Source organism: Impatiens glandulifera, unplaced genomic scaffold, assembly GCF_907164915.1.
Source record: "Impatiens glandulifera unplaced genomic scaffold, dImpGla2.1, whole genome shotgun sequence".
In the NCBI taxonomy this organism is placed as follows: Eukaryota; Viridiplantae; Streptophyta; class Magnoliopsida; order Ericales; family Balsaminaceae; genus Impatiens; species Impatiens glandulifera.
Window position 1 is genome coordinate 3,696 of NW_025919525.1, and position 72,089 is coordinate 75,784.

General features: G+C 36.8%; 2 protein-coding genes and 2 pseudogenes across 5 annotated transcripts; 3 read left to right on the plus strand and 1 right to left on the minus strand.

Moving 5' to 3' along the window:
* Positions 1-2,013: 2,013 nt before the first annotated feature.
* LOC124918106 lies at positions 2,014-11,697 on the plus strand (annotated as a pseudogene).
* A 2,270-nt stretch (positions 11,698-13,967) lies between these two features.
* LOC124918098 lies at positions 13,968-18,180 on the plus strand (annotated as a pseudogene).
* Positions 18,181-19,299: 1,119 nt separating this feature from the next.
* On the plus strand, positions 19,300-25,890 carry LOC124918105 (regulator of nonsense transcripts UPF2-like). 4 transcript variants are annotated; one of them, XR_007097305.1, is made up of 9 exons: positions 19,300-19,558; positions 19,916-20,001; positions 20,944-21,084; positions 21,232-21,491; positions 21,649-21,734; positions 23,391-23,592; positions 24,544-24,889; positions 25,391-25,536; positions 25,686-25,890. XR_007097305.1 is itself a non-coding variant. In XM_047458354.1 (7 exons), exons 5-7 carry the CDS (start codon positions 21,688-21,690, stop codon positions 24,715-24,717), a joined length of 423 nt encoding a protein of 140 aa, XP_047314310.1. In that variant the 5' UTR covers positions 19,300-19,558; positions 19,916-20,001; positions 20,944-21,084; positions 21,232-21,491; positions 21,649-21,687; the 3' UTR covers positions 24,718-25,088. The 4 variants fall into 4 exon arrangements, 1 of the variants encoding a protein (XP_047314310.1); XM_047458354.1 differs by lacking the exons at positions 25,391-25,536; positions 25,686-25,890 and having other exon boundaries at positions 24,544-25,088; XR_007097304.1 differs by lacking the exons at positions 23,391-23,592; positions 24,544-24,889; positions 25,391-25,536; positions 25,686-25,890 and adding an exon at positions 22,390-22,555.
* A 14,798-nt stretch (positions 25,891-40,688) lies between these two features.
* Positions 40,689-41,483, minus strand: LOC124918099. Its single transcript, XM_047458348.1, has one exon. It carries the CDS (start codon positions 41,481-41,483, stop codon positions 40,689-40,691), a length of 795 nt encoding a protein of 264 aa, XP_047314304.1.
* Between the last annotated feature and the right edge of the window lie 30,606 nt (positions 41,484-72,089).

A 72,089-nucleotide genomic window follows, 5' to 3' on the forward strand; every position in this document is an offset into this window, starting at 1 on the left:
TTTAATATCTTTGTCAATACCCTTTAGGGTTGCTCAGAATGACACATTTCCCCATGGAAATTGGAGGAACATCTCCATGTCCTCCACTATGCGGAAGATTTCCATACTTACCATCCTCCTATTAACAACTGCGAAGAGGTACTGGTAAATAAGGTATATGAGTCCCATCTTCCATGCATCCTCCTTATCAGAGCATTGGAGGAAACAAACTTCAACCTCTCACTCTAACCATCATTTTACCACTAAAATATTTTTGGATCAGGGATGGACATTCTTCACCTTGCTTGTTTTCCACCCAAAGAAATCTGCCAAAGTTAAAGCCTATCACCAAGGCATAATCCTTCATGCCCCATCAAACCTCCTCACCATTGACCATGAACCTTATCTCCTTCGAATTTGAGCTAATTTTCCTAATCAGCATCTGATGGAGTATTGTTCCTGAGAAAAATATTGTCGGGGCTTTTCATAAATGCTGGAATTGGGTATACAAAGCCCTATCCAAAAGATCAAGGTGAGTAAACCTCTCATTTATCCTTGCCAAGCGGGTGCCGGTGGATTTCCATGAAACATGACCATCAAAATTATTAATAATGGTTTTGGTTGGTGCCATTTGTAAAGAAACAGTTTGTTAAATGAATGCTGATGGGGATGCAAAGTGTGCAAATTGCATTTTTCGTGGGACGCATAATGCATTTTTCATCAATCTACGTCTCACGCAAATTGCATTTTGTATAGAACGCAAATTGCATTTTTTGTGGGACGCAAATTGTAAATTGCGTCCCACGAAAAATGCAATTTGCGTGGGACGTAAAATACAGAAAGATTCTCACACATTTAGTCAGATTCATACTCATTCAAACCATTCACCTAAAAACCTAAAACTCTACAACCCTAAAACCTATCATACTCAGCATGCAAGCGGGGAAAAAAATAAAAACTCACCTGAATATAGTAGTCGCGCGGTGAAGCGTCTGGCGTTGTTTGGCGATCGTCGGGGAATGAGGGATGTTAGTAGCGGGGGAGAGAAGTGGGAGCGCAGCGGTCGCCCGGGGAGAAGAGGAAAAGAAGAGAAGAGAAAATGAGGGGAAAGAAACGGAAATAAAAATATATTAATGAAGGGTAAAATGGTCAATTTTTTTGAAAAAAGTTACTTTTGCAAATTTCTTTTTGACTAGATTATTTTTTAAATAACACCTTTTTTTCAGGGTTATTTGATGAAATTTCCCTGTAATAACCCTTTAACATTCAAATGACCGACTATTTCGAAGTAGAGACGGTCCGTTTAGGACGGGAGTGTGAGTCATAGCATTGAGGTCATTTCCCACACGCAAAAATTAAACATAATTCCTGCTGCACTGAATTATCAGATTTATTTTTTTTATAAAAGAGATTATTTGATATCGGTTTTTAATCCATTCTTTTGCGTTTTTTTCACCAAAAATTTCACAAAAAATATTTCTATAAATATAATAAAAATTATGTTCATATTTTTATTTTTTTGAGTATTTATTTAATTGTTTTAAACGGTAAATTAAATATAATTTATGTTTAAAATCTTAATTAAATAATTTTAACCCCTTCTTGGCTTAATTTATGAAAATAAATAAAATATTTTAACCTTATATTATTTTTGGATATTTATTTTTTTTCTATTTAGGGTTAATTAAACCTAATTTGATTTTAATTTCAACTTTGAGTTATTTTAAATATTAAAATTCAAAATATTATTTTAATATTATTAAAAATAATAATATTATTTAAAAATTAGTTAGGACAAATTTTCATGCTTATATATAATTATGATTTTAATTTCAAATCCAGTTGTTGAATATATATATAAAAACAATTAATGTCTTTATTAGAAAATAAATTAATATAAGGGTTTCTTTGTAAGGAATGAAATAATATAGGACGCAATATATATATATATATATATATATATATTATCCCCAGTATAAACTATAAACTGGAATACCCTCCCTCTACTAATTTTGTAGTGTTTCATATTAATAAAATCGCGAACCCTAGGATTTGGGGCTGTCGCTTCTTCTTCAACACGATCTTCATCTTTGCGTCCTTTGAGTTCGTTAATCAGCCGCGATCCAAAGATTTAACAGTCTCTCACCTTCGTTTGCGCCCTCACTCGTTCCATTTGTAATTCAAAAAAGAGAGATTCTCAGTCCATAGCGCTTTTGAAGAAGAAGAAAGAAGAAAGAAGGAAGCTTTCTTCTTCTTTTTCTCACTTCTCTGTTTGTAGAGAGACTAAACTGTGTTCTTGATTCAGTGTTTCTGGTCGGCGGAGCTGGTGAGGTGAAAACCCAGAAATGGAGAAAGCCCTCACCAAGGTTGCGAGCCTTAAAGTTGGTTCCTTTTGGGTTTCCAAAAAAGCTAAAGAAGAGATCTCCAACATTACCCAAGACCTCACTGTATGTTTCTGTTCTCTTCTGTTCTGTTCTGTTTATTCATTGTCATTTAGCACGTCTTATCAACAATCAAATTGCAATTTGCTGTTTATATGATTTCTACTTTTCAAATTAGTGTTAGGATCTGCAAGATTAAGATGTTGTTCAGTTAAATGATGCAATGAAAAGGAAACAAATCTAAGAATTAGTCATTCCTCAAAGGAAAAGTATGATTTGGGTTTTTTGAATTCCAAATATGGACTTGTTCTCAGACCTCTTCTAATTGTCGTCCCTGCTTCAGACCACAGTGCAACATCAATCACGAAGGAACCGTCAGCTATTTCCGTTCGTGCTGGAACCATCGCCCTACATTTGAATTATTGCATACTGCAGATGTCGCATTTCTTTGGTGTAAGTGTCTATTTCTAAATAGCCGCAGGAATCACCAATTTCCACAGAAACTCTGATAGTTGTATTTTTGGATTAGGAGTGATTGTTTTTCTGACATGTAATTCATTCAGTTATTCGGATCATTAATTATGGGAAGAATAGGTTCAGATAGTACCATTCTTTTTCCAGTTGCACATTTCTCTTCAATTAATTTATAGGCAGTTTGATTGAGTGTACCATTTTCTCTGTTTTTTGGGTTGTATGTTATGCCTTTTCATGATTAGCTATTCTAGGAAAATTTTCTCCCTAATTTCCTATTAGTTAGTTTGAAAAGAAAGACTTGCTGATGATCATTGATTCAATTTGTTATTCTAACGGTAACAGCTGACTATTATCTAGCAATGGATCAAACTGCGGATGAAACTCGTGCTGGTAGTGAGAATCAGGCCAAGCAAGATGGTGAAGTAAGTTCACTAGATTTATACGTGTATGAATAATGTTTCTAGGACATGTCTTTGTTGTTTGTTATCAACTGATGTCCAATTATGTTGCCATGTTCTATATTTTAGTACACAAGACTCTATTAACAGGTGAAATTTTATTTGCCATTTGTCATTGCCTTTTCTCAGATCCTCCACTTGCACATCATGCACAATAATTTTGCACCACTTGGATGGTATCATGAAATTGTAATTTACTCTCACAATCAAGGTGTTTAAGTGAGAATCGAACTTGAGATCTTAACCTCTTAAGTCCAAAGACTCTTACTTCCTTGAGCTACCCTGGGTTGGTATATTGGAAGGTGTTCTTGTAGCCTTTCTTGCATGTTTTAGCCTAGAATTGTGTTTAAGAAGATGGTATTTGATCAGTTTTTTCCAGGTGTTGTAGTGTTCTTGAAGATGTGATTTGGTCTTTTCACGATTTCAATGACTTTTTATTTGTAGTACCCTATATTCACATGTTTCATTTCTTTTCTTGTGTTCATATTCTGTTATTTCAGTTTTCCAAGGACCTTAATATCACAGCAGATCAGAAGAAAAATTTTCAGGAAGCATTTCATTCATATCATGATTCTGCTGCAGAACTTCTTCCGTCAGCGCACGCTGTAAGGCATCAATTTTATTAATTGGTTTCTATGTTAGTTCTAGTAATGAGTATTATTAGAAATGCTTCTTATGCAATACAGATCCATTAATTGTCGAATATGTTTACCTCATCTACCTACCGTACATAAAATATCCATTAAACTGCTGTTATTGATGTTATATTTTATCTTTCACTTTGACATCAAGTCACTTTGCCAAATGGAGCAAGAACTTGCCAAGATTCTAAATGCCAAAGGTGAATTAAATGATGAAAATGCTTCAACGTATGAGAAGTTGCGACGAGCTTATGATCATCTGCTTCGAGGTGTATCAGCGTAAGTTATTAAATTGCGTTCCACTTCTAAAAGATATTGTCTACTAGTTGTTATGCTTTTCTTCATATGCACAACACTTCAATTTAATTTTATAGTCCATGGTGAATCCTTTGGAATCAGGTTATGATTGACCTCTTAATCTGAATATGTGCAACATTTGATTAAGTATTCCTCTTTTAAACTGATTACGACTTTCTGTTTTGACCCAGTATTCCTCTTCTTACCTTTCTTTTTGTCTCCTGACAAATATTTTGTCCTGCCACTATTGTGACTGTTGAAGCCTTCATTTTCGTTAGAAACAATTATTTTCTATTAAGAATTTTGTTCTGGAAGTTGTTACTAACTTTGTTCTTAGTTGTTTGTTTTGGATTACTTTATATATGATAAAATATTTATAAATTATTAAATAAAAAGAAATGTAATATTTAAAAATAAAATATGGTTTTGGACTGTACATTCATTAATAAAGTACTTAAAAATTTATTAATCAAGGCTTTATCCTTTTTTTTTAAAAAATTAATTAAAATAATATTAATTTGTAAAAGGATTTTAGATTAAATCCAAATTTATATTTGCCAAACAAGTGTTTAAATGAGATTTATTCATACTCAGCAAGTATTAGATTACAGCTAATAACAATATGAGAAGTCTCTCTGGAAGAATCGATATTGTGAATAACATATATAAGCTACTTTATTTGTTTGATCATTGATTGGGTTTCCTAACTAATGTCAACATTCTTTCTTTTAATAGTAAAGTCCAATCAGGCTGTGCACTTTCACTTTCCTGTTGGTTATCCATTTGTTCTTCCCCTTGTATTCTTTCCAACTGTGCTTTATGGATTCACGAGATTCTTCATTCTAAAAGAAGTATACTACTCGTGCTTTCACACTGTTAACTCTCTACCCCACCCCAAAAAATTGTTTGTTTCAGATTGGCAGAAGCTCTTAACATGGAACCTACAGTAATGCCAGAGGATGGCCAGACAACCAGGGTTACTACTGTGGGGGAATCATCATTACCAAATTCTGATGAAGACACCAAAGCATTTTATGAAAGCTTGCCTGACCTTAGGTTTGTGCCATCAGATTGTTATGCCAAATGTTTATTGCCTTTTTCTTGAACAAGGATTTGCATGATGATTTTCTCCTGTTGGTTTCTTCTAATGAGTTTTTAAGCTACAATATTGAGTCATTAAGCACTTATTTTATTCTATATCAGAGCTTTTGTTCCAGCTGTGCTTCTGGGAGAAGCAGAACCCAAGGCTAATAACCATTCTCCGAAGTCACAAGAGCAACCATCTGTAAGGAACTCATTTCTATTTTATTTAAGCTCCAACAACTATGTCATATACTTGTATCAAAATATTTCTTTGTGTGTAATACATGGAGTGTACCTGCAATACCATTTTAAACATTCAATCCTAATGTTTTGACACATATTACAGTGATGCGAATGATAAATTAGTGGCATCCATTTAAACCGTATCATAATTGTTCTCTGAACACAGCTTGCAATCTACTTAGCAGTGTGATATGTTAAAATTGTCACTACCTGGCCATACAAATAAGATATCTGCAAGGTTTGGTTGTTTGAATGAGATCTTATGATGTTGAACCTCCTAGTCAAGGAAGATTTGATATTTCATTCCAATCTGCTTTTTTTTTTCTGTCCCACTTGTTGCTGCTACCTAACGTCTATAAATAATGAAAAATATGTATAGTGTAATATACGAGTAACTATTGATTTTATTTTTCTTAACTTCAATATGTATACATATAGGATTTACATGAGCCAGACCAAAGTCAGAGCGTTAGCCAAGAACCTGTAGAGGCTTCCCGTGAAGCTGCAGTTGTTCAGGAGGGGAACAATGAGAAAGCCAAAGACAGATGCAAAAGAAAAGGAAAAGTGTAAGGATCCTGAAAAAGAGAAAGGAAAAGACAAAGATGCTGAAAGAAAAATAGAAAATGAAAAGGAGAAACTTAAGGGACTAGAGGGGACAAACTTGGATGGTATGTTGCAGAGGCTGCCAGGATGTGTGAGCCGAGATCTAATTGATCAATTAACTGTAACCATCTGTTCCAGCCTTGTCTTTTCTCTTTGTATAATTTTTCTACTGTGAATACATCTAGTTTGTTCGTGAAGATTTTGGTAAATATGCATTTTCAATTTTTTTATTTAAAAAGAAAGACTTGCTGATCATTGATTCAATTTGTTATTCTAACAGTAACAGCTGACTATTATTTAGCAATGGATCAAACCGAGGATGAAAGTCGTGCTGGTAGTGAGAATCATGCCAAGCAAGATGGTGAAGTAAGTTCAGTAGATTTATATGTGTATGAATAATGTTTCTAGGACATGTCTTAGTTGTTTGTTATCAACTGATGTCCAATTATGTTGCCATGTTCTATATTTTAGTACACAAGACTCTATTAACAGGTGAAATTTTATTTGCCATTTTTCATTGTTTTTTCTCAGATCCTCCACTTGCACATCATGCATAATAATTTGCACCACTTGGATGGTATCATGAAATTGTAATTTACTTTCACATATATCATTCTCCTATAATATAGAAAGATGCGCAGAACTGTTAAGTCTAATATGAGTCTCTACAGTTCGATGGACCTAGACTTCTACTTCTGATGTTTGTGCATGACTAAGTTTAGTTAAGTTCTAGTTGTCTTTCCAAGGCTCAAACTTATCTAGTACTGGGGTTGTACATGTTTCTTTGGGTTATCTTACATTTATGTCCCCTTTTTAGCCTGATACTGAAATTTTTACACATGATTGTTGTTCTGCTTCTTTTTAGTAATCAATAATACTACTAAGAAACATTGCAGTCTTTTCTGTAATGCATTTTTGCTCCTCTTACTTTTCGTGGATTGAGAAGTAGTTGTGATATTCTTCATTATTAAATTTTAGAGGATTTTTTTCTTTACACAAGATTTTTTTCCTTTTGTTTTCAATAGCAGGAAACAGCCGCTCGTCATGAAGAATTAAAAAAACTAGTGGAGGCTAAAATTGCTCTTCGGCAAAGTAACTTGAATCCTGAAAGACCTGGTTAGATATTTCAAAATGTTATTATGAATTACATATTTTTGTGTTGTCCTGCGGTATTGGCATTTCTTTGGAGTGCTTATGGCTATGAATTTAAGTAACTTGCACGAAAGGCCTCAAATGGACCACTGAACTATTGATTAGTTCAAATGGTTCATTGAACTTGCAAGAAAGGCTCAAATGGCCCTATTTAATACACTCATTGTAACATCATCAAAAATTATTCTTTTGTTAGTAGCCCCATGATGACCTGTAACTTCTCAAAGACCCAAATCTCTAACAAAAGTGGAGATTTTGGATGGATGTTAATATTACTACATTGGAAGATTTTTTAGACCAGATTTTACTAGACAAAGCAAACCACTGTCATGGCTCCTCTTCTAATGAGTTTTTAAGCTACAATATTGAGTCATTAAGCACTTATTTTATTCTATATCAGAGCTTTTGTTCCAGCTGTGCTTCTGGGAGAAGCAGAACCCAAGGCTAATAACCATTCTCCGAAGTCACAAGAGAAACCATCTGTAAGGAACTCATTTCTATTTTATTTAAGCTCCAACAACTATGTCATATACTTGTATCATAATATTTCTTTGTGTGTAATACATGGAGTGTACCTGCAATACCATTTTAAACATTCTATCCTAATGTTTTGACACATATTACAGTGATGCGAATGATAAATTAGTGGCATCCATTTAAATCTTGTCATAATTGTTCTCTGAACACAGCTTGCAAATCCTTTTTGCAATCTACTTAGCAGTGTGAAATGTATGTGAGATGTTAAAATTGTCACTACCTGGCCATACAAATAAGATATCTGCAAGGTTTGGTTGTTTGAATGAGATTTTATGATGTTGAACCTAGTCAAGGAAGATTTGATATTTCATTCCAATCAGCTTTTTTTTTCTTTTTTCTTTCTTTTTCTGTTCCACTTGTTGCTTCCACCTAACGTCTATAAATAATGAAAAATATGTATAGTGTAATATCCGAGTAAGTATTGATTTTATTTTTCTTAACTTCAATATGTATACATATAGGATTCACATTAGCCAGACCAAAGTTAGAGCGTTAGCCAAGAACCTGTAGAGGCTTCCCGTGAAGCTGCAGCTGTTCAGGAGGGGAACAATGAGAAAGCCAAAGACAAAGATGCAAAAGAAAAGGAAAAGTGTAAGGATCCTGAAAAAGAGAAAGGAAAAGACAAAGATGCTGAAAGAAAAATAGAAAATGAAAAGGAGAAACTTAAAGGACTAGAGGGGACAAACTTGGATGGTATGTTGCAGAGGCTGCCAGGATGTGTGAGCCGAGATCTAATTGATCAATTAACTGTAACCATCTGTTCCAGCCTTGTCTTTTCTCTTTATATAATTTTTCTACTGTGAATACATCTAGTTTGTTCGTGAAGATTTTGGTAAATATGCATTTTCTATTTTCCAGGTAGAATTTTGTTATTTGAATTCAAAATCAAGCTTGTGAGAGCCTTGTTCAATGTTCCCAGGACATCTCTTGAACTGCTTCCGTACTGCTCTCGTATGGTTGCCACACTATCCACTTGTATAAAAGATGTTTCTTTCATGCTCTTACAACTGCTGGAGGAAGAGTTCAACTCTCTGATAAATAAGAAGGTTTGTTTAGTAGTTTGTTGCTTTCTTCTTTGAAAATTTTGGTTACACTGAAATTAAAATTTTATTTTGCCAGGATCAAATGAATATTGAAACAAAAATACGTAATATTCGCTTTATTGGGGAGCTCTGCAAATTCAAAATTGCTTCACCTGGATTAGTGTTCGGCTGTTTGAAGGTAAGTGAGAAATGTACATGGTCTCATCTTTATTTTAACTTGGAACTGTAGCTTTCATTACTTTTCCTACATTTATCCTGTTTCCTGATAATTCTGTTACATAAAAGTTCATTTTAATGCAATAAAGAACTTGTTCATCTTATCCTTTTTCTCATATTCAGCGTAATATTCCCTCTACAGACTTGTTTGGATGATTTTTCGCATCATAACATAGATGTTGCATGTAATCTCCTTGAGACCTGCAGACAATTTCTCTATCGATCTCCTGAAACTTCTGTGCGAATGGCCAATATGTTGGAAATTTTGATGCGGTTGAAAAATGTCAAGAATCTGGATCCTCATCACAGCACTCTTTTAAAAAATGTTTATTATCCCTGCAAACCACCTGAACGATCAGCAAGGGTTTCTAAAGTCCGCCCTCCTTTACATCAGGTAGTCATTTTGTAATTTCTCTAACCTGCAAAATGAGTATCATTACTCATATCTTTAGCATTTTGAAGCATAATTTTGAACATGTAGAAAAATCTATCTTCAGGTATGCATATCGTTTGCGAAAATTCTTTAACAAGTGACTAGGCCTCGGATTGCTTTGCTAGGGAATATCCCTAGAACTACGGTATACAGAAATATATTGCAGTATCCAGATGCATCTAGGATTCCGGGGCTATTGATTGCTTGCGTTGATTCCGGGATCTATTTTTCAAATGATAACTATATCCGAGAGAGGTATAATTGGGTAGTAATGTTTGATTTGTTTTTTCTAGTTTCAGAAAATAAACATTGGGGAATTAATAATTTTGTCTACGACTTTGGGGTGGCTTACTGAAGAAGAAGAACCGATTAAAGATAATGACCAGAGAATTCAATATGTGATCATCTGAGATGTCGCATAAGAGCTGCTGCTGTTTTTTGCGTTATACCCTTAAGAAAACATTTGTTGTTTCGGGAATTGATGTTTGTTTTGTTTTGTTGTAGCTGTTACCGACCTAGATACTAGTGGAATTCACGGGTTGGAAGCGTTGCATCAGTCTCTGCATAAAAAGGAAATCAAGGTAATTAGGTCCTTTGTTTGATGAATCCAAAACTAACCCTTTATTCAATCATCAATCCCTTCATCTTTTAAATCATCAACCAAATTACCCTTTTCTTGTAAAGACATTTTACCCTTAAAAAACCCAGTTTTTACATCAAACAATTTATTTTTTTCTTTCTAAAACCAAGATTATTTTCAAATAACCCTATAATATCAAATAAGCTCTAGGTTGAATAACAATAAAATCATTGTAACGAAAGGCTACACTTATGATTGATTGATTTTTTGTTTGTTTGTTTGTGTTGGGTTGAAACAAAAAAACAGCTTGTTGTAGCAAATCCTGGACCGGTTGTGACAGAGAAGCTGCATTTGTCTAATTTTGTAGAGTTGATTGGGGTGGAGAACGTATTTATCACTGTTGCAGATGCTGTTCGCAGGTGTTCTCCCCCTGCAGGACCATGAAAGATGTCTGGCGTTAGTATTATTCATTGTTCATTTTCCTTGTTAGTTTCCCTATACGCGGTTGTGATAGTTTACTGATAATGTGCATTTTTTGTGTGTCAGCGACTACATCCAAAGAAGCCTTACTTGCAAACCGCAATGGGTTGGAAGAGAAGCAAACAAAGTTGCCCATTTTATTTGATTTCATTGCAAGATTGGTTCCTTTGGTCATTTTCCCTTTCCCTTGAGCTCTTTGCTCATTGCTAATTTTTTTCACTCTAAATTGGTAACAATTATACTAATAAATTAGTACAAATAAAGAGTTAATAACTTACAAGTTTTATTTATCCACATAGAATCTAATCTTAACACTAAGAAATTGAAAAAAGTTTGTATTTCAGCTAAAATCACATTGAAAGGTCTAAACTGATATGATGTAAGTGTGATATCAAAGGTTAATGAATGCATGTAGGCTTTGTTTCATTTTTATTCCTAGTTATATCAAACATAATAAAGAGGCGTCATCAATGTCGTGCATTGCTGACACAAATTACCTCTCAGAATCTTCAAAGGGCATAGAAGAGGCAAGCCAAGTCAACATTGCAGCTGGAAGGTAATTTTTATTGTTCTAATTTACTGGAAGGAACTCTAAAATATATTTATATGTCTTAATTCTTGAATAAGAGCTAAAGTAGAATTTGGAACAAGAAGTGGGCTAGATTCATCTATGTTCAGTTTGTGTAGGCGCAATTGTTTTGACTTTTCTTGTATTAAGTATATAATCAAGCCTTGTGATTCCTGTATCATCAAACATTACTTTGGTTGTTCTAAAGATCCTTTTCCATTTTCTGGTATATTTTCAGCAAACTTCATTTTCTGGTATATTTACAGCTACATTCTTTGTGGGGAATCATCCAAGCAACACTTGGCTTCTTTAGGTAAGCTCTTGTTATTGAACCGAACCAAACCAAACCTAAACCCTTTTTGAAATCTAATTTTTTTTTGTTTTTCTTTCTGAATCCAGGTTGGGTTTCTTGATTGACTTGCCTTCTCATGCTGTGCCATTGTTGGCTTCATGGCGGGAGTTGCAATTACTAGTGCACTCCAACAGCTGAAAGGTCTTTTAGGTATAAAGGTTTTTACAAAGAAAACCGATATAATTCATGTCCTGAAATAAGTATTTCACATTGCCCATCATGGGTTATGATTTTATTTATTTTATTAAAATTAAAATTTCAAACAAACATTCAGTTTTCAAAAGTTAGTTATAATTAACGTACCGATAATAACTACAGCGAGCAAAGGGAAAGCCCATGAACAGCCGGTGCCAACTTTGCTTCCATTGCCGTGATATCCCCACGGACATGAACAGTGATGACTCCCCTGTTCATTCTTACAGATTTTCACACAGTCATTCAACTTTGGGTCGTTGCATTCGTTAATATCTGCAGCATAACAACAAGAGCGTTATGAAATGGTTAATCATCAAAAGAAAGAAAGAAAAAAAAAGAAGAAGAAAAAGTTAGTTAGCTGAGGTTTTATGGGTATATAGTTAGTTAGTTTAGTTAGTACCTTCACAACCATAAAAGGGATAGGGGTTCCCATTGAATCCGTCGATGCATTTGCACCTATAACCTACCCCATTCTGAACGTCCAAGCATTCCTTGTTTTGACCGTTGCAAGCATAAGTTTGAACATCCTTGGCCGCCTCTTTGCAAGTCTTGTTACTTACAGCCCATTCGAGCACCACCGGTCGGTCCTCCTTAGGCGGCTTTTCCTTGGGTGTTTGCTTGAGAAATGGTAGACGCTCGTAGCCGCAACAAATGCATAACCGCAAGGATTAAAGTCGACCACATTGGTGTTGTAGAAATCGAATAATAGCACCTGTTTAGCAATTCAGAAATAAACAAGCTACAACAAGGCCTAACAATTTTTTTTCCCTTTTGTGTAATCAAATAGGCAGCCAAAACAATTGAGCATCAACAATCAAAGAAACAGAGAGCAGGACACCAAGATTTTACGTGAAAAACCCAAATTAGGTAAAACCACGGGACACTTCGGCCACTTAAATCATCCACTATATCAAATGAGTATACAATGTAGTTCTATACAAGCTTAGAGGTAATCTAACAAAAGTTATTAATTAACCTCATCCTAACTTGTCATTCACATACATTATCATCACTAAAGATGGCTAACCAAATGGAGAAGAGATAAAAAAATCAGAAGAAGAACTTGCTATTGCAATGGAAGAATTGCTGCTTTAATGGAGGAAGAACTACTGGAAGAGAGAGAGAGAAAATCACCCAAAAATTGCTGTGTTTTTTTTTCTTAATTAAATATGTCCTAATGGCTTTATTAATTTGTTAGGCCCAACTGCCAAATGAGCTGACCCAACAATTAGAATGATTGTGAAAACTGAGAACTCGACTTTGCAAATGCTGTGTATTCTGAGGAATCGCGGTTTGACAACACCCTATACCGTCGCACCTTCCGTCTTGAACGTCGGCGAGGTTGGCACAGTAGGCCGTGCAGGCGGTGAAAAAGTTCATGCCTTCCCGTCGGGTCGCCATTTGCCCATACGTATCGCATCCCAAAGTTGTGAACTTGTTTTCGGTGGTTGAGACAACGAATGTACCCGTTGACAATCCTGGGTCGGCTTGAGACTCATTATAACAGTCTTCCCCAATTTCCATCAAAAAATTTTTGACACTTCCAGCAGAGACATTGATTTTGCTGATTTGGATTCTGCCTTTAGTCCCCCAATACAAACCGCCATTGTCCTTGCATGTCAAATGGAAGGATTCAGTACGGTATAGGTGTCGTTCGCTAAATAGCATCCTTCAGTGGTACCGAATGGGTACGGAATTGATATTTCCCCGCATGTTCTGTTGCAGAACTGGCTCTCAGCAACTACTAATTCGAAAACATACAACTGTATGAAAAATATGATCAGTAGCAGATTTTTTGGTAGAGAAGAAAGGGAAGATGCCATGGTAGCTACAGCTTCTTTGGTAGAGAAGAAGCAAGTTCTCTGTTTTTTTTTTAAACTTGTTTGTTGGTAGAAAGACGAAGGACTGGTTTATATATAATGACCACGAGTGAAAAACTTTATTATTATTTTTTAAATAAGAATATTAAAAAATAATAATAAAGCTTTTCACTCGTGGTCATTATATATAAACCAGTCCTTCGTCTTTCTACCACCAAACAAGTTTTAAAAAAAACAGAGAACTTGTTTCTTCTCTACCAAAGAAGCTGTAGCTACCATGGCATCTTCCCTTTCTTCTCTACCAAAAAATCTGCTACTGATCATATTTTTCATACAGTTGTATGTTTTCGAATTAGTAGCTGCTGAGAGCTAGTTCTGCAACAGAACATGCGGGGAAATATCAATTCCGTACCCATTCGGTACCACTGAAGGATGCTATTTAGCGAACGACACCTATACCGTACTGAATCCTTCCATTTGACATGCAAGGACAATGGCGGTTTGTATTGGGGGACTAAAGGCAGAATCCAAATTCGCAAAATCAATGTCTCTGCTGGAAGTGTCAAAATTTTTTTGATGGAAATTGGGGAAGACTGTTATAATGAGTCTCAAGTCGACCCAGGATTGTCAACGGGTACATTCGTTGTCTCAACCACCGAAAACAAGTTCACAGCTTTGGGATGCGATACGTATGGGCAAATGGCGACCCGACGGGAAGACATGAACTTTTTCACCGCCTGCACGGCCTACTGTGCCAACCTCGCCGACGTTCAAGACGGAAGGTGCGACGGTATAGGGTGTTGTCAAGCCGCGATTCCTCAGAATACACAGCATTTGCAAAGTCGAGTTCTCAGTTTTCAAAATCATTCCAATTGTTGGGTCAGCTCATTTGACAGCTGGGCCTAACAAATTAATAAAGCCCATTAGAACATATTTAATTAAGAAAAAAAACACAGCAGTTTTTGGGTGGTTTTCTCTCTCTCTTCCAGCAGTTCTTCCTCCATTAAAGCAGCAATTCTTCCATTGCAATAGCAGGTTCTTCTTCTGATTTCTTTTATCTCTTCTCCATTTGGTTAGCCATCTTTAGTGATGATGATAATGTATGTGAATGACAAGTTAGGATGAGGTTAATTAATAACTTTTGTTAGATTACCTCTAAGCTTGTATTGAACTACATTGTATATAGTGGATGATTTAAGTGGCCGAAGTGTCCCGTTGTTTTACCTAATTTGGGTTTTCCACGTAAAATCTTGGTGTCCTGCTCTCTGTTTCTTTGATTGTTTGATTGTTGATGCTCAATTGTTTTGTCTGCCTATTTGATTACACAAAAGGGAAAAAGAATTGTTAGGCCTTGTTGTAGCTTGTTTATTTCTGAATTGCTAAACAGGTGCTATTATTCGATTTCTACAACACCAATGTGGTCGACTTTAATCCTTGCGGTTATGCATTTGTTGCGGCTACGAGCGTCTACCATTTCTCAAGCAAACACCTCAAGGAAAAGCCGCCTAAGGAGGACCGACCGGTGGTGCTCGAATGGGCTGTAAGTAATAAGACTTGCAAAGAGGCGGCCAAGGATGTTCAAACTTATGCTTGCAACGGTCAAAACAAGGAATGCTTGGACGTTCAGAATGGGGTAGGTTATAGGTGCAAATGCATCGACGGATTCAATGGGAACCCCTATCTCTTTTATGGTTGTGAAGCTTCTAACTAAACTAACTAACTATATACCCACAAAACCTCAGCTAACCAACTTTTTCTTCTTCTTTTTTTTCTTTCTTTCTTTTGATGATTAACCATTTCATAACGCTCTTGTTGTTATGCTGCAGATATTAACGAATGCAACGACCCAAAGTTGAATGACTGTGTGAAAATCTGTAAGAATGAACAGGGGAGTCATCACTGTTCATGTCCGTGGGGATATCACGGCAATGGAAGCAAAGCTGGCACCGGCTGTTCATGGGCTTTCCCTTTGCTCGCTCATGTCCGTGGGGATATCACGGCAATGGAAGCAAAGCTGGCACCGGCTGTTCATGGGCTTTCCCTTTGCTCGCTGTAGTTATTATCGGTACGTTAATTATAACTAACTTTTGAAAACTGTATGTTTGTTTGAAAATTTTAAATTTAATTAGACATTTTTTACTGGCATACAGGTACTGGGATCGCCATAATATTCTTATTCATGGTGTTTATCTGGATGCATCATTTGGTAAAGAAACAAAATCTGATGAAACTCAGACAAAGCTTCTTTCAACGAAACGGGGGCTTCATCATGAAAAACCAACTCTCATCTACTCAAGGGTCCTCTTCCACAGAAACTGCAAAGATTTTTACCGCCCATTAGTTAGAGGTAGCAACCGGAAGATACAGCAAAGCTAATATCCTCGGAGAAGGCGGTTTTGGCACCGTTTATAGAGGTGTTCTTCCAAACAAAACTGTCGTTGCTGTCAAGGTCTCCAAAAACATTCAGAAAGGCAACCTAGAACCGTTCATCCCCGGCCAGAAGAAGGGCCAAGTAGAGGAGTTCATAAACGAGGTCGTCATTCTATTGCAGGTCAACCACCGAAACATTGTCAGACTACTCGGATGTTGTCTGGAGACCGAGGTTCCCTTACTAGTCTACGAGTACATCCCAAATGGAACCTTACACGACCACATCCATACAAAACCGGCAAGACCAGCTCTCCCCTCACGTCTTCTTGGGAGACTCGCCTGAGAATTGCTTCGGAAATCGCCAATGCCATATCCTATCTACACTCGTCCGCGTCCATTCCCATCATTCACAGGGACATAAAGTCTGCCAACATCCTCTTAGACGAAAACTATGCAGCAAAGGTCTCCGATTTCGGTGCCTCCAGGTTGGTATCCATTGATACAATGGTTTTATCGACAGTGGTGCAGGGAACTCTCGGATACCTAGACCCCGAGTACCTGCAAACAAGTCAACTGACCGACAAGAGCGATGTCTATAGTTTTGGAGTCATTCTGGCAGAATTACTCACTGGTAGGAGCGTCCTTCGGTTTGATTGCGATGATTTTAAGGATAAGAGCTTAGCAACATTCTTTCTCTCCGCCTTAAAAGATAACCGACTGGCTGAAATTCTAGAAGATAACGTACTCAAGCAAGAAAGCTTCGACCGGGTCAAGGAAGTCGCCAACATAACAAAGATGTGCTTGATGGTGAGGGGAGAGGACCGCCCTTCAATGAAAGAGGTGGCAATGGAGCTCCAAGGCTTGATATTAACAGGTAAACACCCCTGCATGGAAGACAGCACTGGGGAGACCTTATGTCTGATTGACAAGTTGGAGACATCAGACTCGTTCGCATTCGGGGAGACAAGCTCCTTCGAATTTGGGGAGACAAGCGGCATAGAGATGGGCTTCCATGATAATAAATAGGAAGTATCCAACAAGTCCGGGGAGGAGGTAATCCAGGATCTTAATTAACTATTATAATTTGTCTCAGTTCCATGTGCACAATGTTTAGCACATGTCTTTGTTTTAATTAATTGGTTAGGTTAAGTTTCTACTACTCTTTACTTTGTGTTCTATGTAGTGGGTTGGTGTTAGTTTATTTAGTAGTGGGGTAGTGTTTTGACTTTTTCTATTAGTGTTAGTTTATTCAGTGGTGGGAGTTTGACAGTTGCTGTAGTATGTGTTGTTAGTTTATTCAGTGGTGGGAGTTTGACAGTTGCTGTAGTATGTGTTGTTAGTTTATTTAGTGGTGGGAGTTTGACAGTTGCTGTAGTATGTGTTGTTAGTTTATTCAGTGATGGGAGTTTGACAGTTGCTGTAGTATTTAAGACCCTCCTCTTATTATTAATATGATAATTAGGTAGAAAAGGTTTCAACTATATATTACTTTATTTGCATTTTTGTTTATTAACTACTACTACCAAATCCTTAGTTGCTGTTTTTCAATTCCACGAAAGAGTCTTAGCTTTGATCCTTTTTGTATTGCTTCTGTTGTAAAACAAAGGTTCATCATGCTTGACCGAAATTGTTCTTGCCATTTGAAAGAGACCAGTGTTATTTATATACAACCAAATTTACTTGGGATCAAACAGTGGGTTGGATTATGAGAGGATTAAGAGCATTAAACGAACTAACTGCAGTGATCATATCAATGTCATGTGTTGTTTACACAATTGTACCTCTCAGATTCTGCAAAGGGAGGAGTAGATGAGGCAAGCAAAGTCAACATTTGTTTATTCAAGTTATGAAGTAGAATTTAGAACAGGATGGAGGCTTGATTCCTTTTTTGCACATTTGTTTATTCAAGTTGAATTTTTTTTTATTTTTTATTTTTTATTTTTTATTTCTATATAAGCAGCCTTCAGATTTCTGTATCTTCAAACATTTTTATAAAAATTTCTTTTCCATTTTCTGGTATTTTTTCAGCCAACTTCATTTTTTATTCAGTAACTGCCAAAACTATAGCATTCATTTGTTTGATTCTCTTGCTTTAGTTTGGGGTGGTAAAGGTGGTGATCATTCTAGTTCACCTAGAAGATGGTTAATGGAGGGAATGAGTCAGGGGGTAATTCCGTACTCTCACAAAGTCAAACAGCCTCCAAAGAAGGATCTCCTTACAAAATTCAAGTCCACTGTCAAGGAAACATTTTTCCCGGATGATCATTTGCCTTCTTTCAAGGATGTATCAACTTCGAGAAAGGTTGTTCTTGACTTGAAATCTGTTGTCCCTTTTCTAGATTGGAGAAGGGGGTTACAATCTCACCAAGTTCAAAGGCGATTTCATAGCTGGACTTCAACTGCAAATCTTTGTATTCCTCAGGTATGTCGTTGCTTAAAAGTGCATTGTTAGTTTTTTCCACAAAAAAATATCTGTTTCATCTGATTTTGGATATGCAAAAAGCTTGCAATCCTTCCTGCTGTGCAATATTGCCTTGGTAAGAAATTTCAGAAACAAATGATTTCAGCAGCTTATATATGAGATTTAGAGAGATTTTTACAAAAACAAAACCGGTTGATGTTGGTTGCAGACAGAAGTTTTGTTCCTCCTTTGTTTTATGCATTTTTGTTCTTCTTCCCACCAAGTTCATTGTAAGTTTTGGTTTCTTTCTTTCTAGAAAGTTTTCTCTGTTTTTTCCTTTTTCTCATGGTATGGTGGTCTTGTGTTTATGGTCGCTGATAAGAAAGGTGTTTAAATTGTGAGTAATCTCTAAATTGAATGCAATTATTTATTGACCAACAAAAACAAAATTATTAGTAACTAGCCTGTCAATCTTCTTCTCTGGCAAACATTTATTTGTGGGTTTCATTGTTATTGCAGGATTGATTACATTTACGGTAAATTGCCCATTTTATTTGATTTCATTGCTAAGATTGGATCCTTCGGTCATTTTCCCTTTCCCTTAAGCTATTTTTTTGAATCTAAATTGGTGTAATGGGGAATGGAATTGACCATTGACAGATTGATAAATACAATTATATTTAATTATAGAAAGTTATTTTAATTTTTAATTCTTACAGAAATTTTTGGAAAGATTTTTACAAAACCAATTTGGTTAATGGTGGTTGGAGACAGTAGTTTTGTTCCTCCTTTGGTTTATGCATGTATATGGGAAGCTCAAGAGATATAAAAACAATTAATGTCTTTATTACAAAATAAATTAGTATAAGGGTTTCTTTGTAAGGAATGAAATAATATAGGACGCAATATAAATATATATTATCCCTAGGATTAAGGGTTTCTTTATAAATATATATTTTGTAGTGTTTGAGATTAATAAAATCGCGAACCCTAGGATTTGGGGCTGTCGCTTTTTCTTCTTCAACACGATCTTCATCTTTGCGTCCTTTGAGTTCGTTAATCAGCCGCGATCCAAAGATTTAACAGTCTCTCACCTTCGCTTGCACCCTCACTCGTTCCATTTGTAACCATCTAGGGCTTCTTCTAATTGTCGTCCCTGCTTCAGACCACACCACAGTGCAACATCAACCGCGAAGGAACCATCGCCCGACATTTGAATTATTGCATACTGCAGATGTCGCATTTCTTGGGTGTAAGTGTCTATTTCTAAATAGCCGCAGGAATCACCAATTTCCACAGAAACTCTGATAATTGTATTTTTGGATTAGGAGTGATTGTTTTTCTGACATGTAATTCATTCAGTTATTCGGATCATTAATTATGGGAAGAATAGGTTCAGATAGTACCATTCTTTTTCCACTTGCACATTTCTCTTCAATTAATTTATAGGCAGTTTGATTGAGTGTACCATTTTCTCTGTTTTTTGGGTTGTATGTTATGCCTTTTCATGATTAGCTATTCTAGGAAAATTTTCTCCCTAATTTCCTATTAGTTAGTTTGAAAAGAAAGACTTGCTGATGATCATTGATTCAATTTGTTATTCTAACAGTAACAGCTGACTATTATCTAGCAATGGATCAAACTGCGGATGAAACTCGTGCTGGTAGTGAGAATCAGGCCAAGCAAGATGGTGAAGTAAGTTCACTAGATTTATACGTGTATGAATAATGTTTCTAGGACATGTCTTTGTTGTTTGTTATGCTTTTCTTCATATGCACAACACTTCAATTTAATTTTATAGTCCATGGTGAATCCTTTGGAACCAGGTTATGATTGACCTCTTAATCTGAATATGTGCAACATTTGATTAAGTATTCCTCTTTTAAACTGATTACGACTTTCTGTTTTGACCCAGTATTCCTATTCTTACCTTTCTTTCTGTCTCCAGACAAATATTTTGTTCTGCCACTATTGTGACTATTGAAGCCTTCATTTTCGTTAGAAACAATTATTTTCTATTAAGAATTTTGTTCTGGAAGTTGTTACTAACTTTGTTCTTAGTTGTTTGTTTTAGATTACTTTATATATGATAAAATATTTATAAATTATTAAATAAAAAGAAATGTAATATTTAAAAATAAAATATGGTTTTGGACTGTACATTCATTAATAAAGTACTTAAAAATTTATTAATCAAGGCTTCATCCTTTTTTTTTAAAATTAATTAAAATAATATTAATTTGTAAAAGGATTTTAGATTAAATCCAAATTTATATTTGCCAAACAAGTGTTTAAATGAGATTTATTCATACTCAGCAAGTATTAGATTACAGCTAATAACAATATGAGAAGTCTCTCTGGAAGAATCGATATTGTGAATAACATATATAAGCTACTTTATTTGTTTGATCATTGATTCGGTTTCCTAACTAATGTCAACATTCATTCTTTTAATAGTAAAGTCCAATCAGGCTGTGCACTTTCACTTTCCTGTTGGTTATCCATTTGTTCTTCCCCTTGTATTCTTTCCAACTGTGCTTTATGGATTCACGAGATTCTTCAATCTAAAAGAAGTATACTACTCGTGCTTTCACACTGTTAACTCTCTACCCCTCCCCCAAAAATTGTTTGTTTCAGATTGGCAGAAGCTCTTAACATTGAACCTACAGTAATGCCAGAAGATGGCCACACAACCAGGGTTACTACTGTGGGGGAATCATCATTACCAAATTCTGATGAAGACACCAAATCATTTTATGAAAGCTTGCCTGACCTTAGGTTTGTGCCATCAGATTGTTATGCCAAATGTTTATTGCCTTTTTCTTGAACAAGGATTTGCATGATGATTTTCTCCTGTTGGTTTCTTCTAATGAGTTTTTAAGCTACAATATTGAGTCATTAAGCACTTATTTTATTCTATATCAGAGCTTTGGTTCCAGCTGTGCTTCTGGGAGAAGCAGAACCCAAGGCTAATGACCATTCTCCAAAGTCACAAGAGCAACCATCTGTAAGGAACTCATTTCTATTTTATTTAGGCTCCAAAAGAGAAAGGAAAAGACAAAGATGCAGAAAGAAAAATAGAAAATGAAAAGGAGAAACTTAAAGGACTAGAGGGGACAAACTTGAATGGTATGTTGCAGAGGCTTCCAGGATGTGTGAACCGAGATCTAATTGATCAATTAACTGTAACCATCTGTTCCAGCCTTGTCTTTTCTCTTTATATAATTTTCTACTGTGAATACATCTAGTTTGTTCGTGAAGATTTTGGTAAATATGCATTTTCAATTTGTTATTTAAAAAGAAAGACTTGCTGATCATTGATTCAATTTGTTATTCTAACAGTAACAGCTGACTATTATCTAGCAATGGATCAGACTGAGGATGAAAGTCGTGCTGGTAGTGAGAATCAGGCAAAGCAAGATGGTGAAGTAAGTTCAGTAGATTTATGTGTATGAATAATGTTTCTAGGACATGTCTTTGTTGTTTGTTATCAACTGATGTCGAATTATGTTGCCATGTTCTATATTTTTGTACACAAGACTCTATTAACAGGTGAAATTTTATTTGCCATTTGTCATTGCTTTTTCTCAGATCCTCCAATTGCACATCATGCATAATAATTTTCCGCACTGGGATGGTATCATGAAATTGTAATTTACTTTCACATATATCATTCTCCTATAATATAGAAAGATGCGCAAAACTGTTAAGTCAAATATGAGTCTCTACAGTTTGATGGACCTAGACTTCTACTTCTGGTTTTTGTGCATGACTAAGTTTAGTTAAGTTCTAGTTGTCTTTCTAAGGGTCAACGTTATATAATACTGGGGATGTACATGTTTCTTTGGGTGATTTTACATCTATGTCCCCTTTTTAGCCTGATACTGAAATTCTTACACATGATTGATGCTCTGCTTCTTTTTAGTAATCAATAATAGTACTAAGAAACATTACAGTCTTTTCTGCAATGGATTTTTGCTCCTCTTACTTTTCATGGATTAGAAGTAGTTGTAATATTCTTCATTATTAAATTTTAGAGGTTTTTTCTTTACATAAGATTTTTTTTCCTTCTGTTTTCAATAGCAGGAAACAGCTGCTCGTCATGAAGAATTAAAAAAATTAGTGTAGGCTAAGATTGCTCTTCAGCAAAGTAACTTGAATCCTGAAAGAACTGGTCAGATATTTCAAAATGTTATTATGAATTACATATTGTTGTGTTGTCCTGCGGTATTGGTATTTCTTTGGAATGCTTATGGCTATGAATTTAAGTAACTTGCACGAAAGGCCTCAAATGAACCACTGAACTATTGATTAGTTCAAATGGTTCATGGAACTTGCAAGAAAGGCTCAAATGGCCCTATTTAATACACTCATTGTAACATCATCTAAAATTATTCTTTTGTTAGTAGCCCCATGATGACCTGTAACTTCTCAAAGACCCAAATCTCTAACAAAAGTGGAGATTTTGGATGGATGTTAATATTACTATATTCGAAGATTTTTTAGACCAGATTTTAGTTTTCCCTGAAGGTGGCTAGCACAACAAACCACTGTCAATGCTCCTCCACTTCAATCAAGGTGTTTAAGTGTGAATCGAACTTGAGATCTTAACCTCTTATGTCCAAAGACTCTTACTTCCTTGAGCTACTCTGGGTTGGTATATTGGAAGGTGTTCTTGTAGCCTTTCTAGCAAGTTTTAGCCTATAATTGTGTTTAAGAAGATGGTATTTGATAAGTTTTTTTCCAGGTGTTGTAGTGTTCTTGCAGATGTGATTTAGTCTTTTCACGATTTCAATGACTATTTTACTTCATGCTTATTCTTTATTCACCCTCCCAATAGTGGCATTAACATCTCTCCATCCTATCTCATTGGTAATAGGTGCATGGGATCTTTCTGATTTTACTGAATAAAATAAAGCGTACTATAATTTTTCTACTTGAACCTTCTTTACTCTAACAAATGAAAATTTTGAAACTATCTATGAAGTTTAGTTACTGTAATTTGTTCAATGTTTTCTGCTAATTGTGTTTTTAGAATCTAAAGTATATCATATTGATGTGGTTGTTGTGTTGACTAATTACAGACAGCATTTTTCATCGACATTAGATTCCAGCATAAAACGCAATACAGCAGTTATTAAGAAACTTAAGCAGATTAATGAAGAACAGAGAGACAGTTTGATGGATGAATTGAGAAATGTCAACATGAGCAAATTTGTTACTGAAGCAGTGACAGCCATCAGTGAGGCAAAGCTACGGTCTTCTGATATTCAAGCTGTTGTTCAGGTGATTAGATAAATAAGTATGTTATGGTAGTTTGCAGCTGTAGTAACTCATTCTCTTATGAAACAGAATCTTACTGTGTATAACTTTACTTTAGAGATATTTTAGTGAATGTAGGAGAACATTTTGTCCTTTTTGTTTAAGGCCAGTGTTGGCTTATATAAGTTTGAAATGCTTAATTTCTGTTATAGATAATCCTTAGATCCCATGGTACTTTGGAAAAAACTTGCCTTTGAACAATTAGTCATGATCTCAAACTATTAAAAGTTCCTATGGTCCTATGGTTTTTCAATCATTCAGATGTAGAATAAATCTTAGAGTGGTTTAGTCCATTTGAATTTGTTAGCATTTTATCTTGTTCGATAATTCCATCCTAGATTCCTCTTAAATATATGTCCAGCAACTGAATGCTCATATTATTCAATAAAGCATTTTGTTATTTTTCTTTATGGTTTTCAGCCATGCTCTGCTGCACGAATGGACCGCCGAGAAATGTTACTACATATATGTTGTTTCCTTTTGTCAGTGTATTCCTTTTAAAATATCAATAAACACGACTAGTTTACTATTATCTGTTTTATACCCTTCGACCACACAATTCAACTCGAAGCAGCTGATTCTATAGTGGATTTTAGAGAGATAATATGGTCATATGGACTGGGAAAGTGCTAAGCTATTGTAGTCATCTGGCATGCTGAGTCACATACCAGTCCTAGCTAGTTCTTTCAGTTTGTTGGGTTTTTATTCATCTTACATGTCTCTTACCATTCAACATGTCTAGTGTTAGGTGGATGACTTTACACTTTTTACCCGGACCTTGATTTGTTGGACCACGTGAGATGTAGAAACACTAGACATGTGAATGGATTTAGCTGTTTTATGTTTCTATTTTTCAATTCCACATACATTATCTTTTGTGCCCCCCTTTTGGTAATGTTTGTTATCCTTTCGTAGATTTGTTCGCTGCTTCATCAAAGGTACAAGGATTTCTCACCAAGTTTGATTCAGTGCCTGCTGAAAATCTTCTTTCCTGGAAAATCTAGTGATGATTTGGAGGCAGACAAGAACTTAAGAGCGATGAAGAAGCGTAGCACATTAAAAGCTCCTCCTGGAGCTGTACTTTGTTAGAGTAATAGACGATTGTAGTATTTTTGTTAATATCATCAAGGATCTTACCAGTATGGAGCATTTTAAGGACCGTGAGGCAACACAGATGAATCTGTCTCTTCTTGCCATCTTTGCTCGACAAGCGAGAACCTTCCTAGAACTTCCACTGTCAGGACAACAAGTAGTTGATGAGGTGACTGAAAAACTTGTCTTAACTCGTCTGTTTAAGTACTTGATGGCTCTTTTTGGTGTCTCCTGCAATTGCATTTTGACTAATTTATCAATGATTGAAGGTTTAATGATGTAGATGTCATTGTTGTTTCTTATGTAATTTTATCAGCTATTAATATGGCTAGAGAGGGTCTTTTAGTTGAGTAACCTCCCACTACGAATGCGGCTGGACATCTCTATTTGCTATATAACATATATAAGCTACTTTATTTGTTTGATCATTGATTGGGTTTCCTATCTAATGTCAACATTCCTTCTTTTAATAGTAAAGTCCAATCAGGCTGTGCACTTTCACTTTCCTGGATAACCTTCTTTTAATAGTAAAGTCCAATCAGGCTACAGCATTTTCACTTTCCAACTGTGCTTTATGGATTCACGAGATTCTTCAATCTAAAAGAAGTATACTACTCGTGCTTTCACACTGTTAACTCTCTATCCCACCCTAAAAAATTGTTTGTTTCAGTAATGCCAGAGGATGGCCACACAACCAGGGTTACTACTGTGGGGGGAATCATCATTACCAAATTCTTGGAAAGATTCTTCAGTTCTTGAAGCAATCTGGGATGATGAAGACACCAAAGCATTTTATGAAAGCTTGCCTGTCCTTAGGTTTGTGCCATCAGATTGTTATGCCTAATGTTTATTGCCTTTTTCTTGAACAAGGAGTTGCATGATGATTTTCTCATGTTGCTTTCTTCTAATTAGTTTTTAAGCTACAATATTGAGTCATTAAGCACTTATTTTATTCTATATCACAGCTTTTCTTCCAGCTGTGCTTCTGGGAGAAGCAGAACCCAAGGCAAATGACCATTCTCCAAAGTCACAAGAGCAACCATCTGTAAGGAACTCATTTCTATTTTATTTAGGCTCCAGCAACTATTTATCATTGATGTCATATACTTGTATCATAATATTTCTTTGTGTGTACTACATGGAGTGTACCTGCAATACCATTTTAAACATTCTATCCTAATGTTTTGACCCATATTACAGTTATGCGAATGATAAATTGTTGGACCACATCTTACATGTCTCATACATTGTCCTATTTATTTCAAACTAATTGAGTTTTAGAAATGTCTTCAATTCTATCTTGTGCAAGTAAATGTAATGCATTATGTAAATTTATAATTCTAATTGCTATAATCTTTCTATATGTTCTAAATCATTGATTTCTGTAAACTAGGCATTTGTCAATAGAAGCTTATTTTTATTCATCGTCCTATATTTTTAGATCAATAGTTTAAAAAGAGTTATATTGACCCCCAAAAATTATGAGGAAAATTCATACATGCTTCTAAAATTATATCGCAATCATGTTCAAACAAATGTCTAGTTTAAAAAACTTAATTCTAAGGTTTCATTTGTGTACTCTCTTATATCAGATTTTTTAATCATTTTTTATTTAAATCTCGTTAATTATTATGAATCTCCTAAACATTTTTCTAAGATTAAATAGACGTAGACAAACAACATAAGTCCTTAATCAAATATAGTGTAATAACCAATTAACCATTGAAAACGGATTGGAAGTGTGTACGTTTTTTTAGGACAAAAAAGAACTTCAATTGAGGTTGTATAGACATGCGATGACTAATCAATTTGAATTCAAAGTGAATAAATGCTAGGATCAGTGTTGATAATAGAGACTGTGGTCTGGCTATTGTTAATAGCTTACACACTTCAATTCGATATTCTAACTGTGTTTTCCTTTAGACCGCGTCTAACTGCGCTTTCCTTTAGACCACGTCTAAAGGAGTTACAACACTGAGATTTCACATAGAAAAGACAATATACTAATTATAGAGTAATCACACAGTGAGACAATGAGTAGTTTGTGCTTGGGCTTGAGAGAGATTGGATAATCAGATCTTAAGCAATAGTATATCAAGGGCAAAAATCACTTCGAGAGGCAGTTCGTCTATTGTCATTGAGTAGCAATTTATACTTGAAGTACACCAATGGTCGAATCTTCTTCTAGAACACGTGACATGTGTCCGTTGGACGACTGCCAATAGTACGAGAGTACAACAAACTCTGCATTGGGATCGTGGCTGTACAAGACATGTAGTGCGCCAAATATCCTCTGATATTGTGTTGTACTGGAGAGATACAATGTGGGCAATTTGAATGATAAACGTGTACGTGGCAGTCTTTCATTTGTTCGGATCAACTGGCTTGTCAGACTGTTGAAAACAGTAATTGTAGATGGGCTGTGTACGTAATTAGACGGATGCTTCCTTTAGACGGCTGCTTCCTTTAGACGGCTGCTAGAGTAAGGCATCAGACGTTCTCCTTTAGACCGCGTCTAAGAAGGAGTTATATGGTGTCTAACTACGCGCACTCCTTAGACCACGTCTAAGAAGGAGTTAAACTACGTCTAACTACGTTTTTTCTTTAGACGGTGTCTAAGAAGGAGTTAGATGGCGTTTATCTACGCTTCTTCTTTAGACCACGTCTAAGAAGGAGTTAGACGGCGTCTAACTATGCTTCTTCTTTAGACCGCGTCTAAGAAGGAGTTAGACGGCGTCTAACTACGCTTTCCTTTAGACCGCGTCTAAGAATGAGTTAGACGACGTCTAATTACGCTTTCCTTTATACCACGTCTAAAGGAGTTAAATTGCGTCTAACTACGCTTTCTTTTAGACCACGTCTAAAGGAGTTAGACCGTGTCTAACTGCGCTTTCCTTTAGACCACATCTAAAAGAGTTAGACGACGTCTACTCGCGTACACCAGACTCCGTCTGAAGTAGCAAGATGTCTATAAATGCCTGCTTCAGACCACGTCTATAGTAGCATAATCCTTTAGATTTGTGCCTACACAAAATAGTTTCACAGATTAGTCTTATTCGTTTGCGATATTAAATTAAGCTCTTCATGAAACTAGTTAGAACAATTTTCCCATTTTTGATGATGTTAAAACTTAGTTAGAAAATCATGAAACTAGCAAATATTCCAGTCAATTAGATTTCATATATAATCAAAGTTTCCCATTAACAGACAAAAAACAAAATTTTCTCAAAATGGGACACTCTTATCCTTCTCTTCCCTAGATTAAAGCCCTTTTTGCCTGATCTTCCCCCTTGATTGCAGACCGATTATTTCCCCCCCTTTTGACATCATCGGGAAGAACAAAGTCTTAATATGCTTTTAGACCCCTTTGGAGCGTCAGACTTGTTCTCTTGACCTTTGCTCTTCCTACTCTAAGGACAAAGTCATAAACTCTTTGATTATCCAAAACATTCGAAGACTTAATGAGGACCCCATGTACAACATTAACTCATAGATAGACGAGCAGCATGCTGAGCGGAGAAGCATACCCAATTGGCTTCCTTGGAGAAGAGATCTTCTTCACCAAGTTATCGAAGGTTATTTTTTACCACTTGATGGTTATTCCCCTGGTTATAGCCACCATCATCTCAAAGATCTTTTTGGAGTAGACATTAGTGGTTGTCTTTGCCAAGAGGGATTTAGAAATGATGTCATTGAGAATGGAAAACTCAGGTTTTAAGGAAGACTTCTTTCCGTGAGTTTTGATAGGGAAGGAGGTACCTGAGAAAACAAGTTTGACCTCAGATAAGATATCATCTAGAGCGGTGGGGAACTCTGATAATCCCTCCGAAGGAAGCTAAAAAAATAGAGCGAAAGTTTCTTCACCAAATGAGATTCATCTCCTTTTATTGTTGTCAGGATAATTTTATCGCCTATTATTCTTGCAGGCTCAAAGAACTCACGAACCCCGGGTTCGTGAATGATGACAGGTCCTACGAGGAACTTTCTTAGGTCAAAAATTTCAAGAGATGTAAACATTTCAACCATTTCTAGAATTATCGAAGAAGAGACAGGCTCAAAGTTTATTTGTAGAGTGTTTAGAGCAAAAGAGGCCATTTCTTTGCTTTATATTTTGAAAGAGGGAGAGGTCTTATGGTTGCACGCAGATCGGAAACTCAAGAGATTTTTAGAGAGAGAGAAGAAGTATTCAGACTTACAAAGAAGATAGTGAATCTCTACAGATATATTAGTTACTCTTTATAGAGTATGACTGACACATAACTACAAAAGTTATCATTAAAAGTAAATCGTCATTTAATTCAAAATTTTGTTCCCAATAAAGTCATCATTTAAAAGAAAAGACGTCAGTTAAAACCATCATAAAATCCATCATTAATTTAAAACGGAAAGAAATAAATCGTTAGATATATTAGTCATATTTGTAACATTGAGAGACACGTGTCTTCAAGTTATTCGAAATATGACTGTTAAATTTATGGGCGGGAAAAGTACATGGGATGGACAGCTGTCCCATTCGTCCGAAGATGAGACGTCTAAAGACACACATAGTTAGACGTCGTCTATACTATCCGCATGTCTTGCGTCTAAGTTGGGTAGATGTCTTATTCGTACGACGTCTAACTACGCTCGTCTACAGACGTCTAACATGCATCTATTCGGACGACGTCTAACTACGCACGTCTACAGATGCTTCAAACGTCTGTCTTATAAATAGACGTCTAACAAAGCTTAATTTTCAAGTTGCTTAAGCAACAACTCGTCTAAGTACATGGTTTCTTTAGATGACTAATCTAATCAGTCCGATTGAGACATCCGTCTATACACGTTTGTCCAGCCACCTTAATCAACAAATTTCTCCCTCAATTTGTGCATGATTAACTGAGAAATAAATTAATTGAGGTCTACAAGACCCAAAATATTTCTAAAGTAAGAAAACTTAGTCTCGGGGAGTGACTTTGTGAACACGTCTGCCACTTGCTGATTTGTTGGGACATATTCAAGACGAATATACTTCTAACTAACATGCTCCCAAATGAAATTGTATCGGATTTCGATATGCTTCGTATGAGAGTGCAACACCGGGTTGTATGTGATCACTATAACACTGGTGTTGTCGTAGAAGATTGATGACTCTTCTGTCTCAATGTCATAGTCCCTCAGCTGTTGTTGAACCCACAAAAGCTGAGAGCAGCAACTACATGCAACAAGATATTTAACCTCTACTGTAGACGTGGTGACGAACGTCTACTTTTTGTTGAACCAAGAGATTAGATGATCACCAAGGAACTGACAAGTTCCAATGGTACTCTTCCGATCGATCTTGCACCCTGCATAGTCTACATCAGAATAGCTAGTTAAATTGAAAATGGAATCATTTAAATACCATAGTCTCACATTTTGAGTTCTCTTTAAATACTTCAAAATACACTTAGAAGCAACATAATGAGATTGTTTTGGGTTAGCCTGAAATCTTTCACAGACGCTGACGGCAAACAAAATATTTGGCCGGCTAGCAGTTAGGTAGAGTAGAGAACCAATGACCCCTCTATAAACAGTGATGTCAAAACTTTTGCCATTTTCATCTTTGTCAAGTTTGCTTGAAAAATTCATTGGAGTTGCTGCAGAGTAGTTCTCCATGCCAAACTTCTTTAGCAGCTCCCTAGTGTACTTTGCCTAGTTGATGATTGTGTCATCTTCAAGTTGACAAACTTGAAGACCGAGGAAATAATTCAGTTCTCCCATCATACTTTTACGCGTTTTTTCTCGTTTCGCTTCCTTTCTGGCGTATGCCCCTTTTAATTTGGCAAACACTCCCTTTTGAATTGGCCCGTATAGTTTTTAAATCGATACACTCACGAATGTATCGATCTAATTGAATTGAGAGTCACCACTTTAATTTACTTCCCAAAGAAACTAAAGAAAATAAAATTAGAGATTCGTTTTGAGAGTTCAGTTTGGTTACGTATTAGAAAAGGGCCTACGACGCTATGTCCTATACGCTTATCTTTACAGACAATCTCTACGCCTAAGTAATTGGCCAGTTCATGTTTGAAGGATTGTTACGTGAGTTCATAACCCTTTTGCTTGTGTGAGAAAATCTTAATTATTTTACAAGGGACTAGTCCTATTCATGAGGTGCTTGACGAAGATAAAGCATTGAAAAAAAACATTAAAAAGCACTAAAAAGCATTAAAAAGTATTTCAAGGCATAAAACAACATTCTCAAAGAAAAGCGAGAATCAGGATTCCCGAGAAGGATCAAATGAGGATAGATGAGGAGAATAACAATTCGATTGGAGGATTATAATTTTATTATTTCGCTCAAAGGAGAAAAGAGAATGGATTAACTCAAGGTTCTGAGTGTTTCCCCTTTTAAATTCTCAGAATTAAGAAAACTTTGAATACAACACTGTAAAATGAGTCATTTTCAGAAAATAATTCCCAAAGTTCCCAAAGCTTCATATGAAAAAAATATTTTTAAAAGCTCATAGGAATCGATTTTGGAATTTTCGGAGTTGTAGAACTACCGACATGCCACTACAAAGATAGCCATTTTTCAAACGGGCCCTAAAAATTCCGGGAAAATTTTATTTTTGAATTCTTGAGAATATTCGAGAAAATTTGAAAGTAGTTTGGACGTTTGATTCCTCATTTTAAGGTTGTTTGTGAAAACTGGGAAACAAACAGGACCTTAGAGTTTATTTTATTTTTAATTTTTAAAGTTTTAAATCGAAATAAAAGGAAAACAAAGCTTTAAAGAAGGAAAGAGTTCAAAGACTACTTTAATTTCGAATTAAATAATTAATTCAAAATTAAAGTTGTTAGACATATTTAAAAAATAAAAGAGGCCCAGAGGCCTCTTTGCAACTTTAGGAGAAGTTGGAGGAATCGAATTAAAAGAAAAAGAAAAGTGAAGTCATCGGCCTTCCTTCCGATGAATTTTCCGGCATAGACGATTTCCGGCGAGTTGCTTCAATGGCCGATTTTCGCTCGAAGAAGAAGATGCCACAATTGTTCCTTTGCTCGCCGAAGCTCTCTCCTCGTCGTGGTTCGTCTTTTCAGCCTGAACGAATCCAACAACACATAAAGCAGATCGGCCGAAATCGACAGAGCTTTGGCTGGAACTTGCTGATGTTCTTCGCTCTACTCCCAATTCGCCACCAAGTAAGCTGCAATAGCCCGTTGGATCTTCGTGAGTTCATCTATACACCAGGAGTCCATCCGTGAGTCAGATCGTGCTTAGACGCTTATACGAATGAAGAACTGAAGTAAAATCCCTTCTATGTGTTCCTCGTTTCAGCCAAAATGATATTCACATTTTCAATCAGATTGAACCTGTGACATCAGGACAAAAGACTCCTAATCTAATAGATAACCTAAACCAGTCCTAATTTCAAACGACTACCAGCTAGGTTGAATCAAACATACAACAATGCAGATCGAAGGCGTGAACAAAAAATAATTACAGCAACAATCAAGCAAAACTCAAATAGCAATCGGCATCAGTGTTCATAACTGATGCCTCCAATCAAGTATTCAAGAATCACATTGTAAGAAGATTACCTGAATCAGCAAGAAGATTACAAGAAATGAAGAAGACGAATGAATCAAAGACTGTTTCTGCCTTTTTCGATTTTCTGCTCCAATGCAATATTCTTCCTCAAATGTTGTTGAAATGCTCTTTCAATTCCACGCGACAAGAGAGGCCAGGAATCACAGTACGTCCGTGGTTGAATCGTTCGCTTGTCCTTCGTCATGTAGCTGCAATAGAATCACAGGTAACATGATTTGATGTTGTCCTCTTTTCTTGACTGAAAAGAGAATCGAAACTTTTCATAGATGAAATCGAGTTCTCTCTCCCTCCTCTAATGGAGTTAACTCTCAATTTCTCTTTTTTTACCAGATCAATCTCCAGAAGTCTGAAACTTCTCTAAACTGAATTGAGTGATCTCCTCCTTTTTTTCAACTGAAAAACTGCCCTTTTTAACTTCAATGGTTAAATTGGAAATACACCCTAAAATCAAGGGCACGCTTGGGAATAAAAAAAACTTTTTACTTCCCCTTTATTCCCGATTTCTTTTTATCCACTTGCACCATCATCCTAAATAAATCACCCTGGCCTCGTTTTAGCTTCAAAAATTGCGAACTTTTTATGGTAGATCCGAGACCAAATTACCGTGAATCTCTTTTTTGAATCAACCCAAACGGACCTTCTTAGCATAAGTTACGAGTTTTCAAAGTCTTCAACTATTTATCCTCTCGGTTCATGTACCAGCTTCACAGAGGGCGACTTGGACCGAGCTCTAAGACGAACTGGGAGGACTACTTGATATAATTGGAAAGCTAATTCAAATATATTTACAATGATAGTTCACACACTTAATATGGATCATTGGTTCAAAAGTTATGATGCCTAAAAGTGTGATATAACTTCAATTAGCTCCCAGGATTTGAGTATGTAGTATTGCTTCCCTTTTAAGATCGATAAAGGCCCTTAAAGGTCGAATTACGCTTCGGGAACGGTTCCATTTGAAATATACGTGAGTTAGCTTTCCAACCCAACTTTGATTACTCAAAACCATCAATCACAGCTCAAGTTACGGTTTTTTAAGTGAAAGGGTGTTTGATTTAAACTTTTCAGGAACACCTTCCACTCATGACCGGATTTCGTCTAGGTAGAGGGCACCAACGGGAGATTGGGCTACACCATATGAGAGAGGACTCATTTCTATTTTAAAAACATCTAATATCATCGAATTTTCATACAGTAATTAAGCCGAGATAAATTTATGAAGTCTAGGGTTCCAATGGAAGCTCAATGGGGACTTCATACTTAAGGATTCTTGAGTTTTTTTCAAATAATCCCTTTCAAATAACCCATTTTCCAAATGATCTGATTTTCCCTATTTTAGAAGACTTGTCAACTCTTTCCCGTTTCCACTTGTCACATGTTCGGTCCCTTGTTGACCTGGGTTGACTTGTTGGTTGGCGGGTTGACTCGAGTTAACTTGGGTTGGCCCGTTTCCTCGCTTTCCCCTTTATGAGCGTCTTCTGCACAAATTTGCAAATAGTAATATTACACTCAAAATTTGAGATTTTTCAAAATGTACAACATGAATATTTCACGGGTTCAGGGAATTGAATTAGAGAAAAAACGGTGATTCAACTCATAAAAGGGCTCTAAAATAACTCTTTAACACGTTTTCTCCAATAATAATATTATACATGAAATTCATGATTTCTCGCATCGATTATTCTGAAAGTATGAGGGGACTTGAGACTTAAGTATTTTTGCAACTTTTCACTCAAATCATTGTCTTTCAAGTTTTTTAAAGTCGGTTTTCCAAGAGGTGTTTCTATTTTTGTTTTCTCGGTTTAATAAACAAACATGAGTATTATTTCGGACCGGGTCTTTTTATTAGGTATCTAGGGTGTAAAAATGAGGTGTCTATAGAATGCCCCTCTTGGACAGAGTTTGGAGAAAAATTTCTTGTTTTCATAAAATGTGTGTCCAAGCCTAAACAATAGGCACCACAATTTTTTTTACCCGAGCTGAATGAATGAAAGAGAAAAGAAAGATACAACATGACAATGAATATCCTTCATTGATTTTTCTCGTTTAGCCCTTACACATTTGAAGAAACCGGAGGCTTGAACTGTGCAATGATCCTCATGGTGTACCTATAAGAGAAAACTAGACATTATAACAAGTTTCGTATCAAAGCTTACATAAGGATTCGGGGAAGAAAGCATCTTGTCATGAGCCGTCTTTTCACAGCCGATCTCGTGTGAATTCTCATCAAGTGAAATTTCACGAGCATTAACCTGCAAAACAAGGGAAACATAATGATAAGGCCCATAGGCCGTCAGTTCAAGAATCAGTTAACAAGTCTCCGTCGTATGTCCTTATCAAGGAACCCTACGACTCAGAGCGTAATCTTCTAATTTAACCGATCGACAAAATAGTCGTTTGTTGAAACCTTCTAGAACCATATACCCATCTGAGGGTACTCTTCAACAAAGCAACACAATCCTTTGTCTTCAAAGGATTGAAATTGTCGAGTCCAAGATAGTCTCATTGAAGAAGACAATATGCCACAACCCGTGGAGGATCCTCGTGGCTTCAAACATTCATAAGAATTTTTTTTCCTCGCGTGAAGACCGAAACGATAGTACTCACAACGATTAGAGATAGAGAAAATAATCGCCTCCCGACTGTAAGAGCAAATCGAAGCAGGATTTTCTACAACGAATGAAGATGAATAAAAGAATCGTCTCCCCGACTTCAAGAGCAGATCGGAGTAGGGGTTTGTCCAATGGATGTAAGTGAAGAAAACAATTGCCTCCCCGACTACAAGGGGAGATCGGAGTAGGGTTTCTACAATGGATGGAAGTGAAAAAAACAATCGCCTCCCCGACTGCAAGAGCATATCGGAGCATGGGTTTTCTCCAATGGATAGAAGTAAAGAAAACAATTGTCTCCCCGACTGTAAGAGCAGACCACAACAAGGGTTTTCTCCAATTGATGGAAGTGAAGAAACCAATCGCCTCCCCGACTGCGAGGGCAGATCAGAGCAGGGGTTTTCTCCAATGAATGGAAATGAAGAAAACAATTGTCTCCCCGACTGCAAGTGCAGATTGGAGCAGGGGTTTTCTTCAATGAAGGAAATGAAGAAAACAATCGTCACCCCGACTACAAGGGCAGATCGTAGTAGGGGTTTTCTCCAAGGATTGGAAATGTAAAAAACAATCGCCTCCCCGACTGCAAGAGCAAATCGGAGCAGGGGTTTTCTCCAATGAATGGAAATGAAGAAAACAATCGCCTCCCTGACTGAAAGAGTAGATCTGACCAGGGGTCTTCTCGAATGGATGGAAGTGAATAAAACAACCGCTTCCCTGATTGGAAGAGCAGGCCGGAGCAGGGGTCTTCTCCAATGAATGGAGATGAAGAAAACAATCGCCTCCCCGACTGCAAGAACAAATGAGAGTAGAGGTTTTCTCCAATGAATGTAAGTGAAGAAAACAATCCCCTCCCCGACTGCAAAATGAGATCGGAGCAGGGGTTTTCTCCAATGAATGAAAATAAAGAAAACAATCGTCTCCCCGACTGCAAGAGTAGATCGGAGTAGGGGTTTTCTTCAATGAATAGAAATGAAGAAAACAATCGCCTCCTCGAATGGAAGAGCAGATCGGAGTAGAGGTTTTCTCTAATGAATGGAAGTAAAGAAAACAATCGTCTCCCCGACTCCAATAGCAGATCGGAGCAGGTATTTTCTCCAATGAATGGAAATGAAGAAAACAATCGCCTTCCCGACTGCAAGAGCAGATCGGAGTAGGGGTTTCTTTAATGAATGGAAGTGAAGAAAACAATCGGCTCCCCCACTACAAGAGCAGACCGGAGCAGGAATTTTCTCCAATGAATGGAAGTGAAGAAAACAATCGTCTGCCCGACTGCAAGAGCAGATCAGAGCATGTGTTTTCTCCAATGAATGGAAGTGAAGAAAACAATCGCCTCCCTGAATGTAAGAGCAGATCGGAGAAGGGGTTTTCTCCAATGAATGAAAATGAAGAAAACAATCGCCTCCTCGACTACAAGAGCAGATCAGAGCAGAAGTTTTCTCTAATGAATAAAAATGAAGAAAACAATCGTCTCCCGAATGCAAGAGCAGATCGGTGTAAGGTTTTTCTCCAATGAATGAAATGAAAAAAACAATCGCCACCCCGACTGCAAGAGCAGATCGGAGCAGAGATTTTCTCCAATGAATGGAAGTGAAGAAAACAATCGCCTCCTCGACTGCAAGAGAAGATCGGAGCATGGGTTTTCTCCAATGAATGGAAATGTAGAAAACAATCGCCTCCCCGACTGCAAAAGCATATCGGAGTATGAGTTTTCACCAATGAATGGAGATGAAGAAAACAATCACCTCCCCGACTGTAAGAGTAGACCGGAGTAGGGGTTTTCTCCAATGAATGGAGATGGAGAAAACAATCGCCTCCCCTACAAGAGCAGACCGGAGTAGAGATTTTTTCCAATGAATGGAAATGAAGAAAACAATTGTCTCCCTGACTGCAAGAACAGATCGGAGTAGGGTTTTCTCCAATGAATGAAAGTGAAGAAAACAATCGCCTCCCCGACTGCAAGAGCAGATCAACGTAGGGGTCTTCTCTAATGAAGGAACCTCGTACTATAATCCCCGAGGGATTGAAGTAGCATGTACCTTAAAGAACAAATTTCTCGTGTGAACAACTCGATATCGGTGTTCACGACAACCAAAGATAGAGAAAACAATTGCCTCTCCAACTGCCAAAGCAAATCGAAACAGGGGTCTTCTCCAATTAAGGAACCTCGTACTACAATCCCCGAGGGATTGAAGTAGCATGTACCTTAAAGAACAAATTTCTCGTGTGAACAACCAGATGACGGTGTTCACGGCGACTAAAGGTAGAGAAAACAATCGCCCTCCGACTGCCAGAGAAAATCGAAACAGGGGTCTTCTCGAATGCAGGAAGATAGAGTCTCAGGGAAAACAACGCGTGAACACCCAAACGATGGTATTCGCGGCCAGAGATAAAGAGAACAACGCGTGAACACCCAAAGGATGGACTTCATGGACAATGGTAAAAAAGAGCATCGCGTGAACATCTAAAGGATGGTATTCACGACCAACGATAAAAAGAACAACGCATGAACACCCCAAAGGATGGTATTCACGGACAATGATAAAGAGAACAACTTCTCATGACTGTAAGAACAATCGAAGTGGGGGTTTCTCGAGTAAAGGAATTAGAACACCTAAATCACAAAGACTAGGTTCTAAACCAAGGATTATAAAATAAACACCTAAACCGGAAGATTAGGATTAGCATGGAAATTTGAAAATGGCTCTAGCAAAGACTAGAGTATTCTGATCACATGATGTGAAAGATAATGAAGCAATTAGCATGGGGCTTAAAAATATAAATGCATGTTTTTTTTAAAAAACAAAATACCCCTAGTGAAGACTAGGGTATTTTACTTTTGTGATGCACATACAATGAAGCAGCTTGCAAAGGGCTTTGAAAATATAAATGCATGTTTTTTTTTAAAATGCCCTTAGTGAAGACTAGGGTATTTTATCTCCGTGATGCAGATACAATGAAGCAATCTATACAGGGCTTGAAAATATGAATGCATGCTCAAAAATGCCCATAGTGAAGACTACGGTATTTTATCCCCGTGATGCAGATACAATGAAGCAATCTGCACAGGGCTTGAAATCGTGAATGCATGCTAAAAAATGCACCTAGTGGAGATTAGGGCATTTTATTAAAATGATACACAAGCAATGATAGCAGACTTCGATCTCTATGTCGCGTGGTTAGCTTCAGACTGAAACATTTTCAGTGAATAAGACTTGAGGAAAGTTCTGGACTGTCTCAGCCAAGACGAAATCCGACTTCTTTCCTTTCCTCTCAACGTAGAAAGATCTGACTAATAATACCCTGCATTTTGTACAAGCATTTTGTTGTGAACTAGTCATCAAGTGACCAAATTTTGGGCTTGGGGTAGGGCTTTGGTATTCATTTTTTAGAACAACCTTGAGCCAAGTGTTTCAGAGTTTCATCTGTTTCCCTCACAATTTTTTTTAGTATAATCGGTATATCTGACCGAATCGATACGCCCGACGAGATCGCCTAGCGGTGATTTCAAAGTCTCAACCTTTTGATGAATATTTTGTTCATTGATTTTTTTTAGTACCATTGGTATATCTGACCGAATCGATACGCCCGGCGAGATCGCCTAGCGGTGATTTCAAAGTCTCAACCTTTTGATGAATACTTTGATCATTGATTTTTTTTAGTACTATCGGTATATCTGACAGAATCGATACGCCTAACAAGGTTGCCCGACGGTGATTTCAAAGTCTCAACCTTTTGATGGATACTATGCTCACTGATTATTTTTAGTATCATCGATATATCTAACCGAATCGATACGCCTAGCGGGATTGCTCAACGGTGATTTCAAGGTCTCAACATTTTGATGAATACTTTGTTCATTGATTTTTTTTTCTTTTGAACACGTCTCTTTTGGCGAAGCCAGACAATTCTCATAATCCACTCAACTTTCAGGTTAAGTTCGGGTTCTACTGTGTCTCAAAGGGTTTGAAAAAAAGTTTTTTCAACAATCGCAAGGTATCTTTGAAGGCAGTTTACAGACAAAACTTCCCCACGCGAGTCTTTTAGAAAGACTTCGAAATCGCTTTTGGAAACAGTCCTCGATTAAGAATTAGTCTTAACACTTACTCATTTCATAATGTCCTTGTTGGTTCATGACAACAGAGATCGTTGTCTTCTTCACGCTAAGAATAAAAATGTTTTAAATGATTTTGACCGAACCTATTTGATAGATTTCCTACCTATCCCCAAGGATGGGGAATCAGGTCCAAAGGTAATTCAATGGTTCTTCTTTCAATGTTGAGTGCAATGGATTGAAAGGAAAATGTAAAAAAATCCCTCAACGTGCTTGCTAATAGGTCCTCAACATAATTGTTTTTAGAAACTCGACCTTAACAATCACGTTGAAATATTTTTTTTTGTTTTATTTAAATGCACTTGCAAAAATTCCCCTAGTATGGAAACTAGGGGTTCGAAGACAATGTTATGAAATGCACGTCTGTATGAAAATGTAGAAAAAGGATGTTGAACTCATGATATGTATTTTCCAAAAAATGCCCCTTATAGAAAACAAATGGGATTAAGTATTCACCTCATTTGGGAACATCTTTGACAATCAAGAAACGACATGGAATGAGAAGACCCTTTTTTGTTTTTGTTTTTGATTTTTTGTTTTTTTTAGTATCAAATCAAACACATGTCGTTGATTTCTCCACTTCAGACATCGTATTTCTTGAGCGTGTCAAGATTAAATGGGGATGAATATTCATCACCATCGAGAGTGGTGAGACGAACAATTCCACCCGAAAAGATCTGTTTGATGATGAAAGGTCCCTCCCATGGCGGCTGGAATTTTCCTCTAGGATCCTGCAGCTCTCGGGTCTTTCTAAGAAAAAGGTCTCCTACGATAAGGTGCCTAGGTTTGACCTTCTTGTTGAACGCCCTTGCCATGCGTTGTTGATAAGCTTGTGTCTTGCATAGGGCGTCTAACCAATCCTCCATGAGTGATAACTGATCGTATCTGGACTTTAACCAATCTTCCTCGATGACGTGGCTCTCTAAAAGAACCCTGAGAGTAGGCAACTCCAACTCAATGGGTTGAACTGCCTCCATGCCATAAACCAACGAATAAGGAGTTTTGCTTGTAGAAGTCTGAGTGGTGGTTCGGTAACCCCATAGAGCATAGGGAAACTTCTCATGCCAATCCCTATATGTCCGTGTGCTTTTCTTCAAGATTGATATTACGTTCTTGTTAGCAGCCTCGACCGCCCCGTTGGTTTGCGGTCGATATGGTGACAACTTGTGATGCTCAATTTTGAATTCTCTCAAAAGCTCGAGCACACTACCTTGAAAGTGTCGCTCTTTATCAGAAATCATCGAATGGGGAACCCCGTATCGACTAATGATATTACTGCGAATGAATTTTTCCACGTGGGAGGATTTGAGGATTTTGAACGAAGAAGCCTCAACCCACTTGGTGAAATAGTCAATAGCGACCAAGATGAATTCATGATCGTTGGATGCATGGGGGTGGATTTTTCCGATGATATCAATTCCTCATGTGGAAAATGGCCATGGAGAAGTCATTTTATAGAGGAGAGAAACAAAGTATGCTTTAGATTAACATAAATTTCACACTAGTGACACTTTTTGACGAACGCAATGCAATCATGTTGCAAGTTCTACCAAAAGTAGCCTAGCCGAAGAATTTTCTTAGCAAGGGCCATGTCGTTCATATGGGAATCACAATTTCCATCATGGACTTCTTCCATGAAGGTGGTAGATTATGTCTGATCTACGCAAAACATGTTTTATCCATCAAAGGATCGTCGATAGAGACATCCTGCCACAACCACATAACTAGTGGCAAACTGACGGAGAGAACGACGTTCTTTCTTATGAAAGTGGGAAGGATATTCCCCCTTTTCGATATAAGATTGGATGGGCTCAAACCAAGGTTTACTTGAGATATCAGTGTTAGCAACCACTAGTTTCTCATAGATGTGATTGCACCTCTGTTGGATTTTGAGTGGCTTGATCTTGATTCCCTCGGGAATTTGAGTCATCACCGCAAGAGTTGCAAGGGTGTTAGCGAAACGATTCTGACTCCTTGGAGCATGGATGAAAACAACACTTTCGAACTTAGCGATTAAACACATGAGGAAAGAATGATAAGGTTTAAGATTGCCCTCTTTGACCTGCCAATCTCTATTAGCTTGCGAGATTACAAGATTTGAGTCTCCGATAACCTCCAATATACTAATCCTTTTCTCGCTGGCTAACTTGATCCCAGCGATGCATGCTTCGTACTCAGCTTCATTGTTGGTGACACTATAACCTAACTTAACGTAAGTAGGATTATATGTGTCAGCAGGATCGATCAAAAGAATACCAATGTCGTAGCCCTGTTTGCCCAATGCGCCATCGAACATTAATTTCCATGCTTTGGATTGAACGGTCATGATCTCATCGTCTGGGAACACCATCTCTTCATCATCGTCTTCAAAAGTGATTGGCTGATCAGCTAGGAAATCAGCCACTACACTCCCCTTGATTGACTTTTGGACAGTATATGTGATGTCGTATCTGAAATCATCATCATCCATTTAACAAGACACGGTGAAAGAAGAGTTCTTTGAAACAAGAAACAAATGGGATCGAGTCTTGACACTAGCTTGATTGGGTGGGCTTGCATGTAGTGGCACAACCTTTTCGTTACCCAAGCTAATGCCCAACAAACTTTTTCCACTTAAGAATAGTTCAACTCGTAATCGGTCATCCTTTTACTAAGGTAGTAAATTGCTACCTCCTCTTTGCTTTCGTTTTCTTGGGCTAGCATGCTCCCCATGGATGACTCGGTGACGGTTAGATAAAGAATTAAAGGAATTCCTGGCCTTGGAGACATGAGGATAGGAGGTGATTGCAACTAAGCTTTCACCTTTTCGAAAGTGTGCTAACAAGCATCATTCCAGACGAACTTTTGATCCTTCTTCAGAATCTTGAAGAGAGTATCGCAAGTGGAAGTGAGCTTACTAATGAAACGACTGATGTATTAGATTTTGCCAAGAAATCCCCGAACCTCTCGCTCGTTTTGGGGTGTTGGCATGGTTGTGATGGCTGCAATTTTGTTGGGATCGACTTCTATTCCTCTTTGAGTAATTAGAAATCCCAACATCTTATCGGCAGTGACACCAAATGTGCATATCTTTGGATTTAAACAAAGTCGGTATTTCCGAATCCTCCGAAGGAACTTCTCTAGGTTTACAATGTGTCTTGCTCGCTTCTCAAATTTGACAATCATATCATTAACGTAGACTTCGACTTCCTTGTGGATCATGTCATGGAAATGGTTGTGTCCGCCCTTTGATACATGGCTCTAGTGTTCTTCAACCCAAAGGGCATCACACGGTAGCAGAAGGTTAGTCTTTTCTTTGTCCTCAGGTGCCATCAAGACTTGATTATAGCCCGAGAAACCATCCATGAATGATAGGAGCACATGACTAGTTGCATGGTCGACCAACACATCGATGTGCGGGAGTGGGAAATTGTTTTGGGGGCTAGCTTTGTTGAGATCGCGATAGTCCACGCACACATGGATTTTTTCAACTTTCTTGGCCACGGGGACCACATTGGCGACCCATTTTGGATATTCAACAACATCCAGAAAGTCGTCTTTAATTTGCTTCTGTATCTCTTCCTTGATCTTGTTAACCATGTCGGGCTTCATACGCAAAAGCTTCTGCTTAACAGGCTTGGCATCCGAGTACAACATAATACGATGTTGGATAATTTCGGGGTCAATACCCAGCATGTCCTTATAGGACCATGTAAAGACATCTTTGTTGAGCTTCAACAGCTCAACCAAATGATGACACTCGTTTTCGTCTAAGCTTTGGCCTATTAAGACAATTTGAGGGTCTTCTTCCAAATTCAAATTAATTTCAATAGTTTCTTTCATAGAAGAGACTTCGTTTTCATTTACTAAAAATCGTTTAATTTCTAAGGGGAAATCATTATCAGAGAATATGTCATTTGAATTCAAAATAGGATCATGCATTGCATTAAAATCGGAACTAGGATCCCCAATAACGACATCCAACTCAGAAGTGAAAGGAGGATGAGAATCAACTGGAGTTTATCGGAGTTAGAGCAAAATGAAGAAGGAGAAAATGCAGCGACAGAAGAAGACTCTTGTTTGGTGAACTTCTCTAATATGACTTCCTTAACTATTGTTTTTCGGTGTCTTAAACACGCGCCTTGGTGGATCTAGAAATCAGCTTGGATGCGACGTAAATCCTTCACCGTCGCTTAAATCGTCCGAGTTAGAAAAGATTATCATGTCGGGGCTGGCCTCCATCGAGCAAGGCCTCGTTGTATCCTTTGACCGCCTTTGGCTTCGTGTGAATGTCTCTGGCTCTTGGAAAAGCTACTCGAGTCCTCCCATATAGTCTGGTTCCTCTTCCCTAAATTGCCCATTAAATCTTCAATCACATTCACTTGGAACTCATTAAGCTCCACCTCTTGAGTAACATGTGAAGAAATTATTCCGACAGTTGTGCAATTCTCTCCGTTCACCACAATGGTTTACTTTTGATGCATGAATTTCAGCTTCTAGTGTAAAGTTGAGGCGACAACCTTAGCTTGGTGCAACTAGGGCCTCCTGAGGATTAGATTGTAAGAAGGATGTATATTAAGCACCACAAATCTACTTCAAATGGGATATCAGCTACCTTAATGACAGTCTTGAGGTTCCCCATAACCTCACGCTCGGAGCTATCAAAACCTCGCACGCACAAGTCGGAGGGAAGAAGGCGATCCTTTGTGACTCCAATCCTTGCTAGGGTACGCCACATGCAGATGTTAAGAGTTGACCCATTAACGATTAATGACATGGGTACCACCTTCCCTTCAAGATAGACGGAAATATATAAAGGCTTAGCATGTCTAGGGCCCCAAGATGGGAGATCGGAATCATCGAAGGTGATGGCGAGGCATGCTGCATGCATGGAGATCATAGCAACAACCTCCATAGGGGTGATATCAAAGGATACTGATATCTTGCTTAATTCGGATAACAACGTCTAATGATGCTCCACATAATACATCAATAACTCTCAAAGCGAGATGTTAACATTAGTCTTCTTGAGATGAGCTAAGATGTTGTCGGGAGGCGGGGTTTGGACGACCGTCTCAATTGGCTTCTAGACAACCACCTCTTTATTTTAGTTTAGCCCTATGAACATCTATGTTTTCACTAGCATGCAAAACATTGATTCGCATCGAGATTAACTTACAACATGTAGAATGTTGTAATCAAGAAGAAACAAGATGAGAGAAATTGATGTATCTCATTGCTTTATTGATACATTTTGGGCACACAGTCTTCCGGCGTAGTTAGAATCTTATATATACTCTTTGACTACACGGCTTCGAAGTATAGTGAGCATTTGAGCCCATTCATGTGCAAACTGTGTTTATGACAACGCTTTTGTTTGCACACCCCTTCAATTAAAAGTGTCGAGCGTTGTCGGGTTTTACACTCATACAATTTAAGCAACTAAGTAATCAAGCAAATGTGAACACAGATTGATTGGCCATTAGATGCATATGTTGATGACCAATGGAATTTTGATGATATGTTGGGTTAAAACTTAATCTAAGTCGTCTAATCGTTTTGGGTGCAGGTGTATTGAAAACATCTAAGTCTGAATGAAGTTCATTAGATTGATTGGCCATTAGATGCATTCATTTAGACGTGTAGTCTAACAGGCGTAGTTAGACGTGCATTCTAACAGGCGTAGTTAGACGTGTAGTCTAACAGGCGTAGTTAGACGTGCAGTCTAACAGGCGTAGTTAGACGTGCAGTCTAACATGCGTAGTTAGACGTGCATTCTAACAAATGAGAGTTAGACGTGCAGTCTAACTCCTTCAGATTAGTCTGAAGGGAAGCGTAGTTAGACGTGCAATCTAACATATGAGAGTTAAATGTGCAGTCTAACTCATTCAGATTAGTCTGAAGGGAACCGTAATTAGACGTGTCGTCTAATCCCATTAGACCAGGTGGTCTAATGGATCCTACTATTAGACGTGGGCGTCTAATTTCATTAGACTGGTCAGTCTAAGTGAAAAACGTCTAATGTCATGCTTAAGCAGTTGCTTGAGACTAACATCCGTCTACCCATGATCAACTAGCTGTATGCTACTCCTACTCCACTTTCCAGTGAAGATTAGTACGACAGCCAATTACAACCAATTAACTAATGCCACGTAAGCAAATATTCTTCCCACTACTTATTTCTTGTAGGAATATCCTAGAAGAATATTTGGTGCACTACCAGATTGGTATGGCCACGATCTTGGTGCTCAAAGTCTATTGTGTACTATGGAGGCGTTCCAATGGAAGTTTGCCACGTGTTATTATGGAAGATTCGACCGTCTCTCTATTTAAAGAATCTCAAGGACAATAGATGAATAATCGATCCATCGATACTCAGAGAATAATACGCGAACATACAAGCTAATATTCTAAAGAGCTGCTTTCTTGCTTTACTGTGTGTTTATCAAGAGAGAGTTAGAATGAAAGTATTGTCTAACTGAGTGATATTCTTCAATATACTGTAAGTTGAACAGAGTATGTTCTGTTCAACAGTGAGCTAGCCTTCAACTGTATTTGATTCTAAAGAAACGTATAATGAATCTTTCTGGTGGTTGGAAGAAGGTGTGACATAGGAGAGTTTGCTCCGAACATCCATAAACAAACTGCTGTGTTATTTTTCTTTCTATCATCTTCTCATTCTTTGGTTTTTAGCTTCAAACCTGAGCAAACGTTTCCGCACCTGAATCGTTCAAGAGTTTGTAAGGGTTTATGAAGAATAGAAACTGATTTAAATCCCTAACAGGATTTCTATCAAATTGTTTATCCGAAGCCGTTATCAATAGTCAGACCCTTGTCTCTATTGATTACGTCGATCCTATCAATTGGTATCAGAGATCTATTTCTATTCTCAAGTTTTCACTAAGAATATCGACCATAACCAAAGATGTTAGTGCTATCGCAATCTCCACATTCTCTAGAGAAAATTACATCGTGTGGAAGAAGAGAGTTTGTGCTCATCTCACTTCTCTTCATGACGACATGTGGAGCATTATCACAGATGGTCCCATCAAGATCGATAAGGAGAAATCAGAATGGACCAGTGAAGACAAGAGGAAGAACAACCTCAACAACATGGCATTAGACGTTCTGTACAGATCTTTTGATGATAGTATGTTCAACTACATTATTGAGTGTGATACTGCTTAGGAGATCTAGGACAGACTCACTCAACTATGTGAGGGCAATGAGAAAACCAAGGAAAACAAGATCATGGTTGCCACTCAATAGTTTCAAAATGCGTCCCGGAGAAACGATGAACGAGTTTGACACAAGGTTCAGTCAAATTGTCTCCACTCTATCTATTCTTGGCAAGACCTATAGCAACAGGGAGCTTACTATTAAGGTCATGCATGCTCTTCCAAGGGAATGGGATATAAAAACGATGACCATGAGGGAATCTAAAGACCTCAACAATATTTCGCTCTTCGATTTGTTCGCTAATCTCAAGGCCTACGAGTTCGAGTTGAACTCTAGGATTGAAGAAGATCAATCCACATCCATTATCATTGTCAAAGCGTTGGTGACTGCTGAAGAGCCAAAAGTTGCTTCTGATGTGAAGACAGTGGCTTAGCAACTAAGCAGCGATGCTATGTCTCTCTCCGTGAAGAAGATTGACGACTTCATGAAGAAGAGCAATTCTAACTCAAGCTCTTCAAATTCTAATAATAATAAGAAATCCAAAGCTAATGTTAAGTGTTATAACTGTGGCATTTTAGGTCATTACAAATCGGAATGTCGGAAGCCTAAGCGTGAAGAGAAGAAAAATAACAATGAAAAGGAGTTGAAGGCTCTTATGGCAGGAGACGGGAAGGATAGACGAAACCACCGTGATTCTTACTTCTCATCTAGTGATAGTGATGAAGACGAGGTTGCATGCTTCATGGAAAGAGAAGAAGAAGAAGAGACTCAGGAAACTGAGGTATTTGACTTCTCTTCTGAAAAGTTTTCAAGGGAACAACTGGTACCTGCACTAGATGACATGGTCATAGAGTATAGAAAGTTAGCAGAATCCCTAAACGAAACAAAATCGTCACCCAAAGTGTCTCAACCTATTTTATCTCAAAATCAAGAATCAAATGTTTTTGAAAAGAAAGTAGTAGAGATCTCATCCGAGAATGAGATGCTCAAAGAACAGATCCTGACACTCTCTTTTGAAAACAAAAGGTTAAACTATGTTGTTATTGCTTGGATAAGGTCTGGAGAAGCTGTCAAATATCAGATTAGTCTGTTAAAACCTGCTGGATCTAGATCCGGTTTGGGATTTGATGGCAATGACCCAAACTAGTCCTGCAAAAAGTCAAACTCAGCAACTAACAAGCTTAAGTCAATAAGCTTTATTAAAGGGAGTTTAACTAATATTGAATCTGATCTCATTCATGAAGAGGTAACTTTGAAGAATAAAATAACTTATGTCCCGCCGACTGTTAGCTGACTGAAAAATAAGTTAGAAGCAGCCAGCAAGTCTAGAAATTTAAAACGTGACTCAAAGTCAAGGAGTTTTAAAAGAAAATCATCTTCAAAAGCTAAGGAATCAGTGGCTAGCAGGAAGGCGTCTGCTAAATCAAAATCATACGCATTAATCACAACACAAAATGGGAAATCCATCAGAATATCTCAAATATGGATTCCTAAGGGACTAATTAATCGAGGACCCAATTGAATGTGGGTACCAAAGTTTCTAAATATTTTCTTGTGTAGGTGATACAAGAGAGCTGCAGGAAGGAAGTATGGAGCATACTCTTTTGAGTATACATTTTAGGAGATCAACAATGGTCTTTTCCATTCCAGAGGACTCAGTCTTTTATGTCTTAAAAATATTTTTGGTCTTAAGGACCTCAAAACATTTGTTCATTTTGTACATGCACAAAATGAGAAGGAAAATTTATTTTAGAAATAAAGATACACTCGGACAAAAGGCCGCAATCGATCTATTAGACGAGATCGTCTAAGAGAAAAAGCATGTACTTAGACGTATTTTTACTCAGACTCTATGCATCTAAGTCTGTGTGTCTTGGTTAAAAACCTGCGCGGTTAGACGTATACGTCTAATAGACGTTAGACGTTTTTAAGACAAGAGAAATTGTATGCTCATGTCTAACCAAACACATGTCTAATACGTGTTGTTCATGCGTAATTAGACGTCGACGTCTAATAGACGTTAGACGTTTATAAGACACGTGATTAGACACTTGTGTCTAATAGACCCATGCGTCTAATAGACGTTTAGATTTCATAGTTGTAGGAGTAAGAAAAACGTCTAACTATGTGTGTATTAGACCGATCAAGGACAGCTGTCCCACGTGATGTGATATCTAATTTTCCCGCTCAAACATAAACACAGTCATCTCCGAATAACATGAAGACACGTGTCTTTCAAGTTAAAATAGAATGACTAATATACCCTCAATAAAATGATGACTCTTTGAAAAGGACGTCTAATATTAATTGATGGGCCCTATCCCTAGGAAATATGACGGTTATTCTATGCAACTCCTGATAGTCCATATAAGGACATTCTGCATGAGATTGAAAAAGTTTCTTCTCTCTCAAAATCTCTTAAGAACCCTATATTTCTTTGATCTTCGTTCTATGAAACCCTTGTTCTTTGAGTGTCTGTTCGTATTCTTTCAAAGATGGAAAACAAGAGAATCACACTCGGTCAGTGTACTATGCACGTTGATTTTCCCTCCATCTACACGTTCGATCAACAAGAGGTGGTCGATATGTTCCGATCCATTGAATATTCCGGTCTCAGAAAATACCTTGGTGGGCCGTTCATTTTCCACGAAAAAGAAGTCAGGAAGTTCTTCAAATCGGCGATAATGGTCGGCGATTCCATTACAGAAACGGTGAATGATACCGAAGTCTCTTTCAACGAAGCATCCTATGCGGAGTTCTTCGAACTTCCGTCGGAGGGGCACACTTTCAACTTGAATCTTCCATCGGAAGTCACGGAAGAAATGAAGACGGTTTTCTCAGCCGACAGCTCGAAGATTCGACTTAATGGGAGTAAGAAGGCTCTCAAACCCCAGTTTATTTTGTTGAATGACGTGGTGGCTAAAGCGCTTCAAGGGAAGGCGGGTTCTTTCCATTTGTATAGTCAAGACCGTTTTGACTATATGTTGGTTATTACCAAAGGGATTCAGGTCAACTGGGCCTCAACTTTGTACCAGAATCTATGCTTTGCGATCAACCAAGAGAACAAAGAAAGTATAAACTTTGCTGCTTAATTGAGTTATTTGCTAGAATATTTAGGGGTCCCCATGGGGGATTCTTAGCCGATCAACTCCACCCGGGTGTACAATGTCTTCATAGTTGCTAACACCCTCGTCCGAATGAAGAACAACAAAGAATCGATCTCGGGAGTATCAAGCCAATAGATAGGAGGAACGTTTGTTACTCATTCCAAACACCCGACAAATTTTATCTTGTCGACATGAGCCAAAAGATCAAAGACTGTCAATGAATCAAAGGCTAGTTCTAATAGTCTTAAGAGTTCCTCGAAGAAGGACTCTGGAATAGTCGATTCCAGAGTTAGGCAATATCTAGTCGAACTTGCTGCCATTCCCATGTCTCTAGTTGTGAGTCAATTAAGAAAGCCCTCCAAGTCCTCGGTTTCAAGAGTAGATAAATCAAAGGCACCCGGGGCGTCTAAGTCTGTAAAAGCTTCATCAAAGGTAACCCCTTCTCAATCCCAGGTCGAAGTGCCTAAATTCAATGTTCCTGAGTTGGAACAAGATAAGTCTGTTTTTATTCCTGTTGTGGAATCTGTTGTCGGGCCAACTGTTGAGCCAGTTCGTCCAAATTCTGAAAATCTTGACAGGGCTCTATCTCCTGTCCGTCAACCCGATCTTGTAGCTGCTGATGCTACAGTGTCTCTTGAACTAGAGTAAGGTGTAGTTCTTACCCTTGTTGCTAGTGATGCAATTGAAAAAGTCCTCTCTATGCAAGTCGTAGAGCCACATGTTCCCAATCCTGTCCCAACAGAGTCCTTAGTGACTGGAAAGCTTGTTCCGGTAGAACCCTCGCCAAGACTCTTTGTTAAACCCCTGTCTACTCACGAAATTATGCGTTCCACCAGACAGACTACTGGAATCACAATTGGGGAACCAAGGCCCGCTCCAAAGCCAATTCAGGTTATTGGAAAAGGGAAAGATGTCACATCCTATCCTAATGATGATGTTTCTGAAGCAACCTGCATTGTCAACCTTATGATAGATCAGGCCAAGGCAATTGCTGCTAAAAAGATCGAGATCTTTGATACTTGGGTCTTGAACAAAATGTCTATTAAGTATAATGAGGTCATCAAGTGTAAAGACATAAGCAATCAATGGTTGAAGCTAGTCGGCAATGAAAATAGAGTCCTAAAATGGGTTAAAACATCGAAAGTTTATGAAGCTCTTAAGAGAAAAGAGCTAGTTGAAGAAAATTTGAGAGGAAGAGCTCTCTTTCCAATTCTTCAAGCCAGAAGAGCCAATCTCAACCCTCTTGAAAAGAGTGTTAAAGCAGAGGAGAAAGCTTTGAAAAGATTGGACGAGATTATGGAAGATTACATTTCTATAGTTACCAGGTACGCTCATGGAGCAAATTGCTCAGGGATAGTCCATTTGGAAGTTCCTCAGATGAAGATGAACTTATGGATCTTTCCGATGATCGTGATGTTGATAAAGATGAGCAAATTGTTGCTCTTCTTATAGAACTGGGAAGTTTTTCAGCAGAGGAAAAACGTCTAATGGCTCAACCCAGAATTGAGCAAATTGTAGAACCCGTTCAAACCAAACCAACTATTGAAAAAGAAGAAGTTGTTTAAGAGCCTGTTCAAGCTCTTGTTACTTGAGAAGAAGAAATTTTGGAGTCCCCTGTTATCGAGGCAGAGGCTTCTCCAGAAAAGGAGGTCGATGTTTTTTAACCTGATGAACATCACTCTAAGGGGGAACCCTCAAAAGAAAAGGAATTTGAGAAGAGTTCTTCCGCTAAGGGGGAACAAGACAACAGTGATTCATCTTCCAAAAGTTCTGAAGATTCTCCTCGACCAACTCCTTTGATCACTACTGCAAATATTCATGACGATATTATCAACCTTCACAATCATTCAGGAGATGTGTCCGATAAGGTTCACAAGATATGTGAAGAAACTTTGGAAGGTAAAGAAGAAGAAAAATCTGAAAGTGATTCAAAGAAGGATGGACCCAAGCAGTCCATGCAAGTGCACACCCACATCAGTCACATTCAGACCGCTCCAGTAGATTCTCAAGAGATTTCATCTAATGAAGGATCTTCTGTTGATGGTACAAAGCTTATGAAGTCCATGACAGCATTGATGGCAACTCTTCAGAAGAATATGACTGTAATGGAATCCAATATGGTGAAGATTATGAAGACTCAGAAAGTAAACAAGAAGGAATTCGCTGATCTTCTTAAAACCCACAATGAGATGAAGCAGACACTAAAGAAGAACACGTACGAGGTTCATATCGCCAACAAGTCATACACCAAATTTGAAAAGAACTTCTTCAAACGGCAGACCGAGTTGAATGATTGTGATAGGGAATTTAACGTTGAACTTCATAATGAGGTTATGGATGAAATTAGCTTGATTCGAGATAAGATGGTTGAGATTCAAGGTAACATGAGAAGAGCTAATGGTGAGAGATTAGAACATGCTGATTCCTTTACAAGGAAGGTTCAGGCTGAAGAAGATGCTAAGGCTGTTGCCGAAAAAGAGAAATATCTTATTAGTCAAGGCAAGGAAAATAGCAATAGAAGAGGTGGTGGTGTTTCGATAGGCCAGATCAAAGCGAAAGCCAACCGGTGATGATAACAACAGGCCAATCAAAAGAGGCGGAGGTCGTAGTGGCGATCGTGGTGGCCGAAGTGGTGGAAGTGATCGTGGTGGAAGTTCTCTTCCTCCTTTTCAAAACCTTCTAACTTGTGAAGAACTCAGCTATGAAGGACCTCGCTTCCCAAACGACCCACTCATAAAAAGGGAAGAACAATAATCTCTTTTCCTTAAACTATCCTCCGTTAGTTTATGAACTTGGTTCATTAAATTTGGTTTCTGAATATTGGTTTTTGAAAAGTGTTTCTATAAGATTGGTGAACAAGTTTAACTATTTCTTTTATATGATGGATGTGCATTTTGTTATCTATGCAAAGTTTTAACATCATCATCAAAAAGGGGGAAATTGTTGGGTCAAATTATTTTGACTAAGCGTCAAAGTATTTTGACTAATGAATTTTGATGATATATTGGGTTAAAACTTAATCTAAGCCGTCTAATCGTTTTTGGTGCAGGTGTATAGAAAACATCTAAGTCTGAATGAGGTTCATTAGACTGATTGGCTGTTAGATGCATTCAGTTAGACGTGCAGTCTAACAGGCGTAGTTAGACGTGCAGTCTAACAGGCGTAGTTAGACGTGCAGTCTAACAGGCGTAGTTAGACGTGCAGTCTAACAGGCGTAGTTAGACGTGCAGTCTAACAGGCGTAGTTAGACTTGCAGTCTAGCAGACGTAGTTAGACGTACAGTCTAACAGACATAGTTAGACATGCAGTCTAACAGACGAAGTTAGACGTGCAGTCTAACAGACGTAGTTAGACGTGTAGTCTAACAGATTAGAGTTAGACGTATAGTCTAACAGATTAGAGTTAGACGTGTAGTCTAACTCCTTCAGATTAGTCTGAAGGGAAATGTAGTTAGACGTGTAGTCTAACAGATGAGAGTTAGACGTGGAGTCTAATTCCTTCAGAATAGTCTGAAGGGAACCGTAATTAGACGTGTCGTCTAATCCCATAAGACTAGGTGGTCTAATGGATCCTACTATTAGACGTGGGCATCTAATTTCATTAGACTGGTCAGTCTAAGTGAAAAATGTATAATGCCATGCTTAAGTAGTTGCTTGAGACTAGCATCCGTCTACCCACGATCAACTAGTTGTATACTACTCCTGCTCCAATTTCCAGTGAAGATCAGTACGATAGCCAGTTATAACCAATTAACTAATGCCATGTAAGCAAATATTCTTCCCACTATTTGTTTCTTGCAAGAAATCCTAGAAGAATATTTGACGCACTACCAGATTGGTACGACCACGATCCTGGTGCTCAGAGTCTGTTGTGTACTATGGAGGCATTCCATTGGAAGTTTACCACGTGTCATTATGGAAGATTCAACCGTTGGGACCTGCTCTCTATTTAAAGAATCTCAAGGACAACAGATGAATAATCGATCCATCTATACTCAAAGAATCATACGCGAACATACAAGTTGATATTCTAAAAGGCTGCTTTCTTGCTTTACTGTGTGTTTATCAAGAGAGAGTTAGAATCAAAGTATTGTCTAGCAGAGTGATATTCTTCAATATACTGTAAGTTGAACAAAGTCTGTTCTGTTCAACAATGAGCTAGCCTTCAATTGTATTTGATTCTAAAGAAACGTATAGTGAATACTTCCGGTGGTTAGAAGAAGGGGTGACGTAGGAGAATTTGCTCCGAACATTCATAAACAAACTATTGTGTTATTTTTCTTTCTGTCATCTTCTCATTCTTTGGTTCTTAGCTTCAAACTTGATCAAACATTTTCGCACTTGAATCGTTCAAGAGTTTGCAAGGGTTTGTGAAGAATAGAAAATGATTTAAATCCCTAATAGGATTTCTATCAAATCGTTTATCCGAAGCCGTTATCAATAGCCAGACCCCCGTCTCTATTGATTACGCCGATCCTATCACAGATAGTCTCTACTCTTAAGTAATTGACTAGTTGATGTTTGAAGGATTGTTACGTTTTTGTTCTGAGTTCGGAACCCTTTTACTTGTGTGAGAAAATCTTAATCATTTTGCAAGGGGCTAGTCCTATTCATGAGGTGTTTGATGAAGATAAAGCATTGAAAATAAAAACATTGAAAAGCAATAAAATACCACTTGTTTGTGGCAGCCATAAACATGATTTCGGATCTTATGATGCTTGAGAATAGAAGACGAGGCTCTAATACCACTTGTTATGATCAATGTCGACAATAGAGACTATGGACTGGCTATTGTTAATAGTTTACACACTTCAATTCGATATTAATCATGTGAGGGATTAAGATCTGTTTATATTCTTCGCAAATCTTTACAGACTCTTAAACAAGTTCAATTAAAGTGCGATGCCGTTTGTTGGATTTGAAGCTTTAGACAGATGAATGTAAATGGCAGAAAGTAAAGAACATAGGGAGTTTTATGGATGTTCGGAGATAAAACTCCTACGTCACCCCTTCTTCCACAACCAGAAGGATATTCACTAAAAGGCTTTGATTTGTATAGAACACACTACACAAACCCAGTTAGAAACTACAGGACTTAACAACCGACTACTTCTAAACTTATAGCTAACTCTCTATTGAACCGAACACCCTCTATTCAACTTACAACATTGAGATTTCACACAAAAAAGATAGTATACTAATTATAGAGTAATCACACAGTGAGATAGTGAGTAGTTTATGCTTGAGCTTGAGAGATATTGGATAATCAGAGATAGAGCTTAAGCAATGGTATATTAAGGGCAAAAATCACTTCGAGAGGCAGTTCGTCCGTTGTCCTTGAGTAGCAATTTATACTTGAAGTACACCAACAGTCGAATCTTCTTCTAGAACATGTGGCATGTTTCCGTTGAACGGTCACCAATAGTACGACAGTACATCAGACTCTGAGCATTGGGATCGTGGTCGTACAAGACAGGTAGTGCGCCAAATATCCTCTAATATTGTGGTGTACTCTAGATACAACGTGGTCAAAGAATAATATTCATGTTCATGTTCATGTTGGCAAAGAATAACCCATGTACCATAACTGACATTCAGACAGATGAGCATGGTCACTTCAGGTATATGTTCATGTCCTTAGGCGTCTCAATTAGGGGTTTCAGAAGTTGTTGTCGTCCTATATTGTGCGTTGATGCTAGCTTTCTTAAGCACAATGTTAGATGTCAACTATTGGTTGCGAATGAACAACTATATCCCGCTGCTTTTGGCGTCGTTGATTTGGAGAATAATAACTCTTGGACATGTTTTATGCAACAACTAAGAGTGACAATTGGATTAGTCCTGGATCTCGTCTTCGTATCCGATAAATATCCAAGTATTGTCAATGTCTTGTCTTCGGTTTCTTGCAGAAGCACATCACGGTGCATGCACATACCACATGAAAATGAATATTATGGCCAAATTTAAAATCGATAACTGTCACTTTGAGTTTGATATGGCCTCTCGCGCATACATATGTCACAATTCCATCAGCATTTTGATAGATCAAGGCTAAGGACCCTCGGATTGTTGACTATCCGAAACAAATAGGACTTGAGAGATGGAGTCGTGCTTTTTTTCCCGGTTCGCGATATAGTCAAATGACAAACAATTATGTCGAGAGCTTTAATAGTCAAAGCAGGGATGCTAGAAAATATTATATATCAACCTTAACTAACTATTTAAGATTCACAATACAAGTATGATTTCATCAAAGAAGAGAAAATTTTTTCAATCACACATAACGTTTATCTCCATATTATGAAAAGTTCTTACGTGACTAAGCCGAGAAGGCCATATTCTACAATATTAATCCGCTTAACTGATTCCAGTTCCATGTGCATGACGGTGAATATGATTTTTTCAAGTTGACTTTCAAGCTCGAACATGTACTTGTAGGGTATTTGATGTATCTGGTCTTCCTTGTACACATGCCTTGGCTGCTACCCGTTCCCGGAAATCTGTTCCCTATGAGTGTTTCTCAAGATTAGAGAATTTACTTAAATCACAATGTAGTTAGTTGTTTAATTCTAAGATTGAATTTATGACTTAAATCACATTTTCCAAATTTTACTTAATTGAAGCGTGGTGCAATACATATGCGGAGATATGTTATCCAGTTTACATTGAAGGTTCTTAGGATATTCCGGAAAATATCAAAGAACGAGTGTGCCTAAAACTCCCTATCAAGATTAAGAAAGGACGAAAAACAACAAAGCGTAGGCCATCACAAGGAGAGCCTCGTAAGGAATAGAGACTGTGCAGCTCATGCGGTGGTCGATGCCATAACAAGGAAACATGCTCAACAATGATGCCTGCACCATCTACTGCAAAACAATCTAGTACACAACCTTCACAATTTAGTGCACAACCTTTGGCATGAATAAAAAAGAGTTGTTTTAATAAATTGGAAATGATGCATCAACAAGAGTGGCTTTGTAGTTTAATGATCAATTCTTTTGGCATTATGTGATTTTTAGTTTAAGGAATTATGTGATCTGGGTTTAATTATATGATGATAGTGAATCACACAAGATGATTGATGATATATTTATCTAACTGTTTGTTTGTTTATTTATTTGGACATATTCTAAATGTATTAAATGTGTTTATTTAAATGTATATTGATATTCGAACTGCGAAGAGGTACTGCGAAGAGGATATCTCCATGTCCTCCACCATGCGGAAGATTTCCATACTTACCATCGTCCTATTAACAACTGCGAAGAGGTACTGATAAATAAGGTATATGAGTCCCATCTTCCATGCATCCTCCTTATCAGAGCATTGGAGGAAACAAACTTCAACCTCTCACTCTAACCATCATTTTACCACTAAAATATTTTTGGATCAGGGATGGACATTCTTCACCTTGCTTGTTTTCCACCCAAAGAAATCTGCCAAAGTTAAAGCCTATCACCAAGGCATAATCCTTCATGCCCCATCAGACCTCCTCACCATTGACCATGAACCTTATCTCCTTCGAATTTGAGCTGATTTTCCTAATCAGCATCTGATGGAGTATTGTTCCTGAGAAAAATATTGTCGGGGCTTTTCATAAATGCTAGAATTGGGTCTGCAAAGCCCTATCCAAAAGATCAAGGTGAGTAAACCTCTCATTTATCTTTGTCAAGCGGGTGCCGGTGGATTTCCATGAAACACGACCATCAAAATTATTAATAATGGCTTTGGTTGGTGCCATTTGCAAAGAAACAGTTTGTTAAATGAATGCTGATGGGGACGCAAAGTGTGCAAATTGCATTTTTCGTGGGACGCATAATGCATTTTTCATCAATTTACGTCTCACGCAAATTGCATTTTGTATGGAACGCAAATTGCATTTTTTGTGGGACGCAAATTGTAAATTGCGTCCCACAAAAAATGCAATTTGCGTGGGACGTAAAATACAGAAAGATTCTCACACATTTAGTCAGAATAATAATCATTCATACTCATTCAAACCATTCACCTAAAAACCTAAAACTCTACAACCCTAAAACCTATCATACTCAGCATGCAAGCGGGAAAAAAAAATAAAAACTCACCTGAATATAGTAGTCGCGCGGTGAAGCGTCTGGCGTTGCTTGGCGATCGTCGGGGAATGAGGGATGTTAGTAACGGGGGAGAGAAGTGGGAGCGCAGCGGTCGCCTGGGGAGAAGAGGAAAAGAAGAGAAGAGAAAATCAGGGGAAAAGAAACGGAAATAAAAATATATTAATGAAGGGTAAAATGGTCAATTTTTTATAAAAAAGTTACTTTTGAAAATTTCTTTTTGGCTAGATTATTTTTTAAATAACACCTTTTTTTTCAGGGTTATTTGATGAAATTTCCCTGTAATAACCCTTTAACATTCAAATGACCGACTATTTCGAAGTAGAGACCGTCCGTTTAGGACGGGAGTGTGAGTCATAGCGTTGAGGTCATTTCCCACACGCAAAAATTAAACATAATTCCTGCTGCACTGAATTATCAGATTTATTTTTTTATAAAAGAGATTATTTGATATCGGTTTTTAATCCATTCTTTAGCGTTTTTTTCACCAAAAATTTCACAAAAAAATATTTCTATAAATATAATAAAAATTATGTTCATATTTTTATTTTTTGAGTATTTATTTAATTGTTTTAAACGGTAAATTAAATATAATTTATGTTTAAAATCTTAATTAAATAATTTTAATCCCTTCTTGGCTTATTTATGAAAATAAATAAAACATTTTAACCTTATATTATTTTTGAATATTTATTTATTTTTTCTATTTAGGGTTAATTACACATAATTTGATTTTAATTTCAATTTTGAGTTATTTTAAATATTAAAATTCAAAATATTATTTTAATATTATTAAAAATAATAATATTATTTAAAAATTAGGTAGGACAAATTTTCATGCTTATATATAATTATGATTTTAATTTCAAATTCAGTTGTTGAATATATATATAAAACAATTAATGTCTTTATTACAAAATAAATTAATATAAGGGTTTCTTTGTAAGGAATGAAATAATATAGGACGCAATATATATATATATATATATATATATATATATATATATATATATATATATATATATATTATCCCCATTTGAATTATTGCATACTGCAGATGTCGCATTTCTTGGGTGTAAGTGTCTATTTCTAAATAGCCGCAGGAATCACCAATTTCCACAGAAACTCTGATAATTGTATTTTTGGATTAGGAGTGATTGTTTTTCTGACATGTAATTCATTTAGTTCGGATCATTAATTATGGGAAGAATAGGTTCAGATAGTACCGTTCTTTTTCCACTTGCACATTTCTCTTCAATTAATTTATAGGCAGTTTGATTGAGTGTACCATTTTCTCTGTTTTTTGGGTTGTATGTTATGCCTTTTCATGATTAGCTATTCTAGGAAAATTTTCTCCCTAATTTCCTATTAGTTAGTTTGAAAAGAAAGACTTGCTGATGATCATTGATTCAATTTGTTATTCTAACAGTAACAGCTGACTATTATCTAGCAATGGATCAAACTGCGGATGAAACTCGTGCTGGTAGTGAGAATCAGGCCAAACAAGATGGTGAAGTAAGTTCACTAGATTTATACGTGTATGAATAATGTTTCTAGAACATGTCTTTGTTGTTTGTTATCAACTGATGTCCAATTATGTTGCCATGTTCTATATTTTAGTACACAAGACTCTATTAACATGTGAAATTTTATTTGCCATTTGTCATTGCCTTTTCTCAGATCCTCCACTTGAACATCATGCACAATAATTTTGCACCACTTGGATGGTATCATGAAATTGTAATTTACTCTCACAATCAAGGTGTTTAAGTGAGAATCGAACTTGAGATCTTAACCTCTTAAGTCCAAAGACTCTTACTTCCTTGAGCTACCCTGGGTTGGTATATTGGAAAGTGTTCTTGTAGCCTTTCTTGCATGTTTTAGCCTAGAATTGTGTTTAGGAAGATGGTATTTGATCAGTTTTTTCCAGGTGTTGTAGTGTTCTTGAAGATGTGATTTGGTCTTTTCACGATTTCAATGACTTTTTATTTGTAGTACCCTATATTCACATGTTTCATTTCTTTTCTTGTGTTCATATTCTGTTATTTCAGTTTTCCAAGGACCTTAATATCACAGCAGATCAGAAGAAAAATTTTCAGGAAGCATTTCATTCATATCATGATTCTGCTGCAGAACTTCTTCCGTCAGCGCACGCTGTAAGGCATCAATTTTATTAATTGGTTTCTATGTTAGTTCTAGTAATGAGTATTATTAGAAATGCTTCTTATGCAATACAGATCCATTAATTGTCGAATATGTTTACCTCATCTACCTACCGTACATAAAATATCCATTAAACTGCTGCTATTGATGTTATATTTTATCTTTCACTTTGACATCAAGTCACTTTGCCAAATGGAGCAAGAAATTGCCAAGATTCTAAATGCCAAAGGTGAATTAAATGATGAAAATGCTTCAACGTATGAGAAGTTGCGACGAGCTTATGATCATCTGCTTCGAGGTGTATCAGCGTAAGTTATTAAATTGCGTTCCACTTCTAAAAGATATTGTCTACTAGTTGTTATGCTTTTCTTCATATGCACAACACTTCAATTTGATTTTATAGTCCATGGTGAATCATTTGGAATCAGGTTATGATTGACCTCTTAATCTGAATATGTGCAACATTTGATTAAGTATTCCTCTTTTAAACTGATTACGACTTTCTGTTTTGACCCAGTATTCCCTCCTGACAAATATTTTGTCCTGCCACTATTGTGACGGTTGAAGCCTTCATTTTCGTTAGAAACAATTATTTTCTATTAAGAATTTTGTTCTGGAAGTTGTTACTAACTTTGTTCTTAGTTGTTTGTTTTGGATTACTTTATATATGATAAAATATTTATAAATTATTAAATAAAAAGAAATGTAATATTTAAAAATAAAATATGGTTTTGGACTGTACATTCATTAATAAAGTACTTAAAAATTTATTAATCAAGGCTTTATCCTTTTTTTTTAAAAATAAATTAAAATAATATTAATTTGTAAAAGGATTTTAGATTAAATCCAAATTTATATTTGCCAAACAAGTGTTTAAATGAGATTTATTCATACTCAGCAAGTATTAGATTACAGCTAATAACAATATGAGAAGTCTCTCTGGAAGAATCGATATTGTGAATAACATATATAAGCTACTTTATTTGTTTGATCATTGATTGGGTTTCCTAACTAATGTCAACATTCCTTCTTTTAATAGTAAAGTCCAATCAGGCTGTGCACTTTCACTTTCCTGTTGGTTATCCATTTGTTCTTCCCCTTATATTCTTTCCAACTGTGCTTTATGGATTCACGAGATTCTTCATTCTAAAAGAAGTATACTACTCGTGCTTTCACACTGTTAACTCTCTACCCCACCCCAAAAAAATTGTTTGTTTCAGATTGGCAGAAGCTCTTAACATGGAACCTACAGTAATGCCAGAGGATGGCCACACAACCAGGGTTACTACTGTGGGGGAATCATCATTACCAAATTCTGATGAAGACACCAAAGCATTTTATGAAAGCTTTCCTGACCTTAGGTTTGTGCCATCAGATTGTTATGCCAAATGTTTATTGCCTTTTTCTTGAACAAGGATTTGCATGATGATTTTCTCCTGTTGGTTTCTTCTAATGAGTTTTTAATCTACAATATTGAGTCATTAAGCACTTATTTTATTCTATATCAGAGCTTTTGTTCCAGCTGTGCTTCTGGGAGAAGCAGAACTCAAGGCTAATAACCATTCTCCGAAGTCACAAGAGCAACCATCTGTAAGGAACTTATTTCTATTTTATTTAAGCTCCAACAACTATGTCATATACTTGTATCATAATATTTCTTTGTGTGTAATACATGGAGTGTACCTGTAATACCATTTTAAACATTCAATCCTAATGTTTTGACACATATTACAGTGATGCGAATGATAAATTAGTGGCATCCATTTAAACCGTGTCATAATTGTTCTCTAAACACAGCTTGCAATTTCTTTTTGCAATCTACTTAGCAGTGTGATATGTTAAAATTGTCACTACCTGGCCATACAAATAAGATATCTGCAAGGTTTGGTTGTTTGAATAAGATCTTATGATGTTGAACCTCCTAGTCAAGGAAGATTTGATATTTCATTCCAATCTGCTTTTTTTTTCTGTCCCACTTGTTGCTGCTACCTAACGTCTATAATTAATGAAAAATATGTATAGTGTAATATACGAGTAACTATTGATTTTATTTTTCTTAACTTCAATATGTATACACATAGGATTTACATGAGCCAGACCAAAGTCAGAGCGTTAGCCAAGAACCTGTAGAGGCTTCCCGTGAAGCTGCAGTTGTTCAGGAGGGGAACAATGAGAAAGCCAAAGACAGATGCAAAAGAAAAGGAAAAGTGTAAGGATCTTGAAAAAGAGAAAGGAAAAGACAAAGATGCTGAAAGAAAAATAGAAAATGAAAAGGAGAAACTTAAGGGACTAGAGGGGACAAACTTGGATGGTATGTTGCAGAGGCTGCCAGGATGTGTGAGCCGAGATCTAATTGATCAATTAACTGTAACCATCTGTTCCAGCCTTGTCTTTTCTCTTTATATAATTTTTCTACTGTGAATACATCTAGTTTGTTCGTGAAGATTTTGGTAAATATGCATTTTCAATTTTTTTATTTAAAAAGAAAGACTTGCTGATCATTGATTCAATTTGTTATTCTAACAGTAACAGCTGACTATTATTTAGCAATGGATCAAACTGAGGATGAAAGTCGTGCTGGTAGTGAGAATCATGCCAAGCAAGATGGTGAAGTAAGTTCAGTAGATTTATATGTGTATGAATAATGTTTCTAGGACATGTCTTAGTTGTTTGTTATCAACTGATGTCCAATTATGTTGCCATGTTCTATATTTTAGTACACAAGACTCTATTAACAGGTGAAATTTTATTTGCCATTTTTCATTGTTTTTTCTCAGATCCTCCACTTGCACATCATGCATAATCATTTGCACCACTTGGATGGTATCATGAAATTGTAATTTACTTTCACATATATCATTCTCCTATAATATAGAAAGATGCGCAAAACTGTTAAGTCTAATATGAGTCTCTACAGTTCGATGGACATAGACTTCTACTTCTGGTGTTTGTGCATGACTAAGTTTAGTTAAGTTCTAGTTGTCTTTCCAAGGCTCAAACTTATCTAGTACTGGGGGTGTACATGTTTCTTTGGGTTATCTTACATCTATGTCCCCTTTTTTAGCCTGATACTGAAATTCTTACACATGATTGTTGTTCTGCTTCTTTTTAGTAATTAATAATACTACTAAGAAACATTGCAGTCTTTTCTGCAATGCATTTTTGCTCCTCTTACTTTTCGTGGATTGAGAAGTAGTTGTGATATTCTTCATTATTAAATTTTAGAGGATTTTTTTCTTTACACAAGATTTTTTTCCTTCTGTTTTCAATAGCAGGAAACAGCCGCTCGTCATGAAGAATTAAAAAAACTAGTGGAGGCTAAAATTGCTCTTCGGCAAAGTAACTTGAATCCTGAAAGACCTGGTTAGATATTTCAAAATGTTATTATGAATTACATATTTTTGTGTTGTCCTGCGGTATTGGCATTTCTTTGGAGTGCTTATGGCTATGAATTTAAGTAACTTGCACGAAAGGCCTCAAATGGACCACTGAACTATTGATTAGTTCAAATGGTTCATTGAACTTGCAAGAAAGGCTCAAATGGCCCTATTTAATACACTCATTGTAACATCATCAAAAATTATTCTTTTGTTAGTAGCCCCATGATGACCTGTAACTTCTCAAAGACCCAAATCTCTAACAAAAGTGGAGATTTTGGATGGATGTTAATATTACTATATTGGAAGATTTTTTAGACCAGATTTTACTAGACAAAGCAAACCATTGTCATGGCTCCTCCAATTAAATCAAGGTGTTTAAGTGAGAATCGAACTTGAGATCTTAACCTCTTAAGTCCAAAGACTCTTACTTCCTTGAGTTACCCTGGGTTGGTATATTGGAAGGTGTTCTTGTAGCCTTTCTTGCATGTTTTAGCCTAGAATTGTGTTTAAGAAGATGATATTTGATAAGTTTTTTCCAGGTGTTGTAGTGTTCTTGAAGATGTGATTTGGTCTTTTCACGATTTCAATGACATTTTATTTGTAGTATCCCATATTCACATGTTTCAGTTCTTTCCTTGTGTTCATATTCTGTTATTTCAGTTTTCCAAGGACCTTAATATCACAGCAGATCAGAAGAAATTTTTCAGGAATGCATTTCATTCATACCATGATTCCGCTGCAGAACTTCTTCAGTCAGCGCACGCTGTAAGGCATCAATTTTATTAATTGGTTTCTATGTTAGTTCTAGTAATGAGTATTATTAGAAATGCTTCTTATGCAATACAGATCCATTAATAGTAATTGAGTTTTAGAAATGTTTCAGATTGGCAGAAGCTCTTAACATGGAACCTACAGTAATGCCAGAGGATGGCCACACAACCAGGGTTACTACTGTGGGGGAATCATCATTACCAAATTCTGATGAAGACACCAAAGCATTTTATGAAAGCTTGCCTGACCTTAGGTTTGTGCCATCAGATTGTTATGCCAAATGTTTATTGCCTTTTTCTTGAACAAGGATTTGCATGATGACCAGGGTTATTGACTATATTGGAATATTTTTTAGACCAGATTTTAGTTTTCCCTGAAGGTGGCTAGCACAATAAACCACTGTCAATGCTCCTCCACTTCAATCAAGGTGTTTAAGTGTGAATCGAACTTGAGATCTTAACCTCTTAAGTCCAAAGACTCTTACTTCCTTGAGCTACTCTGGGTTGGTATATTGGAAGGTGTTCTTGTAGCCTTTCTTGCAAGTTTTAGCCTATAATTGTGTTTAAGAAGATGGTATTTGATAAGTTTTTTCCAAGTATTTTAGTGTTCTTGCAGATGTGATTTGGTCTTTTCACGATTTCAATGACTTTTTTACTTAATGCTTATTCTTTATTCACCTTCCCAATAGTGGCATTAACATCTCTCCATCCTATCTCATTGGTAATAGGTGCATGGGATCTTTCTGATTTTACTGAATAAAATAAAGCGTACTATAATTTTTCTACTTGAACCTTCTTTAATCTAACAAATGAAAATTTTGAAACTATCTATGAAGTTTAGTTACTGTAATTTGTTCAATGTTTTCTGCTAATTGTGTTTTTAGAATCTAAAGTATATCATATTGATGTGGTTGTTGTGCTGACTAATTACAGACAACATTTTTCATCGACATTAGATTCCAGCATAAAACGCAATACAACTGTTATTAAGAAACTTAAGCAGATTAATGAAGAACAGAGAGACAGTTTGATGGATGAGTTGAGAAATGTCAACATGAGCAAATTTGTTACTAAAGAAGTGACAGCCATCAGTGAGGCAAAGCTACGGTCTTCTGATATTCAAGCTGTTGTTCAGGTGATTAGATAAATAAGTATGTTATGGTAGTTTGCAGCTGTAGTAACTCATTCTCTTATGAAACAGAATCTTTGTGTGTATAACTTTACTTTAGAGATATTTTAGTGAATGTAGGAGAACATTTTGTCCTTTTTGTTTAAGGCCAGTGTTGGCTTATATAAGTTTGAAATGCTTAATTTCTGTTATAGATAATCCTTAGTTCCCATGGTTCTTTGGAAAAAACTTGCCTTTGAACAATTAGTCATGATCTCAAACTATTAAAAGTTCCTATGGTCCTATGGTTTTTCAATCGTTCAGATGTAGAATAAATCTTAGAGTGGTTTAGTCCATTTGAATTTGTTAGCATTTTATCTTGTTCAATAATTGCATCCTAGATTTCTCTTAAATAAATGTCCAGCAACTGAATGCTCATATTATTCATTAAAGCATTTTGTTATTTTTCTTTATGGTTTTCAGCCATGCTCTGCTGCACGAATGGACCGCCGAGAAATGTTACTACATATATGTTGTTTCCTTTTGTCAGTGTATTCCTTTTAAAATATCAATAAACACGACTAGTTTACTATCATCTGTTTTATACCCTTCGACCACACAATTCAACTCGAAGCAGCTGATTCTATAGTGGATTTTAGAGAGATATCAATAAACACGACTAGTTTACTATCGATGAAGAAGCGTAGCACATTAAAAGCTCCTCCTAGAGCTGTACTTTGTTAGAGGAATAGACGATTGTAGTATTTTTGTTAATATCATCAAGGATCTTACCAGTATGGAGCATTTTAAGGACCGTGAGGCAACACAGACGAATCTGTCTCTTCTTGCCATCCTTGCTCGACAAGCGAGAACCTTCCTTGGACTTCCACTGTCAGGACAACAAGTAGTTGATGAGGTGACTGAAAAACTTGTCTTAACTCGTCTGTTTAAGTACTTGATCGGCTCTTTTTGGTGTCTCCTGCAAGTGCATTTTGACTAATTTATCAATTATTGAAGGTTTAATGATGTAGATGTCATTGTTGTTTCTTATGTAATTTTATCAGCTATTAATATGGCTAGAGAGGGTCTTTTAGTTGAGTAACCTCCAACCACGAATGCGGCTGGACATCTCTATTTGCTATATAACATATATAAGCTACTTTATTTGTTTGATCATTGATTGGGTTTCCTAACTAATGTCAACATTCCTTCTTTTAATAGTAAAGTCCAATCAGGTTGTGCACTTTCACTTTCCTGTTGGTTATCCATTTGTTCTTCCCCTTGTATTCTTTTCAACTGTGCTTTATGGATTCATGAGATTCTTCAATCTAAAAGAAGTATACTACTCGTGCTTTCAACTGTGCTTTAAGCTCTTGACATGGAACCTCCAGTAATGCCAGAGGATGGCCACACAACCAGGGTTACTACTATGGGGGAATCATCATTACCAAATTCTTGGAAAGATTCTTTAGTTCTTGAAGCAATCTGGGATGATGAAGACACCAAAGCATTTTATGAAAGCTTGTCTGTCCTTAGGTTTGTGCCATCAGATTGTTATGCCTAATGTTTATTGCCTTTTTCTTGAACAAGGAGTTGCATGATGATTTTCTCATGTTGCTTTCTTCTAATTAGTTTTTAAGCTACAATATTGAGTCATAAAGCACTTATTTTATTCTATATCAGAGCTTTTCTTCCAGCTGTGCTTCTGGGAGAAGCAGAACCCAAGGCTAATGACCATTCTCCAAAGTCACAAGAGCATCCATCTGTAAGGAACTCATTTCTATTTTATTTAGGCTCCAGCAACTATTTATCATTGATGTCATATACTTGTATCATATTATTTCTTTGTGTGTACTACATGGAGTTTACTTGCAATACCATTTTAAACATTCTATCCTAATGTTTTGACCCATATTACAGTGATGCGAATGATAAATTGTTGGACCACATCTTACATGTCTCATACATTGTCCTATTTATTTCAAACTAATTGAGTTTTAGAAATGTCTTCAATTCTATCTTGTGCAAGTAAATGTAATGCATTATGTAAATTTATAATTCTAATTGCTATAATCTTTCTATATGTTCTAAATCATTGATTTCTGTAAACTAGGCATTTGTCAATAGAAGCTTATTTATATTCATCGTCCTATATTTTTAGATCAATAGTTTAAAAAGAGTTATATTGACCCCCAAAAATTATGAGGAAAATTCATACATGCTTCTAAAATTATATCGCAATCATGTTCAAACAAATGTCTAGTTTAAAAAACTTAATTCTAAGGTTCCATTTGTGTACTCTCTTATATCAGATTTTTTAATCATTTTTTATTTAAATCTCGTTAATTATTATGAATCTCTTAAACATTTTTCTAAGATTAAATAGATGTAGACAAACAACATAAGTCCTTAATCAAATATAGTGTAATAACCAATTAACCATTGAAAACGGATTGGAAGTGTGTACGTTTTTTTAGGACAAAAAAGAACTTCAATTGAGGTTGTATAGACATGCGATGACTAATCAATTTGAATTCAAAGTGAATAAGTGTTAATAGAGACTAATCAATTGAGGTTGATAATAGAGACTGTGGTCTGGCTATTGTTAATAGCTTACACACTTCAATTCGATATTTTAACTGCGTTTTCCTTTAGACCGCGTCTAACTGCGCTTTCCTTTAGACCACGTCTAAAGGAGTTACAACACTGAGATTTCACATAGAAAAGACAATATACTAATTCTAGAGTAATCACACAGTGAGACAGTGAGTAGTTTGTGCTTGGGCTTGAGAGAGATTGGATAATCAGATCTTAAGCAATAATATATCAAGGGAAAAAATCACTTCGAGAGGCAGTTCGTCTATTGTCATTGAGTTGCAATTTATACTTGAAGTACACCAATGGTCGAATCTTCTTCTAGAACACGTGACATGTGTCCGTTGGACGGCTGCCAATAGTACGAGAGTACAACAAACTCTGCATTGAGATCGTGGCTGTACAAGACATGTAGTGCGCCAAATATCCTCTGATATTGTGTTGTACTGGAGAGATACAACGTGGGCAATTTGAATGATAAACGTGTACGTGGCAGTCTTTCATTTGTTTGGATCAACTGGCTTGTCAGATTGTTGAAAACAGTAATTGTAGATGGGCTGAGTACGTAGTTAGACGGATGCTTCCTTTAGACGGCTGCTAGAGTAAGGCATCAGACGTTCTCCTTTAGACCGCGTCTAAGAAGGAGTTATACGGCGTCTAACTACGCGCACTCCTTAGACCACGTCTAAGAAGGAGTTAAACTACGTCTAACTACGTTTTTTCTTTAGACGGTGTCTAAGAAGGAGTTAGATGGCGTCTATCTACGCTTCTTCTTTAGACCACGTCTAAGAAGGAGTTAGACGGCGTCTAACTACGCTTCTTCTTTAGACCGCGTCAAAGAAGGAGTTAGACGGCATCTAACTACGCTTTCCTTTAGACCGCGTCTAAGAATGAGTTAGACGACGTATAATTACGCTTTCCTTTAGACCACATCTAAAGGAGTTAAACTGCGTCTAACTGCGCTTTCCTTTAGACCACGTCTAAAGGAGTTAGACCGTGTCTAACTGCGCTTTCCTTTAGACCACATCTAAAAGAGTTAGACGACGTCTACTCGCGTACACCAGACTCCGTCTGAAGTAGCAAGATGTCTATAAACGCCTGCTTCAGACCACGTCTAAAGTAGCATAATCCTTTAGATTTGTGCCTACACAAAATAGTTTCACAGATTAGTCTTATTCGTTTGCGATATTAAATTAAGCTCTTCAGCTTTGCATGTGCATAACTAAGTTTTACTTTTATTAATTCGCACATCATCAAAATACTGTTAACCCACAATTAAATAGAGTTGTTTTAAATAAGTTTATTTCCTAAGTTTATTTTTAATCAATTTGACTTGACTCAACAATTTTCCCATTTTTGATGATGTTAAAACTTAGTTAGAAAATCAGGAAACTAGTAAATATTCCAGTCAATTAGATTTCATATATAATCAAAGTTTCCCATTAACAGACAAAAAACAAAATTTTCTCGAAATGGGACACTCCTATCCTTCTCTTCCCTAGATTAAAGCCCTTTTTGCCTGATCTTCCCCCTTGATTGCAGACCAATTATTTCCCCCCCTTTTGACATCATCGGGAAGAACAAAGTCTTAATATGCTTTTAGACCCCTTTGGAGCGTCAGACTTCTTCTCTTGACCTTTGCTCTTCCTACTCTAAGGATAAAGTCATAAACTCTTTGATTATCTAAAACTTTCGAAGACTTAATGAGGACCCCATGTACAACATTAACTCATAGATAGGTGAGCAGCATGCTGAGCGGAGAAGCATACCCAATTGGCTTCCTTGGAGAAGAGATCATCTTCACCAAGTTATCGAAGATGATTTTTGACCACTTGATGGTTATTCCCCTGGTTATAGCCACCATCATCTCAAAGATCTTTTTGGAGTAGACATTAGTGGTTGTCTTAGCCAAGAGGGATTTAGAAATGATTTCATTGAGAATGGAAAACTCAGGTTTTAAGGAAGACTTCTTTTCGTGAGTTTTGATAGGGAAGGAGGTATCTGATAAAACAAGTTTAATCTCAGATAAGATATCATATAGAGAGGTGGGGAACTCTGATAATCCCTCTGAAGGAAGCTAAAAAAATAGAGCGAAAGTTTCTTCACCAAATGAGATTCATCTCCTTTTATTGTTGTTAGGATAATTCTATCGCCTATTATTCTTGCAGGCTCAAAGAACTCACGAACCCCGGGTTCGTGAATGATGACAGGTCCTACGAGGAACTTTCTTAGGTCAAAAATTTCAAGAGATGTAAATATTTCAACCATTTCTAGAATTATCGAAGAAGAGACAGGCTTAAAGTTTATTTGTAGAGTGTTTAGAGCAAAAGAGTCCATTTCTTTGCTTTATATTTTGAAAGAGGGAGAGGTCTTATGGTTGCACGCAGATCGGAAACTCAAGAGATTTTTAGAGAGAGATAAGAAGTATTCAGACTTACAAAGAAGATAGTGAATCTCTTCAGATATATTAGTTACTCTTTATAGAGTATGACTGACACATAACTACAAAAGTTATCATTACAAGTAAATCGTCATTTAATTCAAAAATTTGTTCCCAATAAAGTCATCATTTAAAAGAAAAGACGTAAGTTAAAAACCATCATAAAATCCATCATTAATTTAAAATGGAAAGAAATAAATCGTTAGATATAATAGTCATATTTGTAACATTGAGAGACACGTGTCTTCAAGTTATTCGAAATATGACTGTTAAATTTATGGGCGGGAAAAGTACATGGGATGGACAGCTGTCCCATTCGTCCGAAGATGAGACGTCTAAAGACACACATAGTTAGACGTCGTCTATACTATTCGCATGTCTTGTGTCTAAGTTGGGTAGACGTCTTATTCGTACGGCGTTTAACTACGCTCGTCTACAAACGTCTAACATGCATCTATTCGGACGACGTCTAACTACGCACGTCTACAGATGCTTCAAACGTCTGTCTTACAAATAGACGTCTAACAAAGCTTAATTTGCAAGTTGCTTAAGCAACAACTCGTCTAAGTACGTGGTTTCTTTAGATGACTAATCTAATCAGTCCGATTGAGACATCTGTCTACACACGTTTGTCCAGCCACCTTAATCAACAAATTTCTCCCTCAATTTGTGCATGATTAACTGAGAAATAAATCAATTGAGGTCTACAAGACCCAAAATATTTCTAAAGTAAGACAACTTAGTCTCGGGGAGTGACTTTGTGAACACGTCTACCACTTGCTGATTTGTTGGGACATATTTAAGACGAATATGCTTCTAACTAACATGCTCCCAAATGAAATGGTATCGGATTTCGATATGCTTCGTCTGAGAGTGCAACACCGGGTTGTATGTGATCACTATAACACTAGTGTTGTCGTAGAAGATTGATGACTCTTCTGTCTCAATGTCATAGTCCCTCAGCTGTTGTTGAACCCACAAGAGCTGAGAGCAGCAACTACATGCAACAAGATATTCAACCTCTACTGTAGACGTGGTGATGAACGTCTACTTCTTGTTGAACCAAGAAATTAGATGATCACCAAGGAACTGGCAAGTTCCAATGGTACTCTTCCGATCGATTTTGCACCCTGCATAGTCTACATCAGAATAGCTAGTTAAATTGAAAATGGAATCATTTAAATACCATAGTCTCACATTTTGAGTTCTCTTTAAATACTTCAAAATACACTTAGAAGCAACATAATGAGATTGTTTAGAGTTAGCCTGAAATCTTTCACAGACGCCGACGACAAACAAAATATTTGGCCGACTAGCAGTTAGGTAGAGTAGAGAACCAATGACCCCTCTATAAACAGTGATGTCAAAACTTTTGTCATTTTCATATTTGTCAAGCTTGCTTGAAAAATTCATTGGAGTTGCTGCAGAGTAGTTCTCCATGCCAAACTTCTTTAGCAGCTCCCTAGTGTACTTTGCCTAGTTGATGATTGTGTCATCTTCAAGTTGACAAACTTGAAGACCGAGGAAATAATTCAGTTCTCCCATCATACTTTTACGCGTTTTTTCTCGTTTCGCTTCCTTTCTGGCGTATGCCCTTTTTAATTTGGCATACACTCCCTTTTGAATTGGCCCATATAGTTTTTAAATCGATACACTCACGAATATATCTATCTAATTGAATTGAGAGTCGCCACTTTAGTTTACTTCCAAAAGAAACTAAAGAAAAGAAAATTAGAGATTCGTTTTAAGAGTTCAGTTTGGTTACGTATTAGGAAAGGGGCTACGACGCTATGTCCTATACGCTTATCTTTACAGACAGTCTCTACGCCTAAGTAATTGGCCAGTTGATGTTTGAAGGATTGTTACTTGAGTTCATAACCCTTTTGCTTGTGTGAGAAAATCTTAATCATTTTACAAGGGGCTAGTCCTATTTATGAGGTGTTTGACGAAGATAAAGTATTGAAAAAAAAACATTGAAAATCACTAAAAAGCATTGAAAAGCATTGCAAGGCATAAAACAACATTCTCAAAGAAAAGCGAGAATCAGGATTCCCGAGAAGGATCAAAAGAGGATAGATGAGGAGAACAACAATTCGATTGGAGGATTATAATTTTATTATTTCGCTCAAAGGAGAAAAGAGAATGGATTATAATTTTATTATAATTTTTGAATTCTTGAGAATATTCGAGAAAATTTGAAAGTAGTTTGGACGTTTGAATCCTCATTTTAAGGTTGTTTGTGAAAACTGGGAAACAAACAGGACCT

Excerpts from the sequence above, each read along its gene's own strand:
- LOC124918105 (XM_047458354.1), top strand. The coding sequence starts at position 21,688 with ATGAAAGTCGTGCTGGTAGTGAGAATCAGGCAAAGCAAGATGGTGAA. Across the intron at positions 21,735-23,390 it reads AGGCAAAGCAAGATGGTGAA|ACAGCATTTTTCATCGACAT; the intron begins GTAAGTTCAGTA and ends GACTAATTACAG. Across the intron at positions 23,593-24,543 it reads ATATTCAAGCTGTTGTTCAG|ATTTGTTCGCTGCTTCATCA; the intron begins GTGATTAGATAA and ends ATCCTTTCGTAG.
- LOC124918099 (XM_047458348.1), bottom strand. The coding sequence starts at position 41,483 with ATGGATGATGATGATTTCAGATACGACATCACATATACTGTCCAAAAG.